This window comes from Phyllobates terribilis, unplaced genomic scaffold, assembly GCF_046119375.1.
Source record: "Phyllobates terribilis strain yellow unplaced genomic scaffold, ASM4611937v1 Scaffold_1__5_contigs__length_1240528914, whole genome shotgun sequence".
In the NCBI taxonomy this organism is placed as follows: Eukaryota; Metazoa; Chordata; class Amphibia; order Anura; family Dendrobatidae; genus Phyllobates; species Phyllobates terribilis.
Window position 1 is genome coordinate 594,400,365 of NW_027362761.1, and position 72,089 is coordinate 594,472,453.

Sequence of the window (72,089 nt, forward strand, 5' to 3'; positions counted from 1 at the left end):
AACGACCAGCCCGGCTACCGAGTACCCCACGGCCCAGGGGGTGCGTCACTTCTCCGGAGCTGTGCTGCAGGGCACAGAAGTGAAGATCAGGGTCCGGTAAGTGCAGAATTATAAGCCGGATAGCGGGAGCTCAGATCTCCCGCGTCCTCTCAGCTCCACGGCATCGCCACGCCCCCATGGAGACATGTTTAGAAGGATTGAGGGACGATATCTGCCAGCTGTACTTTGATGACAATGTGGTACACAGCAAAACCTTCCTGGAGCATGTGGAACAAGTGAGGACCGTATTACAGTGGTATCAACAACACTGAGTGAAGTTGACCACAAAAAAGTGTGAACTGTTCAAAAGGCAAGGCCGATTTCTAGGGAAAATTGTGTGTGGAGAAGGATATACCATGGACCCAGCAGAAATCGCTGCGGTACTGGCCTTAAAAGACAAGCGGTCCTTTACTGTCGGGGAGTTGAGGCAGATCTTAGGATTTCTCTCCTACTATCATACTTCCGTTCAGAACTTCTCCAGGATTACCGCCACACTATACCTCCTCTTGGGGACGACGACAGAGTCAACAACACCCATGGAGAAAACGAAGAACGCGGGTATGACCGGGCTTAAAAGAAACAACGCCGTTTTGTCCCAACAGCCCCTTCTCTGGACAGCAGACCACCAGGAGGTATTGGAAGAACTAGTAGACTACCTGGTATAACCACCCAGTTTGGGATATCCTAATTTCAACTCACCATTTGTTTTTCATTGTGACGCTTCTCAAGTTGGACTGGGAGCTGCCCTGTATCAGCATCAATATGGAAAATTGAGTCACCGGTTACGGTTCTAGAACGTTGCCAGACCCCGAGAAGAATTACCAAATGGGCTATCTATGAACGATTTAGAGATTATCTCTACTACAGCAAAGAGTTTGAGGTATACACTGACAACAACCCTTTGACCCATGTCCTCACTACAGCCAAACTGAATGCATCAGGTCAGAGATGGGTCGCTGAACTAGCTGACTTTAATTTCAGCATCAAGCACAGGCCACGAAAATGCAATGCGGGTGCTGATGGACTGTCGAGAATGCCACTAGAGCCTGAGGAGTTCATGCAAGAATGCTCAGAGGAAGTCAGTCTGGAAGCAATTGAGAGCACTACCCAAGCAGTACAAACTTACCAAGAAGAAGACACACCATTGTGGTGTCTGTTGATAGTGGAAACCAGTGTAAAAGTGAACAAGATCACCCCCTATTCATTCAACAAGTACCAAAAGGAACATTCCGTAAAGCACAACGGGAAGATCAGATAATTGGTAGCATACTACTTTATGTGGACCAAAATCGGTTTCCAAATAAACGTGAGAGAGATAATGAGTCACCAGCAGTATCTGTTTTAGTTAAAGAATGAACGAAGCTCTACCTCAGTTTAGACGGTATCCTGTATCGTAAAGGAGGACAAAACCGGCAGTTGGTACCACCCAGAGTATTCCGTAGATTGGTCTTCAAAGAACTCCATGAAAACATGGGACACCTGGGAGTGGAAAGGACAACAAACTTGATCCATGAACATTTCTTCTGGCCATACATGCAGAGAGATATTTAGGAGGTACATGTCCAGGGAGTGTCTGAAAGATAAACGTCCCAACACATCAACCCGGGCAACTATGGGCAACATCCAAACTACGTATCCGTTTGAGATGGTCTCAATAGACTTTCTACATTTTGAGACGTGCAAAGGTGGTTACGAATACATATTGGTGGTGATGGACCATTTTACTTGATTTGCTCAAACATATGCCACCACCAATAAAGCGAGTCGAACAGCAGCAGAGAAGCTCTTCAATGATTTTGCTTTGAGGCTTGGGTTCCATACGAGGTTACACCACGACCAAGGAAGAGAATTTGAGAACCAGCTCTTTGCCAAGCTAGGAAAGTACTGTAGAATTCAGAGATCCCACACAACACCCTATCACCCAGAGGGTAATGGACAAGTGGAACGATTTAACAGGACATTATTGTCGATGTTGCGCACTTTAACAGCTGACGAGAAAAAACACTGGAAGAGTTCTGTCAAAAGTGGTATATACCTATATCTATACAAAGAGCGAGGAAACAAGTTACTCACCTTTCTTTCTATTGTATGGACGATCGTCAAGACTGCCAATCGACATCATGTTCGATACTCTGGTGTCAGAGACCTACAAAACGTATCTGGAGTACGTTCGGAAATGAAAGGAACGGATGGCAGAGGCATACGACATAGCGTCCAAAGTGATTACGCAAGGACAGAGCAAGAGTAAGGAGTACTATGATCGAAAATGTTATGGAGCGGAATTGACACCGGGAAGGTGGGAGCTAGTCAAGAATGTACGTGAAAAAGGTAGTCCAGGAAAACTTCATTCTTACTGGGAAGACAAGGTGTACGTGGTTGTAGAGAGGAAAGCCGATGACAGTCCAGTATATGAAATCAGATTGGAAAGAGAGGACAAGAAAACCAGAATAGTCCATTGTAATTTTTTACTACCCTGTGATTATCTCCCACCATGGCAAGACTTCCCAGAAGCAGACCGACATCGACAGAGATCGACTAAGAGGCCACCACAGATTGAAGCTCCGGAGGAGGATAGTGACCTTGAAAGTTCCGATGAGGAAGAGCACACCGTTGTATTTCTGAGACCGGCAAGGGGAGGGATGTGCCATCCTCAGGAGAGTGAACTAAGTCCCAAGGCTCCAGAGTTTGTAAAGTCCAATTCAGATCTGATGATCGAATACCGATCACTGAAGAGACCGATCGACACTCCGGAGGAGTGGAATTACCAGACCGTGTGGAAACAGGCAATTTAGGAGAAGTACGGGGACTTACAGAGGCAACTCCAAGAGCATCTGAGGAAGCACGGGAAATGATTGTGGTGGAAGAAACTCCTGTAACCGAAGATCCCGTGGTATCTGAGGAACAACCCACCAGGAGAAGTGAGGAGGCCCGTGATGCTGATGTACGAGACACTTGGTGAACAGAGTCAAGTGCCAAGGACTGTCGACTGGAAACAGGTATCTCTGCCTGCAGACCAGGTAGGCCCACTTGAGTGGTATTCACCACCGAGAGGCAGTATGGAAGATGTAGCATGGTGGAAAGACTTGTTTTCATGCTTTGATTTTCCTTAGAAGACTTTGTAGAAACAAAGTACTGTTAATGCCTAGTGAGAGAGCTGGTTGACGATGTACGAAAAATTCCAGCTGAAGAGACGCTGATTGTGTTATTTCTTACAGGAGTACTACAAGAAAAGGTTCGTAGAATAGGCTGTTATCAATGTTTATAATTGTTATGCCAATTTGAAGATGCCCATTTGTATATAAAGTTATTCAACTTTCACCACTGTCTCCGAATTGGTCAGATTGACCAATTAAGACGAATTTCGAGGACGACATTCAAAAAGGAGGGAAGAGTGTGACATGTAGAAGTAGTGCTATTGCTTCAAAAGCATCCAGCAACTATTAGATGTAACACAATCACAGGAGACAGGAAGTGTTGTGCTTCAGAAGCATCCAGCAACTAGAAGGGTTAACACAGTCACAGGAGACAGGGAGTGTTTAGCAGAGCCCCATGGAAATTGTGAGGAGCTTGTTGATTAGTCTGGCTTGAGCCGAAAGGAAAGGTGTGTGTGATGTGTATCTCACAGAAGGCAAGTGAACAGGAATCAGATCAGGAGTGAAGCTAAACACAGGTCAGACAGACTTCCTGAACTAACAGTGCAGAGTATTATCAGGCAGAAAGATAAGGGCTGAAAGGAATTTTGTCACAAGGATCATCTCCCTCATAAAACCCTCCCCTCCTCCATCTCCATGCAGGATAAAGAATGCTGTGTACTATTGTGCCTTTGTGAAGGAAAAGTCTGTGGTGGTGGGTGCATAGAAGTATGCTGCTAAGACATTAAATCTGTGCTGAACTGTGCTACTGAAGAGACTGTCGTTACTGTGTCTGCTTTAATAGACTGTACTGTGATGAAGCCTGTTGCTTCAAAAGAGTTAGATGGTACTGGCCGTAATTGATTAAACCCCACTGTTCAACTGTTTATGAAGACTCTGGTCAGATGTGTCTGGTCAGCAACTGAATCTATCGTGTGTCTGAGAGAAGCTGCAGCCTATGGTCGCTCTGAGTAACGGTTCCCCCAGGATTCCAAAGTGTTCATGAAACCCGTCTCACCCCTATCTGAACATAGCGGCATAACACTATACACAGATATGCTGCCTAATAAACCGTGCCTCAGCATAGTATTTTAGGTTTTGATCTATGGCCGACATGGATGTCACCTTAGGTCTCCAGTAGCCCTGGCAATCATTGGCTTTCTTAGCTCTGCAGAAAGCCAATGGAGAAATAAGAGGAATCGATCTCCTTCTGTCTCACTCTATACTTGCTGAGATCTCTATAATTGCATCAAGTAAAGAGTTAATTAAGCAAACACTGGCAGCACTCAAATTCCCCTGCTACATCTCAGCTAGGAGGGGGAATTAAAAGCTGCAAAGCAGTAATCACCCAAGGATCAGGATTCCTGAGTGAGTAATCACTGCCCTTTCACATCCTAATGGAAAGTGGCAACTCTATAATGACAGGAAAGGACAGTGCAGTGACAGGAAGTGGTTAATTGTTATAACTTCCTTCATTCTGAACATGAATACGGCTTCTCCCCAGTGTGAATTCTCAGATGTTTAACAAACTGTGATTTCTACAACATTTTCCGCATTCTGGGCATGCATACGGCTCCTCCACTGTGTGAGTTCTTTGATGCTCATCACCCTTTCTGTGCCTTAAAGCCCATTGAGAAGAGTAGATAATTGTAATAGTGATTTACTATATGATCATCAGAAGTGACCCAACGTTTAAGTCAGTCAAAAATTTACATGTAACGATTATTGTGCACAAATTTTTCATTCGTCATTTACAGGTGTTGTTATGGAAACAACCTCCATCTCCATTGCATTATCAATTAGCGTGAAATTATCATTTATTACATTACAGAAATATTATAAAACGATAAATCTTAAAAAGATTGTCCCACGAACCAAAGGACATATTAATCAATAGATCTTGGAATACAAATAAGTTCCACAGTTGGATGTGCTAAAAAATATGTTCCTGTGGCGAGATAATCTCATAAATGTGCCCCTGCTATTTACTGTGCAAAAACTGCGTCTGAACGTGTAGGAACATGGTCTGATCATACCACAGCTCTTGGCGGTGGAGTAAATACAAGAGTATACAGAGAGGACAGAATGGGTTCATAGATGCTGCTTGTGAGGCAAAACATTTCCTTGTCTCACAGAAAGAATCACCTGGGATCCCAGTGTCATGATTCCACCCCTCACTGTCCTAGACACAGTGAGTGAAGGCTCAACTACCCTGTTGAATCAAGGTCATGCTGAGCTGTCAGTATTGTGAGTGACAGTCTAGCCACTTAATCAGGGCAGGGTCGTGGTAGGTGTCTCCCATTCTGAGCAAATACCTGCCTATTTAGATGGCTGTCAGTGTGTGATTATTGCCAGTCATAGCTTTATCTTGATGGTGTGTGTATGCCTTGTTTTCCAGTGCTGTTTCTGATCTTTTGCTGCCCAACCTTGGACCTTGCCTTTGACCATCCATTTACCTAGCCCCTTTATCTTGATGAGGTACCTTCCTTGAATTCTGACCTTGAACTGTGACCTGACTACACCTTTGTCTTACCCCTCTGTTTATGATGAGCTCTCTATGTATTGGACATTGAACATTTGGACAACCCAGTCTCACGGCTTGTCCATGAGTAGTGACTCAGCACCACACCATGCTGTCTTGTCTATATACTCTGTATAGTCTCTAGAGTAAAAAAATAAAAATGGCTTTAACCCTGTGGAAGTCCTTTGATGTTCAATCCTACTTGATTTAGAGCTATAATGTTTTCCGCATTCTAAACTTGAAAGTGTTTTTTCCCCTTGTAAACTGATTGATGTTTAACAAGATCTGATCTAATAGTGAAACATTTTCCACATTCTAAACATGAAACTGGCTTCCCTTTCTGTGAACTCTTTCATGTGATTTTTGGCAAAATCATTTTTTACATTTAGGGCATGAAAATGGCTTTCACCCTGTGTGAATCCTTTGGTGTTCAATAAGATTATTTTTCTGGTTGAAACATTTCTCATGGTGTGAACATGAAAATGGCTTCTCCCCTGTGTGAATTCTTTGATGTCTAACCAGGTGAGATTTCTGTTCAAAACATTTCCCACATTCTGAACATGAATACGGCTTTCCTTATCTGTGAATTCTCTCATGTTTTACCAGATATGATTTCTGGATAAAGCATTTTCCACATTCCTCTCATGAAAATGGCTTCTCCCCAGTGTGAATTTTTTGATGTCCAATAAGAGATATTTTGTGGTTAAAACATTTTCCACATTGTGAACATGAAAATGGCTTCGCCCCTGTGTGAATTTTTTGATGTCCAATAAGATTTATTTTTTGGTTAAAACATTTTCCACATTGTGAGCATGAAAATGGCTTCTCCCCAGTGTGAATTCTCTGATGTGATACAAGATATTGTTTCGTGGTAAAACATTTTCCACATTGTGAACATGAAAATGGCTTCTCCCCTGTGTGAATTTTTTGATGTCCAATAAGAGTTATTTTTTGGCTAAAACATTTTCCACATTGTGAGCATGAAAATGGCTTCTCCCCTGTGTGAATTCTCTGATGTGTAACAAGATATTGTTTCATGGTAAAACATTTTCCACATTCCTGACATGAAAATGGCTTCTCCCCTGTGTGAATTCTCTGATGTGATACAAGATATTGTTTCCTGGTAAAACATTTCCCACAGTGTGAACATGAAAATGGCTTCTCCCCTGTGTGAATTCTCTGATGTGATACAAGATGTTGTTTCCTGGTAAAACATTTTCCACATTCTAAACAGGAAAATGACTTGTCCCCTGTATGATTTCTTTGATGTTTAATAAAAATTGTTTTTTGGGTAAAAGATTTCCCACACTGTGAACATGAAAATTGCTTCTCCACTGTGTGAATTCTCTGATGTCTAAGAAGATTTTTTTTCTTGGTAAAACATTTCCCACATTCTAAACATGAGAATGGCTTTTCCCCTATGGGAACTTTCTGATGTTCATCACCCAGTCTGTCTTTTCTATTTTGCTTTACAGTCTGTGATGAATCAGGAGATAGGATCTGTGTAAAAGGATCAGATGATACATTTTGGATATGAGGGGTGGAGGGTATATCTTCAATATTGGCATTCTCCTCAAAGGCATATTTAATGATTTTACAATCATCTGCATAAAACTGTGAAGATACCGGATGTTCCTCTGGGTTCCAGGTAAAGTCATCTACAAAAAATAAAACGAATTATATTATCTTTTAGCAATATAACCTCAATAATTATATTAATGTTTTATTATTATTTTTTTTTATGAAATTATAAAAAAGATTTATAAAAAAAAAAATCACTCATTAACTGACTAAAATAACTTAACAAGGTCACGATGTTACAGTTTTCTCCTTCTGTGTTGAAGACATCTTCATGTCTCGTATGTCTCATTGCTCTTTTCTAGTAAATTGCCCGGTGGAGAATCATAAGTGAACCTGTAGGTCAGAGCTGCGGGGGGCGTCCATCTCACACAATCCCGGTCACGTCTGCTACATTTACTTTAGCACAGAGCATAGCAAAGGGGAGGAGACGTATGGTCATGGTCAAAGAAAACCGATCAAAGGATCTCACTGAGGAGCCCTGTGATGTACACACCTGGATAAAGGGTGTATAATGCAATGTATAGTCATGTGATTGATAACACGGGCATATATGTAGTAGGACTGTATACAAGGCTACAACAAAGAGAAATCATCTACAAAGAAGCCTGAAGTTTTATACTTTTTCCATCACTTTACACTAGGAGTGGATACACTAAAATGATACATTCATTATACAGCCGCTCCTGCCTTTACCAGCAGCAACCGGAGCTAGCTCCATTCACTGCTGTTTAATCATTTAGACGCAGCTGCAATGGGTAAAGGGAATCTGTCACTAGGTTGAACAGCATAATGTAGGGGCAGAAACCCTGATTCCAGGAATATGACACTTACTGAGTTGCTTGCTGTCATCTTGATAAAATCCCTGCTTTCTCTGCTGCAGATCTAGCAGTTATCTTACTGTTGAGCTCTGTATAACTCCGTCCGCACCACTGATTGGCAGCTGTCTGACCATATACAGTTTACACAGAAAGCTCGTCAAAAAAGAGAAAAAATCCAGCACCAAATAAAGGAAAAGTTTCTTATGGCTAAAAATCTAATCCGTTAAAATATAATAAAGTGCATTTTTCATTAATTTTTAATGCACTTCATTGTATTTTAATGGATCTACATAAATAGCATTTTTATTCATAAGCAATTTTTCCTTTATTTGGTGCTGGATTTTTTCTCTTTTTGATGTGTTTTGCTGTTGGGGAAACTGACCCCGCTATATCCGAGCATCAGTCCTGGTACTTCATTTATATTTGCCTGGACTTCATGGTCTGCTGCCAATCAGAGGTGGGGCGGGGTTATACAGAGCTCATGAATACGCTGGACTACCTGGCAGCAGGTTTACTAGTCCTCCAGTGATAATCCCAGTGATATTATGAAAACTACAGCAAGCAGCCCAATAAGAGACATATCACTGGAATCAGGGTCTATGACCCTATGATAAGCAGCACTGCTGATCAGATGGGAAAGGCCTAATGACAGATTCCCTTTAAACTAAAAACTAGCAAGACTAAAGAATTAATAATAAGAATAGTTAAATTAATAAAACAAATGTAAATATATACATACACACACACACACTACTAGCTATTGAACCCGTTCTACGCCCGGGTGGCGAGCATTATTAACGGTATATGGTCTCCCATGCTGGTATGTGCTGCCCCCATCCTAGTATGCATGGCACCCCTCATCCCTATCCTGGTATGCATGGCACCCCTCATCCCAAATTTGGAATACATGGCACCCCATCCCTCATCCTGGTATGTATGGTACCTCATGCCGGTATGCATGGCACGCCATTCCTCATCCTGGTATGCATGACACCCCGCATTCCTATCCTGGTATACATAGCACCCCTCATCCCAATTCTGGTGTGTATGGTCTCCTCATCCCCAATCCTGGTATGCATGGCACCCCTCATCCCCAATCCTGGTATGCATGGCACCCCTCATCCCCAATCCTGGTATGCATGGCATCCTTCACTCCCTACCCTGGTATGCATGGCCCACTCAGCCATATACTGGTATCCATGGGCCCCTCACCCCCATCCTGGTATGCATGGTCCTCTCACCCCCCAAATCCTGGTATGCATGGTCCTCTAACCCCCCAATCCTGATATGCATGGTCCCCTCACCCCCCAATCCTGGTATGCATGGCACCCGTCATTCCCTACCCTGGTATGCATGGCCCCGTCAGCCATATACTGGTATGCATGGGCCCCTCACCCTCATCCTGGTATGCATGGCACTCACCATCCCTATCCTGGTATGCATAGAACCCCATCCCTATCCTGGTATGAGTGGGCACCCCATCCCTCAACCTGGTTTGAATGATACCCCTCATCCCTATCCTGGTATGCATGGCACCCCTCATCCCTATCCTGGTATGCATGGAACCCCTCATCCCCAATCCTGATATGCATGGCACCCTCATCCCCAATCCTGGTATGTATAGCACCCCTCATCCCCAATCCTGGTACGCATGGCACCCCTCATCCCCAATCCTGGTACGCATGGCACCCCTCATCCCCAATCCTGGTATGCATGGCACCCCTCATCCCCAATCCTGGTATGCATGGCATCCCTCACTCCCGACCCTGGTATGCATGGCCCACTCAGCCATATACTGGTATCCATGGGCCCCTCACCCCCATCCTGGTATGCATGGTCCTCTCACCCCCAAATCCTGGTATGCATGGTCCCCTAACCCCCCAATCCTGATATGCATGGTCCCCTCACCCCCCAATCCTGGTATGCATGGCACCCGTCATTCCCTACCCTGGTATGCATGGCCCCGTCAGCCATATACTGGTATGCATGGGCCCCTCACCCTCATCCTGGTATGCATGGCACTCACCATCCCTATCCTGGTATGCATAGAACCCCATCCCTCATCCCTATCCTGGTATGAGTGGGCACCCCATCCCTCAACCTGGTTTGAATGATACCCCTCATCCCTATCCTGGTATGCATGGCACCCCTCATCCCTATCCTGGTATGCATGGAACCCCTCATCCCCAATCCTGATATGCATGGCACCCTCATCCCCAATCCTGGTATGTATAGCACCCCTCATCCCCAATCCTGGTACGCATGGCACCCCTCATCCCCAATCCTGGTACGCATGGCACCCCTCATCCCCAATCCTGGTATGCATGGCACCCCTCATCCCCAATCCTGGTATGCATGGCATCCCTCACTCCCGACCCTGGTATGCATGGCCCACTCAGCCATATACTGGTATCCATGGGCCCCTCACCCCCATCCTGGTATGCATGGTCCTCTCACCCCCAAATCCTGGTATGCATGGTCCCCTAACCCCCCAATCCTGATATGCATGGTCCCCTCACCCCCCAATCCTGGTATGCATGGCACCCGTCATTCCCTACCCTGGTATGCATGGCCCCCTCAGCCATATACTGGCATGCATGGGCCCCTCACCCTCATCCTGGTATGCATGGCACTCACCATCCCTATCCTGGTATGCATAGAACCCCATCCCTCATCCCTATCCTGGTATGAGTGGGCACCCCATCCCTCAACCTGGTATGCATGATACCCCTCATCCCTATCCTGGTATACATGGTACCCCCCATACCTATCCTGGTATGCATCCCCCCCACATCCCTATCCTGGTATGCATGGCACCCCTCATCCCCAATCCTGGTATGCATGGCACCCCTCATCCCCAATCCTGGTATGCATGGTACCCCTCATCCTGGTATGCAAGGCTCCCTCATACCCAATCCTGGTATGCATGGTCCCCTCACCCCCATCCTGGTTTGCATGGCACCCCTCACCCTTAATCCTGGTATGCACGGCACCCCTCATTCTCAATCCTGGTATGCACGGCACCCCTCATTCCCAATCCTGGTATGCATGGCACGCTTCACTCCCAATCCTGGAATGTATGGCACCCCTCATCGCTATCCTAGTATGCATGGCACCCCTCACCCCCAATCCTGGAATGCATGGCACCCCTCATCCCTATCCTGGTATACATGGCCCCTCATCCAAATCCTGGTATGCATGCCTCCCCCCCACATCCCTATCGTAGTATGCATGGCAACCCTCATCCCCAATCCTGTTATGCATGGTACCCCTCACCCCCAATCCTGGTATGCATGGCACCCCTCACCCCCAATCCTGGTATGCATGTTACCCCTCACCCCTAATCCTGGTATGCATGGCACCCCTCATCCCTATCCTGGTATGCATGGAACCCCTCATCCCCAATCTTGATATGCATGGCACCCCTCATCCCCAATCCTGGTATGTATAGCACCCCTCATCCCCAATCCTGGTACGCATGGCACCCCTCATCCCCAATCCTGGTACGCATGGCACCCCTTATCCCTATCCTGCTACGCATAGCACCCCTCACCTTGATCCGGTTATGCATGGCACTCCATATCTCTATTCTGGTATGCATGGCACCAAATCGCTCATCCTGGTATGCATGGTACCTCTCATACCTATCCTGGTATACATTGTACCCCTCATCCCCATCCTGGTATGCATGATCCCCCATCCCACATTCCTATCCTTGTATGCATGGCACCCTTCATTCTCAATCCTGGTATGCATGGCACCCCTCATCCCAAATCCTGGTATGCATAGCACCCCTCATCCCCAATCCTGGTATGCATGGCACCCCTCATCCCCAATCCTGGTACGCTTTGCACCCTCATACCCAATACCCATGGCACTACTCATCCCTATCCCGGTATGCATAGTACCCCATCCCTCATCCTGGTATGCATGGTACACCTCATACCTATCCTGGTATGCATGTCCCCCCCCCACATCCTGATCCTGGTATGCATGGCACCCCTCATGCCTCATCCTGGTATGCATGGCTCCCTCATCCTCAATCCTGGTATGCATGGCACCCCTCACCCCCAATCCTGGCATGCATGGCTCCCTCGTACCCAATACCCATGGCACTACTCATCCCTATCTTGGTATGCATAGTACCCCATCCCTCATACCTATCCTGGTATACATAGTATGTCACCTCTCATCCCTATCCTGGTATGCATGGCACCCCTCACCCCCAATCCTGGAATGTATGGCACCCCTCATCCCTATTCTGGTATGCATGGCCCCTCATCCGAATCCTGGTATGCATGACCCCCCCATCCCTATCCTGGCATGCATGGCACCCCTCATCCCCAATCCTGGTATGCATGGTACCCCTTACCCCCAATCCTGGCATGCATGGCACCCCTCACCCCCAATCCTGGCATGCATGGCTCCCTCGTACCCAATACCCATGGCACTACTCATCCCTATCTTGGTATGCATAGTACCCCATCCCTCATACCTATCCTGGTATACATAGTACTCCTCATCCCCATCCTGGTATGCATGTCCCTCCCACATCCCTATCCTGGTATGCATGGCACCCCTCATCCCTATCCTGGTATGCATGGAACCCCTTATCCCCAATCCTGGTATGCATGGCACCCCTCATCCCCAATCCTGGTATGCATGGTACCCCCTTACCCCCCTCCTGGTATGCATGGCACCCCTCATCCCCAATGCTGGTATGCATGGCACCCCTCATCCCCAATCCTGGTATGCATGGCACCCCTCATCTTAATCCTGGTATGCATGCCCCCCTCACTCCCATCCTGGTATGCATAGTACCCCATCCCTCATCCTTACCCTGGTATTTTTGGTACAACTCATCCTGGTATGGATGGTACCCCTCATCCCTATCCTGATATGCATGGCACCACATCCCTCATCCTGGTATGCATGGTACCACTCATCCCCATATTGGTATGCATGCCCCCCCACATCCCTATCCTGGTATGCATGGCACCCCTCATCCCTATCCTGGTATGCATGGAACGCCTCATCCCTATCCTGTTATGCATAGCACCCCTCATCCCCAATCCTGGTATGCATGGCACACCTTATCCCTATCCTGGTATGCATGGCACCCCTCATCCCCAATCCTGGTATGCATGGCACCCCTCATCCCCAATCCTGGTATGCATGGCCCACTCAGCCATATACTGGTATGCATTGGCCCCTCAACCCCCAATCCTGGTATGCATGGTCCTCTCACCCCCCCAATCCTGATATGCATGGTCCCCTCACCCCCCAATCCTGATATGCATGGCACCCCTCATTCCCTACCCTGGTATGCATGGCCCCCTCAGCCATATACTGGTATGCATGGGCCCCTCACCCCCATCCTGGTATGCATGGCACTCCTCATCCATATCCTGATATGCATAGAACGCCATACCTCATCCCTATCCTGGTATGAATGGCACCCCATCCCTCATCCCCAATCCTGGTATGCATGGCAACCCTCATCCCTCATCCTGGTATGCATGATACCCCTCATCCGAATCCTGGTATGCATGCCCCCCCCCCACATCCCTATCCAGGCATGCATGGCACCCCTCATTCCCAATCCTGGTATGCATGGTACCCCTCACCCCCAATCCTGGTATGCATGGCACCCTTCACCGCCAATCCTGGTATGCATGGCTCCCTCATACCCAATACCCATGGTACTACTCATCCCTATCCCAGTATGCATAGTATCCCAATCCCTCATCCTAGTATGCATGGTACCCCTCATACCTATCCTGGTATACATAGTACCCCTCATCCCCATCCTGGTATGCATTTCCCCCCTACATCCCTATCCTGGTATGCATGGCACCCCTTATCCCCAATCCTGGTATGCATGGCACCCCTCATCCTGGTATGCATGGCTCCCTCATACCCAATCCTGGTATGCATGGTCCCCTCACCCCGATCCTGGTTTGCATGGCACCCCTCAACCTTAATCCTGGTATGCATTGCACCTCTCATCCTCAATCCTGGTATGCATGGCACCCCTCATCCCCAATGCTGGCATGCATGGCACACCTCATCCCCAATCCTGGTATGCATGGCACCCTTCACTCCCAATCCTGGAATGTATGTCACCTCTCATTCCTATCCTGGTATGCATGGCATCCCTCACCCCCAATCCTGGAATGTATGGCACCCCTCATCCCTATTCTGGTATGCATGGCCCCTCATCCGAATCCTGGCATGCATGACCCCCCCACATCCCTATCCTGGCATACATGGCACCCCTCATCCCCAATCCTGGTATGCATGGCTCCCTCATACCCAATACCCATGGCACTACTCATCCCTATCCCGGTATGCGTAGTACCCCATCCCTCATCCTGGTATGCATGGTACCCCTCATACCTATCCTGGTATACATAGTACCCCTTATCCCCATCCTGGTATGCATGTCCCCCCCTCATCCCTATCCTGGTATGCATGGCACCCCTCATCCCTATCCTGGTATGCATGGAATTCCTCATCCCCAATCCTGCTATGCATAGCACCCCTCATCCCCAATCCTGGTACGCTTGGCACCCCTCATCCCAAATCCTGGTATGCATGGCACCCCTCATCCCCAAATCCTGGTACGCATGGTACCCCCTCATTCCAAATCTGGTATACATGGCACCCCTGATCCCTATCCTGCTACGCATGGCACCCCTCACATTGATCCTGTTATGCATGGCACTCCTCATCCCTATCCTGGCATGCATGGCAACACATCCCTCATCCCGGTATGCATGGTACTCCTCATACCTATCCTGGAATACATTGTACCCCTCATTCCAAATCTGGTATATATGGCACCCCATCCCTTATCGTGGTATGCATGGCACGCCTCATCCCTATCCTGGTATGCATGGCACCCCTCATCCCTATCCTGGTATGCATGGCTCCCCTCACCCCCAATCCTGATATGCATGGCACCGCTTATACCCAATTCTGGTATGCATGTCCCCCTCATACCCAATGCTGGTATGCATGGACCCCTCAGCCTTATCCTGGTATGCATGGGCCCCTCACCCCCATCCTGGTATGCATGGCACTCCTCATCCCTATTATGGTATGCATGTTACCCCATCCCTCATCCCTATCCTGGCATGTATGGTACCCCTCATCCTGGTATACATGGCACCCCTCATCCCCAATCCTGGTATGCATGGCACCCCTCATCCCCAATTCTGGAAAGCATGGCCGCTCATCCAAATCCTGAAATGCATGCCCCCCCCACATCCCTGTCCTGGTATGAATGGTACCCCTCATCCCCAATCCTGGTATGCATGGCACCCCTCATCCCCAATTCTGGTATGTATGGCACCCCTCTCCCCTCAAATCCTGGTATGTATGGCACCCCTCACACCCAATCCTGGTATGCATGGTTCCCTTACCCCCCCAATACTGATATGCATGGCACCTCTCATCCCCTAATCCTGGCATGTATGGTACCCCCTTGCACACCTCACCCTTAATCCTGGTATGCATGGCACCCCTCATCCCTAATCCTGGCATGCATGGCACCCCTCATCCCCAATCCTGACATGCATGGCACCCCTCATCCCCAATCCTAACATGCATGGCACCCCTCATCCCCAATCCTGGCATGCATGGCACCCCTCACCCCCAATCCTGGAATGCATGGCACCCCTCATCCGAATCCTGGTATCCATGGCCCCACCACATCCTGATCCTGGTATGCATGGCACCCCTCATCCCCAATCCTGGTATGCGTGGCACCCCTCACCCCCAATCCTGGTACGCTTGGCACCCTTCATCCACAAATCCTGATACGCATGTACCCCTCATTCCAAATCTGGTATACATGGCACCCCATCCCTTATCCTGGTATGCAGGCACCCCTCATCCCTATCCTGCTATGCATTGCTCCCCTCACCCCCAATCCTGATATGCATGGCACCGCTTATACCCAATGATGGTATGCATGGCCCCCTCACTCCCATCCTGGTATGCATGGCACTACTCATCCCTATCCTGGTATGCATAGTACCCCATACCTCATCCTTATCCTGGTATTTCTGGTGCCCCTCATCCTGGTATGGATGGTACCCCTCATCCCTATCCTGGTATGCATGGCACCACATCCCTCATCTTGGTATGCATGCCCCCCCACATCCCTAACCTTGTATACATGGTACCCCTCATCCCCATCCTGGTATGCATGGCACCCCTCATTCCTAATCCTGGTATGCATAGCACCCCTCATCCCCAATCCTGGTATGCATGGCCCCCCTCATCCCCAATCCTGGTATGCATGGCCCCCCTCTTCCCCAATCCTGGTATGCATGGCCCCCCTCTTCCCCAATCCTGGTATGCATGGCACCCTTCACTCCCAATCCTGGAATGTATGGCACCTCTCATCCCTATCCTGGTATGCATGGCACCCCTCATCCCCAATCCTGGTATGCGTGGCACCCCTCACCCCCAATCCTCGTATGCATGGCTCCCTCATACCCAATCCTGGTATGCATGGCCCCTCACTCCCATCCTGGTATGCATGGCACTACTTATCCCTATCCTGGTATGCATAGTACTCCATCCCTCATCCTGGTATGCATGCCCCCCCACATCCCTATCCTGGTATACATGGTACCCCTTATCGCCATCCTGGTATGCATGCCCCCCCCCCACATCCCTATCCTGGTATGTATGGCACCCCTCATCCCTATCCTGGTATGCATGGTACCCCTCATCCCCAATCCTGGTATGCATGGCACCCCTCATCCCCAATCCTGGTATGCATGGCACCCCTCATCCCCAATCCTGGCATGCATGGCACCCCTCATCCCCAAATCCTGGTAAGCAGGCTACCCCTCATTCCAAATCTGGTATACATGGCACCCCTCATCCCTATCCTGGTATGCATGGCACCCCTCATCCCTATCCTGGTATGCATGGCACCCCTCATCCTCAATGCTGGTTTGCATGGCACCCCTCATCCCCAATCCTGGTATGCATAGCACCCCTCATCACCAATCGTGGTATGCATGGCACCCCTCATCCCAAATCCTGGTACGCTTGGCACCCCTCATCCCAAATCCTGGTAAGCATGGCATCCCTCATTCCCAAATCCTGGTACGCATGGTACCCCTAATACCTAATCCTAGTATGCATGGCACCCCTCAGCCTTATCCTGGTATGCATAGGCCCCTCACCCCCATCCTGGTATGCATGGCACTCCTCATCCCTATTATTGTATGCATGGTACCCCATCCCTCCTCCCTATCCTGGTATGTATGGTACTCCTCATCCCTCTTCTGGTATACATGGCACCCCTCATCCCCAATCCTGGAAAGCATGGCCCCTCATTCGAATCCTGGTATGCATGGCCCCCCACATCCCTGTCCTGGTATGAATGGTACCCCTTATCCCTATCCTGGTATGCATGGCAACCCTCATCCCCAATCCTGGTATGCGTGGCACCCCTCATCCCCAATCCTGGTATGCGTGGCACCCCTCAAATCCTGGTATGTATGGCACCCCTCACCCCTCAAATCCTGGTATGTATGGGCCCCTCACCCACCAAACCCTGGTATGTATGGCACCCCTCACCCCTCAAACCTGGTACACATGGCACCCCATATCCCCAATCCTGTTACGCTTGGCACCCCTCATCCCAAATCCTGGTACGCATGGCACCCCTCATTCCGAATCTGGTATACAGTACAGACCAAAAGTTTGGACACACCTTCTCATTTAAAGATTTTTCTGTATTTTCATGACTATGACAATTGTACATTCACACTGAAGGCATCAAAACTATGAATTAACAGATGTGGAATTATATACTTCACAAAAAAGTGTGAAACAACTGAAAATATGTCTTATATTCTAGGTTCTTCAAAGTAGCCACCTTTTGCTTTGATGACTGCTTTGCACACTCTTGGCATTCTCTTGATGAGCTTCAAGGGTATAATCGGTCAGCTCGAGTGAGACAATTTAAGCCTGGGAATCGGTTACTAGTGTTAGTGCCCACAGTGGAGAGCAAGTTCCTTAACAAGTGGCAGGGACCCTATGAAGTGGTGCAAAAACTGGGAGATGTGAACTATATGATACACCGACCAGGGAAAAGAAAGCCCTTCATCACATATCATGGCAACCTACTAAAACCCTGAAAGGATAGGGACCAGCTTGAAACCCCTTGCTTGTTGACCCAGTCAGAAGCCAACATTGTGGGTGCCACAGGGGCAGAAACTGTCACGCTCCCAAAAAAAGGCAGGGACAGAAAATGGTACCCAAAAATTGGCACAGGTTCTCAGAATTACTAGGTTAGCCTCGTGTCGTCAAGCATGAGTCTCATGTGTGGGTCAATTGAAAGCCCTGTAGGATTCCTGAGGCCCACCGGGAGATAGTCTCAGAACAGTCGATACAGAACTGGCCTCTTATAGGCACTGCGTGTTGGCTGACGGCACCTAGATCCCCAGCTTTGGGCAGAGGAGAGGTGAGGGGGGTGGTATGTAGCAAAGCCAGGTAAGCTAAAATTAAATCCTAGCACTACATGTCCTGATTAGGTTCACATGGATAGCTATGACTAGAACCAGGCCTTGTGTTCACCGGAGGCTGTCAGCTGAGCAGACTGGATTTGTGTTGGAGCTACAGAGAGACAAGCCAGAAATTCTCTGACTGTGTGCACGAAGCTGCACATATTAGGGGTTGCAATGAACAATACTTGTTTTGTGTGACCGAACTGGGATTAGTTCAGCCATGTCTGAAGTAGCCCGGGTCTGTATTGTTTGGTTTGCACCTGGACAAGGTTAGGGATTTTATGCTTTTGGTTTTGATTTTGGCACTGTGCAACCAGTGGAAACAAACATTATTCAGTTTCTGATATAAAAACCTTGTGGCTTTGTGTTACAAGCTGCTACCTGAGAGCGTGAACCCCTACAATAGATATATTGTACATATATTACACACACAAGTGTTTAAAATCCCCCCATCTTTTCCCAAATAGAAAGAAATTTAAAACAATAAGAAAATAATCACATTTGATATTTTCCCATCAATAAAAGTCTGATCAAAATAAAAAATTAAATTACTCGTACAGTAATTACCATGGGAGTTTTTAGAAAAAGCGACACCTAAACTGCCATTTTGGAGTTATCCAATTTCTCAAAAAAAAGGAAAAAACAGAATAAGTGTCCCCAATGTGGCGCCAATATACACTGCAGCTCACAACATAACACAAGTCCTCACACATCTCCATCGATGGAAAGATAAAGACGTTATGAGGTTCAAAAACTAGTGACACAATCACCGTATTCACACTGAGCGGAGATTGAGAATCCTGTCGCCACTTTATTATAAAAACAGCACTCAAAAAATAATGGCAGAATTGTGTTGTTTTTTTTTACAATTGAATCCAGGTAACATCGAGACCTAATAATAATAACTAATATATATACAGATACTATTAGTTTGTTATCGGTTTTACAACTTTTCCACAAACATTCCAAATCTCATGGAAAGAAAATACCGTACTCAGTTCCGAGAGCCGCGTTGTCTGATTATTCTTATTCCGGATAATTCACAATTTTTGATTTAACCCTTTTGAGGCAGCTGTAGATGCATAACTCATTTATTTTTTGGAAAAGGAACTGTCAAAATAATGTATTAATTTTTCGTATCTGGGTCACACTATATAAGTGTATTTTTTTTTTCTTTCACAAAGTAAATACAAGTTTTGTAAAAAATAAAAAGGTTTTAATTGTTTTATATCCCTGTGCACTTTCATTTTTTGAAATGAAAAACATTAAATTATTTGGTCTCACGGGTGACAGAGAAAGTCCCCTCCATTATCTAACCACCTAGAGCCCATGGCTTCTACTAAACGCAGCATCTTAGGGGGTAAAGACTAAGATCAGAGTTATCTCCACTCCCAATTATTATGGCCGGAGCCCGGCTGTCAGACACGGTTATTTGGGGGGACATCTCCATGTTCTGTATTCTGTCACCAAACACGGACGTGAGATTAATAGGAGCTAATGGTTTCTGAGTCACAAACTGGACAAATACTTTCCTTCATCAGAACTGACATCAGATGATGAAGAAATCGGCCGCTCACATAAGTATAATTCATCTCCCGCTGTATATTATCCTCCATATTATAAATGCACGACCTGTGACATCACATATAACAGGATCACATTATTATCTATTCAGATTGTGGCTGAACAGTGAATATTCATCTAAAGCTCCTCACCTGGGCGGTTATCTGTAGGAGGCTCCTCTTTACACCGCTGATCGCCCCTCACATTTCTCTCTGGAGCATTAATATTGTTCAGATCTTTATCCGGATCCAAAAGCTGCAAAACAAATATTGTAAAAGTCCCCGATGATTGGAGAAGTCACCGGGAATAATGGTGAGAAGATCCGGCCATGTCTGTGGTCAGCTGTGATCCTGCCGTCTCCACCGCTCTCATTACACAAGTATAAAACATCTAATACTGGAGAAGACAAGACTGAACACAAGGAGGTCACAGCCGTCTACACATCATAGGGGAGATCTCCATCTACCTGATGGTCCTGTGCAGGAGGAGGAGCGGAACATCTCTCTGGGGTTGTCCTCTTACTGGAGAGACCTGCAGGAGACACAGACAGGACTGACATCATTATTACATACAGAGAATTATAGGCCGCGTGGATTTAGTCCTGTCTATTACCTGGTGATGTGCGGGGCCGGTGCTCCTCCATCATCACCTCCTGGTACCGATCCTTGTGTCCTTCTAGATACTCCCACTCCTCCATGGAGAAATAGACGGTGACGTCCTGACACCTTATAGGAACCTGACACACACAATGATACCGTCATCACCCAGAATCCTCCAGTGCTGTCCTGTATAATGTCCCAGCATTCCCAGCAGTGTCACCTCTCCAGTCAGCAGCTCAATCATCTTGTTGGTGAGTTCTAGGATCTTCTGGTCATTGATGTCCTCATGTATCCAGGGGTGAGGTGGAGGCCCCGGGATTGGGCTCAGGGTTACTCCCCGTCCTTCAGACACAGGGACCTGACAGCGATCACTAGAGGTCTTCTTCACTACTGTGTAATCCTGAGTGTGGAGACATTAATAATATCACTACAGACATTACCAGAGTCCATCACCTCTCCGGTCATATCACCTGTTATTTCCATAGATAATGATGTCATGTGATGACATCAGAACTTCTCACCTCTCCAGTGAGATGGAAGATTATCTCCAGGGTGAGGTTTAATATCCTCTCCCCCATCTGGTCTCTGTCCTTATTCATCCTTGACGAGTCGATCGGGAAAGTAATTTCATATAGAATTTATTAGCAGAGGATCCTTTTTTGAAGGAACCTATATAGAAAAAAGATGAGACGATATAAAAATGACAAATGTTATGTCATTTGGTCACATCTGCACATGATGGCTGCAGGCAATCACTGGGTGGAATGCTGATATCACTATGTACTGCACGAGACTGCGGAATACCATCTGCAACAATGGCCATGTGACATACATAATGTCATTAAGTTACACCTAAACCACAATGACATCATTAACACCTTTCCAATGTGGCGCCCCTGAGGGTTCAGTCGCCACAGAGGTACTGCACCTCACCCAGAGGTGTGGCACCTCCTTCTTTCAAGTAAGGATGGAGTACTGCCCCGGGACCCCAACACCTGCACTCAACATTACACTACTCCAGGCCGGCTGGAAGGGCATTATGCACTTCTTCTGCTGCCCTGTCCCTGGCTGGAGTGGGGGGAACCAAAGTGAGGGGGAACCAGTAGAGGGTGTGGGTGGAGGAAGTAGAACAGGGGAGCGTGGCCGAAGACGTGGTCCACCACCTGGATCACTTATGCCCTGTAGCCACGGCCAGGGACTACGTTGAGAGCTTACAGACGGGTCCCTCATGCTGCTCATGTTGCACCTTCACCAGTGAGATGGACACCTGATATTGGGACTCACTGTAACTTTAAGAGAATCTTATATATATATTTGAAGAAAGCTTTACAATGTTTTTGATAAATGTAACCATTAACATTTAAGAAAAAGTGCCTCCCAAAAAGGGATGAAAGCGTTTATTATCTTCTATGCGAATGCATTCTAAAAATTTGCAAGTCTGTAATATACCGTGTTTTACTCTGTTTTGCCGGGGGGGAATGTGGTGCCCCTGAGGGTTCAGTCGCCACAGAGGTACTGCACCTCACGCAGAGGTGTGGCACCTTCTTCTTTCAGGTAAGGATGGAGTACTGCCCCGGGACCCCAACACCTGCACTCAACATTACACTACTCCAGGCCGGCTGGAAGGGCATTATGCACTTCTTCTGCTGCCCTGTCCCTGGCTGGAGTGGGGGCAACCAAAGTGATGGGGAACCAGTAGTGGGTGTGGGTGGAGGACATAGAACAGGGGAGCACTTAGAGAATAGATATATAAAGGGAAGCCATCTTGGGTAGGTGTGGATTCAGAAAGAGAGAAGGGGAGAGGAGCAGTCTGAGGAGCAGAGTCTCTTCAGGAGCTCTGCTCCATACTGGGGCCTAGTAAGAGTTAGAGGGGAGTCAGGGAGGAAGGCTTTGGTAACAGAAAGGATCCCAGGGGGTACGGTGAGTGCAGGACGGCACCCGTACGCCCGAATCTGCCAGGCGTCAGAGGGATCAGACGGCAGGAAGGGCACCGGTCCCTGGACCAGCCGTGTTACTCCAGGTCTCGGCTGGAAAACCGGAGGCTTCTGCACTTCCATAGTGCAGTTGCCACAACCTCACTCAAGTCACTGTGAAGGGCACCAAGTAGGTCTGGGAACTCCAGGTTGCCCAGGGGGATCTCAGAGTACCCTATCGGGACTTTGTGTGGGGGAGCGCAGGGCAGGAGATAGAAGACCCAGCACGGGAAGTCAGTCAAGGAAGGAACATAAAGAAAGGGGGTCCCGTTAAGTGCTTCTGATATACAGTACAGACCAAAAGTTTGGACACACCTTCTCATTTAAAGATTTTTCGATCAGCTGTGTATCCACCAGACTTCTGCACAACACAACTGATGGTCCCAACCCCATTTATAAGGCAAGGAATCACACTTATTAAACCTGACAGGGCACACCTGTGAAGTGAAAACCATTTCCGGTGACTACCTCTTGAAGCTCATCAAGAGAATGCCAAGAGTGTGCAAAGCAGTCATCAAAGCAAAAGGTGGCTACTTTGAAGAACCTAGAATATAAGACATATTTTCAGTTGTTTCACACTTTTTTGTTAAGTATATAATTTCACATGTGTTAATTCATAGTTTTGATGCCTTCAGTGTGAATGTACAATTTTCATAGTCATGAAAAGACAGAAAAATCTTTAAATGAGAAGGTGTGTCCAAACTTTTGGTCTGTACTGTACTTGAGGGAGTGCTGGACCCTTGCCTGGCAAACGCAGTGCAACGTGGGAGGCTGACACCTGAACAGTGTACCCGAGGAACCTAAAAGAACTGTGAGTAAACTCAGACGACTGCACTTAACTGTCTCCGTCAGTTATTTCTACCACGCTACCGCGCCTGCACTACAACGCCCAGCATTAATATCTGCATCCCTTTCATCAACACTACCCTGGGTATCCGCTCCACCTGTGGGGGGCAGAAACATGCCAGCTGCCATCCCATCACCCCCGGAGGTCTGCAGCAGCGCCGGTACTCATTACCGGGAACCACAGGTGGCTTCACGAGACAAAACTGTTAACAAAACCCCTTTTAAAGAGTGACCCCAGGGTACGGGCCCAGGAGCCGACTGCCGTGACATTCCATAGAAGGTCAAGGCCCGGGTACCGAGTCTCCCCCATATCCCCTGGGCGAGTCACCAACAGGTGACGTAGTTTCACAGAACACATCTTGTTCCAATCTCTGATGCAGGCTCAGAACCTGAGTCCGCATCTGTCCCAGCAGCTAATAGCTGTGTTATTCAGACATCAGCTGCCTTTAATCGCAGCGAGTAGAGCACAGTTCTGCTTGCAGCTGTTCACTCCTTCACTCCCCAGTCTATTTTCACCTTTCTGACTGGGCCAAAATCCCAGTGATTCGGAGATTGTTTTTCGTGACATGTTGCACTTTATGTCAGTGGTAAATTTTTGTCAATATGATTTGTTTTATTTCTAGAAATAATGAAAATTTGACAAAAAAATAATTGAACTATTTATACTACTCAAAATAATTAATAAATAACATATCACATGTTTAATCTCACATCAGCATCATTTGAAACATTTTTTTTTTTTTTTTGTTAGGAAGTTAGAAGGATTAAAAGTTGATCTGCAATTTATTTTTCCAACCCTAACAAAATTTACAAAACCAATGTTTTTAGAGGCCACATACATTTGAAGTGACTTTGAGGGGCCTATGTGACAGAAAAACAAAACACAAATGACACAATTTTAAAAACTGCACCCCTCAAGGTGCTCAAAACCACATTCAAGAAGTTTATTGACCTTTCAGATGCTTCACAGGAATTAAATCAATGTGGAAGGAAAAATGAAAATTTTACTTTCTCCCATAAAAAAATTGCTTTAGCCCTGAAGTTCGCATTTTTAAAAGGGTAATAGGAGAAATGGAACATACAAGTTATTGTTCAATTTTTCCTGAGTACACCGATACCCCATATAAGGTGGGAAACTACTGTTTGGGTGCACAGCAGGGCTGGGAAGGGAAGGAGTACCATTTGACTTTTGGAGTGCATAAATTGGAATACATAGCGGATGCCATGTCGCATTAGAAGAGCCCCTGATGTGCCTAAATAGTGGAAACCCCCCAGAGTGACCCCATTTTGGAAACTACACCCCTCAAGGAACTTATCTAGAGGTGTAATAAGCACCTTGAAACCACAGGTGCTTCCCATAATTTTATAATATTGAGTCGTGAAAATGAAAAAATAAAAATTTCCTGTAAAAATGTTGTTTCAGCCCGAAATTTTTAATTTTAGCAAGGGTAACAGGAGAAAAAGGACTGTACAAATTGTTGTTCAATTTCTCCTGAGCACACTGATACCCCATATGTGGCGTAAAAGTACTGTTTGGGCACATGGCAGAGTTTAAAAGGGAAGGATCGCCAATTGAATTCTGCAGCGCAATTTTGGCTGGAATAGGTTGTGGACGCTATGTCACATTTGAAAAGCCCCTGACATGGCAGAACAGCAGAAATTCCCACAGGTGATCCCATTATGGAAACTACACCTCTTGAGGAATTCATCTAGCAGTGTAGTGAGCATTTCTAGCCCTCAGGCAATTCACAGAATTGTATAACATTGGGAGGAGTCAATGGAAAATTACCATTTGTTCCACTAAAATGTTGCTTTGGCCCCAAGTTTTCAATTTTCAAAAGGGATAATAAAAGATAATGCACCGTAGAATTTGTTACACAATTCCTCCTGAGTACGCCAATACCCCATATGTGGTCAAAAACTACTTTTAAGGCATAGTGCAAAGCTCCGAAGGAAAGGCACCATATTGGAGTTCAGATTTTGCTGGAAAGGTTTGAGAGTGCTGTGAAGGTGGGGAAGATGGCATAACACCTCTCTGAAGACCCACATGGTTTTAAATGTACTGTATTGTATGTGTTATCCTCTGGGAGGCTGCAGTTCCTGTTAGTCAAAGGTGACAGGGTTAACAGTAGGGCCAGCCCTTTGTTGGGGAGGAGAATTAGGGACCTCTGTGTCAGTTCCTGTTTAGTTGTTAGCAAGAGAGAGACGAGAAAGGACATCCTCAGAGGAAGGTTATCATCACTGGGTGTGTGTGTAGTTGAGACCAGGAAAAGAAAGCAAGCTTCAGCAAGGGATCTTCAGTGGCAGCAGTGTTCTTCCTTAAGCAGGCAAGTCGAGGTACCTACTGCAAGAGACATTTAGCAATGTGTTTAGTGTTGAGCAGACCTAAAAGCTGCCATCAGTGAGGCAGTGTCAGTTAGCCTAGGGTTCGTTTAGTAAGGCGACAGCTGGAGAAGCTCCCTTACGCTGTTCTCAGGAAGTTTAGTTGGAGTGTAGTGGTCACAGTGAAACACATCAACCCTTTGTGGCACTATACTGGGATGATTGAGGATCTCAGCTTAACCTGCAGTTCTACAGTAACGTACATTTCAAGTATTGTGTTGCCGTCCATAACCACCGTGAATATGCCTCTGCATTGTGCAGAAGAAAACAGCAAGCTTATTTCCTGCTATCCTCTGTATAGAAGTTTGATTGTCAGTAAAAAAGGACTTCCCTTTTACAAGCTGGTCTGGTTTCCTCATTGTAGGGTTAAAGGTCCGATGCCGCACAGATTGTGACAGAGCTGAACCTGAAGGTGTCTGCAGAAGCAACACAACCACACAGTCAGGACCCCGTTTTTATGTTGAGTACCTCACCCACAGATACCGCCCTGCGCCACGTTACAGTGCCATGTCACATTGGCAAAGCACCCGAGGTGCCAGGACAGCAGAACCCTCTATAAGTGACCCCATGTAACAAACTACAATTCTCAATTAATTCATCTAGGGGTGCAGTGATCATATTGACACCACATGTGCCTCACTGAGTTTTATACCATTGTGTGGTGAATAATGAATAATTATATTTTTATCTCTAAAATGTTGTTTTAGCCTCAAGTTTTTATTTTTCTAAGGGCTAAAAGGAAACAATGGACCTCTCAGTCTGTTGTAAAAATTTCTCCCTAGTGCGCCAATACGCTACATGCATTCGGGAACTACTTTCCAGCACAGTGGTAAGCCGAGGAGGGAAGGAGCGCCATATAATAGTGCAGATTTTACCATTATGGTTCGTGAGTGCCATAACCCACTGGAAGATTCCCTGAGGTGACAGAACAACAGAACCCCTCCCATAAGTGACCCCATTTTACAAACTACACCTCTCAATGAATTCATCTAGGGGTGCAATGATCATATTGACACCACAGGTGGGTCACAGAGTTTTATGCCATTGTGCAGTGAAGAACAAATATCAACATTTTTACCACAAAATAGTTGTTCTAGCCCCAAAAAATGGCACCAAAATTTGTCACACAATTTCTGCCGAACATGGCTATAACCCATATGTGGCTCTACAGTACACAGGGGGGTAACAGCCGCAGGCGAGCTGCTGTTATAAAGTATTCTAATTTACTGAGATAAAGACTTTTGTGTTGTCATTGGCTGTAAGCCATAATCATCAACATTAACAGAAATAAACACTTCAAATAGATCCCTTTGTGTGTAATGACTCTATATAATAGATCCCTCTGTGTGTAATGACTCTATACAAGAGATCCCTCTGTGTGTAATGACTCTATATAAGAGATCCCTCTGTGTGTAATGACTCTATATAATAGATCCATCTGTGTGTAATGACTCTATATAATAGATCCCTCTGTGTGTAATGACTCTATATAATAGATCCCTCTGTGTGTAATGACTCTATATAATATAGGAGTTTTAGTTCTTGTATTGAAGAACTGAAATAAATTAACTTTTTGATGATATTCTAATTTAGTGAGATTATATATATATATATAGTAAGATGGCCTCCGGACATGTCCTTGAGGACATATCCTCACCCTAGAGCGTTTGTATAAAATGGAGTCCAAGTGTCTCATTCAGTGTCTGTGGCTGGAGGTGTTGAGACTTCCAGGGTGTCTGAGCTACAGGACATTGACTGTGCGCGGATGAACCCGCAACACTGTATGGACTGTTTATTTTCCTGTTTTGTTACTTTGTGCAGGACAAGCTTCATGCTTCATTTACTTTGAAAGTTCAGCTTATGAGGTCTGAATATTTTTCCTGGACATTTAAAGAAACTGACCCCTGTTACTACCTCAAAAACAGCTGAGCGAGAGCCAAACCCCTACAATATTATTATATATATTATATATATTATATATATATACACACACACACACAGTGTATGTATATACAGTACAGACCAAAAGTTTGGACACACCTTCTCATTTTTAGATTTTTCTGTAATTTCATGACTATGAGAATTGTACATTCACACTGAAGGCATCAAAACTATGAATTAACACATGTGGAATTATATACTTAACAAAAAAGTGTGAAACAACTGAAAATATGTCTTATATTCTAGGTTCTTCAAAGTAGCCACCTTTTGCTTTGATGACTGCTTTGCACACTCTTGGCTTTCTCTTGATGAGCTTCAAGAGGTAGTCGCCGGAAATGGTCTTCCAACAATCTTGAAGGAGTTCCCAGAGATGCTTAGCACTTGTTGGCCCTTTTGCCTTCACTCTGCGGTTCAGCTCACCCCAAACCATCTCGATTGGGTTCAGGTCTGGTGACTGTGGAGGCCAGGTCATCTAGCGTAGCACCCCATCACTCTCCTTCTTGGTCAAATATCCCTTACACAGCCTGGAGGTGTGCTTGGGGTCATTGTCCTGTTGAAAAATAAATGATGGTCCAACTAAACGCAAACCGGATGGAATAGCATACCGCTGCAAGATGCTGTGGTAGCCATGCTGGTTCAGTATGCCTTTAATTTTGAATAAATCCCCAACAGTGTCACCAGCAAAGCACCCCCACACCATCACACCTCCTCCTCCATGCTTCATGGTGGGAACCAGGCATGTAGAGTCCATCCGTTTACCTTTTCTGCGTCGCACAAAGACTTTTCTCACAGAAAAGCCAGGGAAGTGAACAGGATTCAGGTCAGGAGTGAAGCTAAACACAGGTCAGATAGACTCCATGAACTAACAGTGCAGAGTATTATCGGGCAGAAAGATAAGGACTGGAAGGAATGGTGTCACAGGGATCATCTCCCTCATCAAACCCTCTCCCCCTCCATCTCCATGCAGGATAAAGAATGCTGTGCACTATTGTGTCCTTGTGAAGGAAAAACTTGTGGTTGTGTATGTATAGAAGTGTGCTGCAAAGAGATCTAATCTGTGCAGAATTAGGCTACTGAAGAGACTGACGTTACTGTACCTGCTTTAATAGATTGTACTGTGGTGAAGCCTGTTGCTTCAGAGTTAAATGGTACTGGCCATAATTGATTAAACTCCACTGTTCAACTGTTTATGAAGACTCTTGTCAGATGTGTCTGGTCAGTAATTGAATCTATCGTGTGCCTGAGAGAAGCTGCAGCCTATGGTCTCCCTGAGTAACGGTTACCCCAGGATTCATGAAACCCGTCCTGCCTCATCTGAACCTAGTGGCGTGCGTGTAACACATATACTTGTAGGTTTCGCCCGCACAGGTTACACTACGCTTCAGTTCTCACTGGAGACTCCTCTGTCTGCAAAACACACCACAGGAAAAAAAAAACTAATTTATGGAGATTTTACTTCTCCAGCCACACCCTTGAGGTGGAGATATGGTGAGCAGGCGTCCCACCCATCTCACACCTACTCCCAAAAACCCAATCCAAGATGTCTGATTAACCTCCTTAGCACCTAACATGCTTGAGACAAACTTTTGGGTTTCACATCACGGAAGACAGCAACCTCCGTGACACATATCTCCCCTCACATACATCGCCAGTGACCTTGTCACTATACACACACATATGCATACATATACTGTCTAAATACCAACAAGAGGAATATAAATAGCCCGGAGGGATGCTTATTAGTGTTGAGCGAGCACTAAAAAGACAATATCAATGCCCCGTGGAAGAGACGTGGAGGTCACAGTAGCTTAACAAGACGGTTTTAATGCCCCTTGGAAGAGCTATAGAGTTCAGAGTGATTTAACAAAACGGTTTTAATGCCCCTTGGAAGAGACGAGGAGGTCACAGTAGCTTAACAAGACGGTATTAATACCCCTTGGAAGAGCTGTGGAGTTCAGTGTGGTTTAACAAGACGGTATTAATGCCCCTTGGAAGAGACATGGAGGTCACAGTAGCTTAACAAGACGGTTTTAATGCCCCTTGGAAGAGTGGTGGAGGTCGCAGTGGAATAAAAAGACAATAGCAATGCCCCTTGGAAGAGACGTGGAGGTACCAGTAGCTTAACAAGATGATTTTAATGCCCCTTACAAGAGCCATGCAGTACAGCATATTAAAAACATTATTCCCATTATTGGGGAGTGGGTCTCCCATAGTCTTTGCCTATGCCTTCCAAGCAAAAGCTGCCAAAAATTAGGACAGAAGAACTTGCAGTGCTGGCAACACGGACCACGGTCACCCTGGTGATATAGTGGTGGTGGAGGCTGAGGAGAAGAGCAAAAAAGAGCCGAAATGAGGAAGCGTATACCCATGTGTGGGTGTGAAGCGGTGCATGGGAATAAACCTCCCAAAATAACACAGTGGATTTGACTTTATGTTACTCTGCTGTCATTTGGTGGTGATGAGAAGTCTGGCCGAATCCAGCCCTTGTTCATTTTGATAAGGGTCAGCTTGTCAGCATTGTCAGTTGACAGGTGAGTGCGCTTATCAGTTATAATTCCCCCAGCGGCACTAATAACACGCAGGGCTGGCCATGACCTCCAAGGCGTACAGAGCAAGTTCATTCCAAGTGTCCAGCTTGGATACCCAATAATTAAAAGGTACAGAGGAATCACGGAGGACGCTGGTACGGTCGGCAAGGTACTCCCTCACCATCTTTTGAAACTTTCCACTCCTTGTGAGAGTACCGCGCGCCTCAGGGCCTGTAAGCTGGGCGGGTCTCAGAAAACTGTCTCAGAAAGTTGACAGTGTTCCCCTGCCTCTGCTGGATTGGAGTTGCGTCTCTCTCGCCTGTACGCCTTGGTTGGGCAACGAACTGTGATCTCTGCCCGCTAGCGTGTTCAGATGGGAATTTTTTTTTAACAGTTCTGCAGCAAGGGCCTTCTGGTACTGCCCCATTTTTGTAGACCTCTCCACCTCAGGAATAAGAGAGTGAAAGTTCTTCTCCTTGTAGCGGGGTCTAAAAGTGTCACCAACCAGTAATGACTGTCACCCAACATTTTGACAATGCGAGGGTCACGGTTAAGGCAGCGTAACATAAAAGTCAGCCATGCGTGTGCGTGCCAGACTGGTAAGGTAACGGGCAAGACTTCCGTGTCCTCACCAAGATGACGACTGAGCATGGTCTCCTGCTCCTCCCCCCTGTCCTCAGGTTACCCACGCTGAACCGACGGTATGACAGTTGTACAGGTACTACCGTCTACAGCACATGATACCAGCTCCTGTTCTTCCTTCTCCTCTCCCTCATTGTCCCCCAATGCACGTTGGGATGAGATGAGGCTGGGCTGTGTGTAATAGCCTGCTACGGCTTCTTGATCCATCTCATCATACTCTGGCTGCAATGCCTCCTCTTTAATTCTCTGCAGAGAGCGTTGCAAAAGACAGACAAGTGGGATGCTGACGCTAATGATGGCGTCATCACCACTCACCATCTTGGTGGACTCCTCAAAGTTTGTCAGGATGGTACATATGTCAGACATCCAGGTCCACTCATGAGGTCTTATGTGTGGAGTCTGACCTGAATATCGACAGCCTTGTTGTAGCTGGTACTCCACAATTGCCCTCTTCTGCTCACAAATCCTTTGCAACATGTGGAGGGTAGAGTACCAACGTGTGGGGACATCACACACCAGTCGGTGTGCCGGAAGCTGCAAACACTGCTGCAACACAGCAAGGGCGGCGGAAGCTGTAGCCGACTTCCAAAAATGAGCTGACAGGCGGCGTACTTTGACAAGCAGATCTGGCAACTCGGGGTACGATTTAAGAAACCGCTGAACCACGAGGTTAAGCACATGAGCCAGGCATGGTACGTGGGTGATCTCGCCTCGCCTCAGAGCCGCCACCAGGTTACGGCCATGGTCACACACAACCATGCCTGGATGTAGGTTCAGTGGTCTCAGCCACAGATCTGCCTGCTCTTTCACAGCTGTCCACAACTCACAAGCAGTGTGAGGTTTATCACCTAAGCTTGTGAGTTTCAGCACAGCCTGTTGCCGCTTGGCTGAGGCAGTACTGCAGTGCTTCCAGCTTGTAACTGATGTGGTGATATCTGAGATGGAGGCTGGACATGAGGCGGAGGAGGATGAGCAGGAGCTGTACACTGTGGGGGCAACTCTGACTGACATAGGGCCCGCAATCCTCGTGTGGGGAGGATGTGTTCCGTCCCAAGGTCCGGACTGGGTCCCGGCTTCCACTATATTTACCCAGTGTGCCGTCAGGGAGATGTACCGTCCCTGGCCACAAGCACTTGTCCACGTTTTCGTTGTCAGATGGACTCTCCCACAACTGCGTTGTTGAGGACACGGCAGATGTTTTGGGACACGTGCTTGTGTAGTGCGGGGATGGCACACCGGGCAAAATAGTGTCAGCTGGGGACAGAGTACCGAGGGACGGCCACAGCCATAAGTTTGCGGAAGGATTCTGTCTACACCAGCCTAAAAGGCAGCAATTTCCAACGCAAGCAGTCGTGAAATGTGCGAATTTAGGGCTGTGGCCTGTGGGGCGTTGGCTGCGAATTTGCACTTTCGTTCAAAGGTCTGGGATATGGACAATTGAACGCTGTGGTGGGACGTGGACGTTGATGCTGTTTCTTGAGAAACTGCCATAACAAGTGAAGACTGAGAGGAGGGGGCATTTTTGCATACAGTATGGACAGGGGATTGCCTTGCATGCACAACAGGGGGTTCTCTTACACGCACAACAGCGGAAGAAGCAGTGGTGACACCCGCTGACACTGGTCGTGGACCCTGGGGTTCGCCCCACAAAGTCGGGTGCTTTGCTGACATGTGCCTGATCATGCTGGTGGTGGTCAGGCTGGTAGTTTTGTCACCCCTTCTGATGCTGGCCTGGCAGGTGGTACAAATGGCCTTTTTGGGTTTATCAGCAGAGTCTTTAAAAAAATTCCACACTCTGGAAGACCTACCGCTTGTACTGGCAACGTCCCTCGTGTTGGTATTACGGGGAACGGTTGCCCGCCTTCTGTCTGCGGCCACCACACTGCTTCTTCCTGCCTGTTGGGGTACTCTGCCTACCTCCCCCTGTGTGATGCTGGCCTCGCTCTGCGTGTCCTCCTGCCACGTTGGGTCAGTTACTAGATCATCCACCACCTCCTCCTCCTCTTCCACTTTCGCACCACGATCCTCCTCCTCATTTTGTGGCAATTGTGTCTCGTCATTGTCCACCTCTTGTGACAAATTGCCAGTGTCGCCTTCCTGTGGCCGTGGCTGTTCAAATATTTGGCCATCGCTACATGGGATCTCCTCTTCCACCACTTCAAGCGGAGCAGGCGAGGGGCCCAAATATGGAAATGGACCAGTGAACAGCTCTTTAAAGTGTCCAAGTGTGGGAGCAGTTGCTGTCTGACGACACTCGGCATGGATGGGAGGAAGGAGCATCAGAGTGAGGAGGAGTATGCGGTCGAGACTCACGGCTACTAAGACTTGACCGTGTGGAAGACAGACTGGAGGTGGTGGTGCCCAGGTGACTGGAAGTATTATCTGCTATCCAATTAATAACCTGTTCACACTGATCAGTTCGCAATACTGGAGTTGTTGTGTGCTTCCCTAGTAATTCGGTCAAGAACTGGGAGCGAGAAGATGTGGCTGTTGGTTGTGGCACATTTTCACCTTGGCCAAGGCCCCGTCCTCTGCACGCACCATCACCAGAACGTCCAGTTCCACGTCCCTTGCCACGCGCCTTGCCCATTGCGACGCTGCAACGATCCCGACAACGATATGACCTGTCAGGGATCGTTGCTGCGTCGCTATTTGGTCGCTGGTGAGCTGTCAAACAGGCAGGCTCACCAACGATCAGGGGAGCAGCGACATCGTGGAAAGAATCTTTCCACGATGTCCTGCTCCGATTACCAGCCTGCTGAAGCAGGAGCAGGCTGGTAACCATGATAAACATCGGGTTACTAGGGGCACATGCGCACCTAGTAACCCGTTGTTTATCATGGTTACCAGCCCGCTACGGTGAGCAGGAGGTTACCGCTCACTTTAGCAGGCTTGTAACCATGATAAACATCGGGTTACCAGGTGCGCGTGTGCCCCTAGTAACCCGATGTTTATCATGGTTACCAGCCTGATCGCTGCTCCCGCTGGTCACACACAGCGATGTGTGCTGACCAGCGGGAGAGCAAAGACCAAAAAATGGTCCAGGACACTTTGCAGCGATCAGCGACCTCACAGCAGGAGCCTGATCGCTGCAAAGTGTCACACATAGCGACATCGCTGGTGAGGTCGCTGTTGCGTCACCAAAGCCGTGGCACAGCAGCGATCTCGCTAGCGATCTCGCTATGGGAGACGGGGGCTTTACACTCGCACTATCAATGGCAAAAGGGTAATAAAAAGGAGATTTGAACCGTGGAAGCGGAAAACCACAGTTCTATTTCTCTGGCCTACACCAGAATCTTTTAAACAGATATATTTGTGTCTGAACAGTCAGCGAGACACTCAAACCGGTTTTATTTATGGAAAAAAGGCAAAAAAGTGGATAATACAGAGATTTGAACCGTGTAACTGGAAAACCACAGTTCTAATTTCCTGGCGTATACCAGACTTTTTAAAATAGATATATTTGTGTCTGAGCATTCACAGACACACTCAATTTTTAGATTAAAAAAAAAAGGATTTTTCCTGGCCCCTGAGACCTGGGACCTGGGGCTAAGTCTAGCAATTTGAGCAGCAGCAGCACACAGGACTGTAATGCAGTGTTTATTGGTATAACCACTGCGTCTCCTATACAGCCTGCCTGCCTGATATCTGGGATGGATATTAGTCAGAAGGACTGTGTTTGATTTGGCAGGCTTTACAGACCCTACACTACCTATTTTGCAGTATAAATCTCTCCCTAACTCAGCAGCACTGTCCCTACATTGACTGATCAGGAGCGACTGTGTCCAAGATGGTGGCGCCCGGTTTTAAATACTCGAGGTGACGCTGTGCGGTCAGCCAATCACTGTAACACCCACAACCAACATGGCTGCGGCATTACAGTGACTGGCTGGCAATCCCTGCATGTTCATTGTCTCTGTAAAGAGCGCCAAACATGCAGGGCGGAGACCCGAGCTCCTGCCCGAGTAACCCGAAAATGATCGGCGCTCGCCGAACATCCCGAGTAGTGAGATGCTCGGGCGAGTACCGAGCAGTGTCGAGCATGCTCGATCAACACTAATGCTTATACAACATTTACCAAATGGGGAAACCCCATATAATACCACTCACTAAACACTATAAAATTTAACTTTTATTAAATATTCAATTAAAATGCACACTGGGTATTAGAAAACATCCCTGATCTACCTAAACTACCTTCAGCGTAGTCATCAGGGGATGGGACAATTCAAGCCAATGTCCCATCCCCTGACGACGGTTCTGAAGCGGTGAAACATGTTGGGGGGACATGTGCTAGTATAAACTACCTTCCTATTCTGCCACAAATGGTGGCTTCCTATGAGGCCATCAGAACAAACATATGAGTGATTATATTAGAAAGTTTAGGTAGATCAGTGATGTTTGTTTAATACCCAGTGTGCATTTTAATTGAATATTTAATAAAAGTTACATTTTATAGTGTTTAGTGAGGGGTATTATATGGGGTTTCCCCATTTGGTAAATACATATAGTGTATGGATGGAGAAGTTCCAGCCCAAATCTTACACCGGGGCCCATCAGACTCTAGTTACGCCACTGACAGTACTGCTTAGCCACACGGCGAGGCTCGGAGGGACGGAGTGCTATTTGACTGTTGGAGAACAAATTACCATAAAATAGGAGCTCTGTATATGGAGTCCGAAAACTAAGTGCCTGAAGAGCAGAATATCCTCTCAAGTGACCCCATTTTGAAAATTACACCCCTCTGAGAATTTATCTACAAGTGAAGTGATGATTTGACTCCATGGTTGCTTTCCAGAAACATGCAGCAATGGATGTGGCTGAGTGAAAATTGCAAACTGCCGTGGTAGTGACCAGTACGTGGTAGTGACCAGTACGTGGTAGTGACCAGTACGTGGTAGTGACCAGCTCATTTTTTTGGAGGCAAGCACCCGTAAATTAAGCAGGCTTATATCTTTACAGAAATGCCCAACATGTGAACTCTAAATGTGGTTTAGGCACACTGGGGCTTAGAAGGAGGGTGGGGGGCATTTGGATTTAGAAGCGCAGAAGTCGCTGGGTTTCTTTTAGGGGGCAAGGAGCCAGAACATTTTCCAGAGCCTTTGCTACCAGTAAAATGGTAACATATTTTCATTGACTGATGACGGTCCTTAGTGGGGACTTGCTTTTCTTGTGGATTGAGTTGAAGCTATATTTGAGAACACTTTGGATTACATTTAACTTGCACTCTACGCTGAGCCCTTACATCGAGGTTTACATCTAAAGGCTCACTCACATTAGCATATAAAAATAGCTCTGATGTTGCTCTTGAAAATTGGGCGAGTCGAAGCCGTATGTTTCAACTTATGTCATGCGAGCGTGCGATTTTTTCCTCACCTCGCTTTCTTATAACATCTGTATGACATGCGTTTTTCACATCATCTTTTACATATTGTAAATTTCTATGTAATTTAAAGGTAGTTTACAAACTAATAAAGCAATCTTATATAAAAGAGATAGATAGCTAGAATAGAATAGAATAGATAGAATAGAATAGATAGAATAGAATAGAATAGATAGAATAGAATAGATAGAATAGAATAGATAGAATAGAATAGATAGAATAGAATAGATAGAATAGAATAGATAGAATAGAATAGATAGAATAGAATAGATAGAATAGAATAGATAGAATAGAATAGATAGAATAGAATAGATAGAATAGAATAGATAGAATAGAATAGATAGAATAGAATAGATAGAATAGAATAGATAGAATAGAATAGATAGAATAGAATAGATAGAATAGAATAGATAGAATAGAATGATAAAAGATAGATAAAAGATAGATAAAAGATAGATAAAAGATAGATAAAAGATAGATAGATAAAAGATAGATAGATAAAAGATAGATAGATAAAAGATAGATAGATAAAAGATAGATAGATAAAAGATAGATAGATAAAAGATAGAATCGATGTCCTGTAGATATTTAATGTCACAAGCCCCCTACATATAAATGTGCATCCATTAGTGCCTTTCAAATGGCACTAAATTATGTTTTTTTACCCTTATTTAACCTATTAAATATACAAATTATAAAAAAAAATGATGTAGGATTCCCGATATTTTTCAGAACCAGCCAAGGTCAAGCAGACAGCTGTGGGCTGATATTATCAGGCTGGGAAGGGCCTAGTTTGGTCTTCCACATATGTGGAAGAAGGTGTTCTGGTCAGATGAGACCAAAGGAGAACTTTTTGGGCTAAATGCAAAACGTTATGTGTGGTGGAAAACTAACACTGCACATCACCATGAAAACCCCATCCCCACCATCACATATAGTGATGGCAGTATCTAGTTGTAGTGCTACTGTGTGCTTCTTTAGAGGCTTCTCTGGGGGGCTTGCACTTTTAATCCTCCCTCATAGTTTCTGCAGCATCTGGGAGGGAGGAGTGAAAGTGAACACCCCCATAGAATACTGTAAAGAAATGCCCAGTTGCACTAGAACCAGAGGTTACACATACTCCTATCTTCTTCATCCCACAACCCCATACAGTAAGGCTATGTGCACACGATGCAGAAATGCTTAGGATTTTTTCCTGAGCGTTTCTGCATCTCCCTGGCAGAAAAAAACGCATGCGGATTGTACATGCGGAAATGAAGCGGTCCCACTGACATTTCCGCATGCAGATTGACAGGCGCTTCCCAAGCGATTAGCATCACTTGGAAAGTGCTTGTGACAACTAGGTCACACTATATAAATCCATGCACACAGCATGGATTTATATAGTGTGACCCGAGAGAGTGGTAAAAATAAAAAAATAAATGTACTGTATACTTACCCTCCGATGGCCCCCGGTGTCCCACTCACTCCGTTCTCCCGCCTGCCGGCAACAGTGAATTGAAAGACCTGCCGACGTCAGCGTCACGTGACCCGTCACATGACTCTGACGTCAGCGCAGGTTCTTCAACTCACTGCATAGTGTCGGGAACCAAGCAGGAGCGGTGCGCGGGCCGACAGAAGGTAAATATACATTTATTTTTTATTTTATTCTTGTGTTTACAGCTTTTTTATGGTACCTGGGTGTGGAGGAGAGTCTCATCTTCTCCACACTCGGGTATCATCCGCACATTAAAACGCGCCAATAACGCAAGTACAAATGCAGTCTTGCGGTATTGGCGCGTTCTAATGCAAGTCAACGGCAGCGAAAATGCCGCGTTTCCGCAAAATTAATGGACATGCTGCGGATTTTTGAGCGCAGTATAAACGCTGCGGAAAAATCCACAGCATGGGCACAGCACATGCGGATTTCCATTGGGGAACATTGCTTCCCTTCTACCATGCGTTTTTAATGCATTTACGCAGCGTTTCCGCAGCTGCAAAAACGCCGCGGAAACGCATTAAAAACGCATCGTGTGCACACAGCCTTATTCAACACTTTTAACTGCCTCCTCGGCCCACCATTGCCCCTTCCAACCTCCCTCATCTTTGCAAAAGATTTTGCCACACATTTCAAAAACAAAACTGAACAAATCAGACAAGTCTTTACTAATGAACCACCACATTCCCTCCATATAACAGACCAATTCTCTTCCCCCATAACCTTCCTCCTCACCATCACTGAAGGAGAGCTTACTCATCTCTCCAAATCACACCGCACCACTTGTGCACTTGATTCTTCACTTGGTGACAAAGACCTTGTCCTCTCCTGGATCTCCTCATATATCACTAACCACACATTAGCGTCTCCCATTCCCATGCTACCTTCTCATCCCACCCTCTCTCTGTGGGGGCCCACCAAAAGCAGGTGGTCACTGGTTGAGATAGCTGGTCTTGGAAATCCCATAGTCGCAGCTGCTCTATTCCCGGCGGGCCAGCGGAAGGGTGAGACTATGTAATTTTGCACCATCTTGGGTATTTGCTGGGATTGTTCTATGTGTTTATTGTCTGTTTGGTGGTTCAATAAAATATTGCAACACTGTTTTACCCTCCCCCTGTGTTGTCGGAGTAGTATTATGCTCACAGAAGACCTCGGGTCTTCACACAGCACATCCAAGCCCTTACCACCTCCTGCTGCCCCCAACTCAAAAATATGTCCAAAATCCGTCCTTTCCTCAACCCTGAATCTACTCAAATGCTAGTGCCCTCATCTCCCGCCTCGACTATTGCAATATACTCCTTTGTGACCTTCCTGCTAACACTCTCACACCTCTCCAGTCTGTCCTTAACTCTACTACCCAACTACCTCTCTCCTCTACTCCTCCGCAATGAAATCCTTGAAGAGACCTTGCAGGATGTACCATTAATAATTAGAGACTGCCATCTACTGGCCAGGCAAAATCAAGTGGAACCAAATGGCACCAGAAAAATTGCAGGGGGAGCGAGTTCTGGTGTAGGACCTGGTCAGGTGCCATGCATGACAGAATTCTGGAATATAAAAGCCCTGAGTGTCAAATCGTAGGGGGCTTTGGCGCTAAGAGAGTGCAATGTGCAGATGTGCACAGGAGAAGACGCTGCAGCCAGAGTGACAGGCCGCAGCACGAAGCATGTGCCAGTGTGGCGCCCCTGAGGGTTCAGTCGCCACAGAGGTACTGCATCTCACCCAGAGGTGTGGTATCTCACTCTCAGGTAAGGATTGAGTGCTGCCCGGGACCCAAACACCTGCATCCAACACTACACTACTCCAGACCAGTAGGAGGGGCAAGATGCGCTGCTCCTCTGCTGAGCCCTGTCCCTGGCTGGAGTGGGGGGAACCATGTAGTGGGTGTGGGTGGAGGACGTAGTTTAGGGGAGCACTTGTTAAGGAGTATATAAAAGGAAGCCATCTTGGGTGTGAAGGGAGAAGAGGGAGAACAGTCTGAGGAGCAGAGGCTCTTCAGGAGCTCTGCTTCAGAGTGGGACTGTAACGGGTCTGGGAGGCGGAACCTCTGAGCTACTATACAAGGGGGCGGTCCTTGTAAGGGAGCGGGTGGCGACCAGGGAAGACGGGCAGGCAGTCACGGCAGGTGACCGGGGCAGTCTCTGGATGAACGGGCAGGAGGTCACGGCAAGTGACCGGGGCAGTCTCTGGATGAACGGGCAGGAGGTCACGGCAAGTGACCGGGGCAGTCTCTGGATGAACGGGCAGGAGGTCACGGCAAGTGACCGGGGCAGTCTCTGGATGAACGGGCAGGAGGTCACGGCAAGTGACCGGGGCAGTCTCTGGATGAACGGGCAGGAGGTCACGGCAAGTGACCGGGGCAGTCTCTGGATGAACGGGCAGGAGGTCACGGCAAGTGACCGGGGCAGTCTCTGGATGAACGGGCAGGAGGTCACGGCAAGTGACCGGGGCAGTCTCTGGATGAACGGGCAGGAGGTCACGGCAAGTGACCGGGGCAGTCTCTGGATGAACGGGCAGGAGGTCACGGCAAGTGACCGGGGCAGTCTCTGGATGAACGGGCAGGAGGTCACGGCAAGTGACCGGGGCAGTCTCTGGATGAACGGGCAGGAGGTCACGGCAAGTGACCGGGGCAGTCTCTGGATGAACGGGCAGGAGGTCACGGCAAGTGACCGGGGCAGTCTCTGGATGAACGGGCAGGAGGTCACGGCAAGTGACCGGGGCAGTCTCTGGATGAACGGGCAGGAGGTCACGGCAAGTGACCGGGGCAGTCTCTGGATGAACGGGCAGGAGGTCACGGCAAGTGACCGGGGCAGTCTCTGGATGAACGGGCAGGAGGTCACGGCAAGTGACCGGGGCAGTCTCTGGATGAACGGGCAGGAGGTCACGGCAAGTGACCGGGGCAGTCTCTGGATGAACGGGCAGGAGGTCACGGCAAGTGACCGGGGCAGTCTCTGGATGAACGGGCAGGAGGTCACGGCAAGTGACCGGGGCAGTCTCTGGATGAACGGGCAGGAGGTCACGGCAAGTGACCGGGGCAGTCTCTGGATGAACGGGCAGGAGGTCACGGCAAGTGACCGGGGCAGTCTCTGGATGAACGGGCAGGAGGTCACGGCAAGTGACCGGGGCAGTCTCTGGATGAACGGGCAGGAGGTCACGGCAAGTGACCGGGGCAGTCTCTGGATGAACGGGCAGGAGGTCACGGCAAGTGACCGGGGCAGTCTCTGGATGAACGGGCAGGAGGTCACGGCAAGTGACCGGGGCAGTCTCTGGATGAACGGGCAGGAGGTCACGGCAAGTGACCGGGGCAGTCTCTGGATGAACGGGCAGGAGGTCACGGCAAGTGACCGGGGCAGTCTCTGGATGAACGGGCAGGAGGTCACGGCAAGTGACCGGGGCAGTCTCTGGATGAACGGGCAGGAGGTCACGGCAAGTGACCGGGGCAGTCTCTGGATGAACGGGCAGGAGGTCACGGCAAGTGACCGGGGCAGTCTCTGGATGAACGGGCAGGAGGTCACGGCAAGTGACCGGGGCAGTCTCTGGATGAACGGGCAGGAGGTCACGGCAAGTGACCGGGGCAGTCTCTGGATGAACGGGCAGGAGGTCACGGCAAGTGACCGGGGCAGTCTCTGGATGAACGGGCAGGAGGTCACGGCAAGTGACCGGGGCAGTCTCTGGATGAACGGGCAGGAGGTCACGGCAAGTGACCGGGGCAGTCTCTGGATGAACGGGCAGGAGGTCACGGCAAGTGACCGGGGCAGTCTCTGGATGAACGGGCAGGAGGTCACGGCAAGTGACCGGGGCAGTCTCTGGATGAACGGGCAGGAGGTCACGGCAAGTGACCGGGGCAGTCTCTGGATGAACGGGCAGGAGGTCACGGCAAGTGACCGGGGCAGTCTCTGGATGAACGGGCAGGAGGTCACGGCAAGTGACCGGGGCAGTCTCTGGATGAACGGGCAGGAGGTCACGGCAAGTGACCGGGGCAGTCTCTGGATGAACGGGCAGGAGGTCACGGCAAGTGACCGGGGCAGTCTCTGGATGAACGGGCAGGAGGTCACGGCAAGTGACCGGGGCAGTCTCTGGATGAACGGGCAGGAGGTCACGGCAAGTGACCGGGGCAGTCTCTGGATGAACGGGCAGGAGGTCACGGCAAGTGACCGGGGCAGTCTCTGGATGAACGGGCAGGAGGTCACGGCAAGTGACCGGGGCAGTCTCTGGATGAACGGGCACGAGGTCACGGCAAGTGACCGGGGCAGTCTCTGGATGAACGGGCACGAGGTCACGGCAAGTGACCGGGGCAGTCTCTGGATGAACGGGCACGAGGTCACGGCAAGTGACCGGGGCAGTCTCTGGATGAACGGGCACGAGGTCACGGCAAGTGACCGGGGCAGTCTCTGGATGAACGGGCACGAGGTCACGGCAAGTGACCGGGGCAGTCTCTGGATGAACGGGCACGAGGTCACGGCAAGTGACCGGGGCAGTCTCTGGATGAACGGGCACGAGGTCACGGCAAGTGACCGGGGCAGTCTCTGGATGAACGGGCACGAGGTCACGGCAAGTGACCGGGGCAGTCTCTGGATGAACGGGCACGAGGTCACGGCAAGTGACCGGGGCAGTCTCTGGATGAACGGGCACGAGGTCACGGCAAGTGACCGGGGCAGTCTCTGGATGAACGGGCACGAGGTCACGGCAAGTGACCGGGGCAGTCTCTGGATGAACGGGCACGAGGTCACGGCAAGTGACCGGGGCAGTCTCTGGATGAACGGGCACGAGGTCACGGCAAGTGACCGGGGCAGTCTCTGGATGAACGGGCACGAGGTCACGGCAAGTGACCGGGGCAGTCTCTGGATGAACGGGCACGAGGTCACGGCAAGTGACCGGGGCAGTCTCTGGATGAACGGGCACGAGGTCACGGCAAGTGACCGGGGCAGTCTCTGGATGAACGGGCACGAGGTCACGGCAAGTGACCGGGGCAGTCTCTGGATGAACGGGCACGAGGTCACGGCAAGTGACCGGGGCAGTCTCTGGATGAACGGGCACGAGGTCACGGCAAGTGACCGGGGCAGTCTCTGGATGAACGGGCACGAGGTCACGGCAAGTGACCGGGGCAGTCTCTGGATGAACGGGCACGAGGTCACGGCAAGTGACCGGGGCAGTCTCTGGATGAACGGGCACGAGGTCACGGCAAGTGACCGGGGCAGTCTCTGGATGAACGGGCACGAGGTCACGGCAAGTGACCGGGGCAGTCTCTGGATGAACGGGCACGAGGTCACGGCAAGTGACCGGGGCAGTCTCTGGATGAACGGGCACGAGGTCACGGCAAGTGACCGGGGCAGTCTCTGGATGAACGGGCACGAGGTCACGGCAAGTGACCGGGGCAGTCTCTGGATGAACGGGCACGAGGTCACGGCAAGTGACCGGGGCAGTCTCTGGATGAACGGGCAGGAGGTCACGGCAAGTGACCGGGGCAGTCTCTGGATGAACGGGCAGGAGGTCACGGCAAGTGACCGGGGCAGTCTCTGGATGAACGGGCAGGAGGTCACGGCAAGTGACCGGGGCAGTCTCTGGATGAACGGGCAGGAGGTCACGGCAAGTGACCGGGGCAGTCTCTGGATGAACGGGCAGGAGGTCACGGCAAGTGACCGGGGCAGTCTCTGGATGAACGGGCAGGAGGTCACGGCAAGTGACCGGGGCAGTCTCTGGATGAACGGGCAGGAGGTCACGGCAAGTGACCGGGGCAGTCTCTGGATGAACGGGCAGGAGGTCACGGCAAGTGACCGGGGCAGTCTCTGGATGAACGGGCAGGAGGTCACGGCAAGTGACCGGGGCAGTCTCTGGATGAACGGGCAGGAGGTCACGGCAAGTGACCGGGGCAGTCTCTGGATGAACGGGCAGGAGGTCACGGCAAGTGACCGGGGCAGTCTCTGGATGAACGGGCAGAAGGTCACGGCAAGTGACCGGGGCAGTCTCTGGATGAACGGGCAGGAGGTCACGGCAAATGACCGGGGCAGTCTCTGGATGAACGGGCAGGAGGTCACGGCAAGTGACCGGGGCAGTCTCTGGATGAACGGGCAGGAGGTCACGGCAAGTGACCGGGGCAGTCTCTGGGTAAAGGGTAGGTACGACCTGTGATGGCAGAGCCTCCAGGTAGGCTAGCAGGCAGATGGTAGATGTGTGCTCCCAGGTGAGCAAGCGAGAGTCTCTGGAATGGCAGGTGGTCACAGCACGTGACGGCGGAGCCTCCAGGTAGGCTAGCAGGCAGGTAGCAGATGTGCGCTCCCAGGTGAGCGGGCAAGCTGGTCCATAGACAGACTGACAGGAGTTGGAGGGCAGACCGTCGGACCTCAGGCTAGCAGGCAGGTAGCAGAGGAGCGCTCCTAGGTGAGCGGGCAAGCTGGTCCTTAGACAGACTGACAGGAGTCGGTAGGCAGACCGTCGGACCTCAGGCTAGCAGGCAGGTAAGCAGAATATCAGGCAGGAATCAGACAGCAAACTGGCAGGAATCTGGCAGGTAACTGGCAACGGGACCTGAGGGCTGAAGCAGAGTAGTGAACAGTGCAACAACATTGCTCGGGCACCTCCATTTTGGAGGAGGTGCATTATATATGGTGAAGTCCTCCGGCCATTGGCCGGGGACTCCTTAGGACGGCGCGCGCGGCCCCTTTAAGAGGGAGGGAGCGCGCGCGCGCGCCCTAAGCACAGTGGCCGGGAAGGAGCGCGCGCTGCCAGCAGAGCGGGAGGAGGACGCCGGGCTCGGAGCAGAGGGGTGAGGGGAACAGCGTCCCTGCCTAGCAGAGGGCAGGGACGCCGGCGCTACAGTACCCCCCCCTTTAGGCCCCCCCTTTTTTAGGCCAGAGACAAATTTAGCTAGGATGAGAGGGGCATGGATGTTCTCCCGGGGTTCCCACGTTCTCTCTTCAGGACCAAACCCCTTCCAATCTACTAGAAAAAAGGTCTTCCCTCTTACCCTTTTGGTGGCCAGAATGTTCTCTACCTCAAATTCGTTTTCAGCGGAAACCGGAGCAGGAGGCGTACCTGTAGACTTGGAAAAAGAGTTAAGTACCACAGGTTTGAGGAGAGATACATGGAAGGAGTTAGGGATCCGCAAGTTGGCCGGGAGTTTCAATTTATAGGCCACCGGGTTGATCTGAATGATGACCTCCAGAGGACCGATGAACCGAGGCCCTAACTTATAGGAAGGAATCTTGAGTCGGACATACTTGGACGAGAGCCAGACCTTATCCCCTGGACGGAATTGAGGAGGATCCAGACGTTTTTTGTCAGCATGTCTTTTCATACGCTCGGATGACAGAAGGAGTGCGGATCGGGTACTCTCCCATATGGAGGAAAATTTCTTAACAAGAGATTCCGCAGCCGGATTGTCCACCGAGGTGGAGACGGGAAATGGGATCCGAGGATGCTGACCGAAGACAACAAAAAACGGGGATTTGGAGGAAGATTCGCTCTCGTGATTGTTGTAAGAAAATTCGGCCCATGGCAGGAGATCCACCCAGTCTGAATGGTGGGCATTAACGAAGTGCCGGAGGTAACTGGTCAGGTTCTGATTGATCCGCTCCACTTGACCATTAGACTGTGGGTGGTAAGCGGAGGAGAAGTCCAGGGTGACGTCTAGCAGTTTACAAGTGGCTCTCCAGAAGCGTGAGGTGAACTGTACCCCACGATCCGACACGATGTGGAGGGGCAGGCCATGAAGACGGAAGATGTGGCGGATAAAGTCTTTAGCCAGCTCGTGTGCATTCGGGAGGCCTGGCAGGGGAACGAAATGAGCCATCTTGGAAAAGCGGTCAGCGACCACCCAAATGACCGTACAACCGGCAGAGACGGGGAGATCAGTTATAAAGTCCATTGCTATATGCTGCCAGGGGGCAGCAGGTACTGGGAGCGGAAGGAGGCGACCGGCTGGCAGATGTCTCGGAACCTTGTTGCGGGCGCAGGACACACAGGCAGAAACAAAGTCTATTACGTCCTTGTGCAGGGTAGGCCACCAGTAGTGCCGGGTAATAAGCTGGAGGGTCTTTTTCTGACCGGCGTGGCCAGCTAGTTTAGACGAGTGACCCCAATGTAGGATCTTCTCCCGATCAGGTACTGATACGAACGTCTTACCGGGAGGGAGACTATTTAGACTCACGGGGGCCACCTGCATTACTCTGGCGGGATCGATGATGTGTTTCGGTTCCTCCTCGAGATCAGACACCAGAAAGGATCGGGACAAGGCGTCCGCCTTGATGTTTTTGTCAGCCGGGCGAAAATGAAGAATAAAATCAAAACGAGCAAAAAACAAGGACCACCGAGCTTGGCGCGGGTTAAGTCTCTGGGCATGCTGGAGGTAAGCCAAGTTCTTGTGGTCAGTGTAAATTATTACCGGGTGAAGAGCCCCTTCGAACAGGTAATGCCACTCCTCCAATGCCAGCTTGATGGCCAATAACTCTCGATCTCCTATGGAATAGTTGCGCTCAGAAGAGGAGAAGAGTTTGGAGAAGAAGCCACAAGTTACCATTCTCCCGGAAGATGATTTTTGGGTAAGTACCGCTCCGGCTCCAGAGGAGGAGGCGTCAACCTCCAGGAAGAATTGCTTGTTGCCATCTGGGCGATGCAGCACCGGGGCGGAAGAGAAGGCCTGTTTTAAGGAAAGAAAGGCCTCCTCTGCTTCGGGCGGCCACTCTCTGGGATTAGTGCCCTTACGGGTGAGCGCGGAAATTGGGGCAGTCCGGGAAGAGAAGTGCGGTATGAAGAGGCGGTAGTAGTTGGCGAAGCCCAGGAACCGCTGAATGGCCTTCAACCCCTCCGGTCGGGGCCATTTCTCGATGGCAGACAGTTTCTCTGGATCCATTCGAAGGCCGGTCTGAGAAATAATGTAGCCCAAAAACGGAAGCGAGGTCTGCTCAAAGAGGCACTTCTCATATTTAGCGAAGAGGTGATTCTGCCTGAGCCTGAGCAGGACCTGACGAACGTCTCTCCGGTGAGTCTGGAGATCCGGAGAGAAGACCAAGATGTCGTCCAGGTACACCACAACGCAGGAGTAGAGAAGGTCCCGGAAGATGTCATTGACCAACTCTTGAAAGACGGCAGGAGCGTTACAGAGACCAAAGGGCATTACCAGATATTCATAGTGGCCGTCCCGGGTGTTGAATGCAGTCTTCCATTCATCCCCTTGACGGATACGGACCAGGTTGTACGCCCCACGGAGGTCCAGTTTGGTGAAGATTCTAGCCCCCCTCAGACGATCAAATAATTCTGGAATGAGCAGAAGGGGGTATTTATTCTTCACCGTGATCTGGTTAAGGCCTCTATAGTCTATACAGGGACGGAGAGAGCCGTCCTTCTTTTTTACGAAAAAGAAGCCTGCTCCCGCCGGGGAGGTAGATTTCCGGATGAATCCCCTGGCCAAATTCTCCTCAATATATTCGGACATCGACCGGGTCTCAGCAGCGGACAATGGGTAAATACGCCCACGGGGAGGCGTAGTACCGGGTAACAGGTCGATAGAACAGTCGTATGGTCTATGAGGGGGTAATGTCTCTGCCTCCTTTTTATTAAAGACATCAGCAAATGACCAATAGGGAATCGGAAGTCCAGGTAGATTAGTTGGGGTAGGAGAAGGACGGGCGGGATGAACAGGAACCAAACAAGTCTTATGACAGTCCTGTCCCCAGCGAAGGACTTCTCCGGTCTGCCAATCAAGCACGGGTGCATGTCTCTGGAGCCAAGGTAGACCTAGTAAGAGGGCGTGAGAGAGTCTAGGCAGAACATGAAAAGAGATGCTCTCAGAATGCAGCATTCCCACCTGCAGAGTTACGGATTCGGTGATGAGTTGGATGGGATGTGGTAAGAGGCCCCCATCCACAGCAGCGACAGATAATGGTATAGCCAGAGGTTTGGTGGGAATGCGGTATTTTTCTACCAGGGCCTGTGAAATAAGATTCCCGGCCGCTCCAGAGTCAAGTTGGGCTAGTTCGAAATAACGATTCTCCCCGCAGATAATTGAGACTGACAGCAGCAGAGATGGAGAGGATTTATTCTTGTCTAGGTCGACCTCTCTGAGCGAACCTAGACACAGGCGTTTCCCGACCTCTCCGGGCAGGTACAGATCCGGTGCTCCTTACTGCCACAGTAGAAGCAGCTCCCCTCGGCACGGCGTAAGTCCTGACGGGTTTTGACCATCTTGGTCTGGTCGACCTGCATAGGCTCGGGAGAGTGTACCTGGGGAGAAACGGAGGGAGTGACGGATTTCTGTAAAGTAGGAGCTAGACGTGGAAACCTCCTCTCACGGGTGACTTCTTTGGCACGCTCCTGGAACCGTAGGTCAATCCGGGTGGCAAGAGTTATTAGGTCATCGAGAGTGGTAGGAATGTCTCGACCGGCAAGTTCATCTTTAATACGGCCGGACAGACCCTCCCAGAAGACAGATACCAGAGCGTCGTTATCCCAGGCCAGCTCCGAGGCAAGGGTACGGAATCGTATGGCATATTGGCCCACGGTGAGACTTCCCTGACGGAGGCGGAGCAGAGATGATGCGGATGAGGTCTTCCGTCCAGGTTCGTCCAAGACTTTCCGGAAAGCCGTGAGAAAGGCAGGCAAGTCGGACACCAGGGGGTCTCCTCTCTCCCATAGAGGATTTAGCCAGGCCAGGGCCTCCCCGGTGAGATGGGACATGATGAAGGCAATTTTGGCCCGGTCGGAGTTAAACTGGTGGGACAGGAGTTCAAAGTGCAGGGTGCACTGATTAATAAAGCCCCGAGCCTGAGCGGAGTCGCCTCCGAAGCGAGGAGGTGCAGAAAGCCGGGGTCCGGGGTAGGATACCATAGTATTGGTGGGCAGCGGAGCTGCCGGATTGCGAGTCATGGCTCTGGCGGTGGTTGCTGGTGGAGCAGTCAGAGTGTCCAGGCGAGTATTGACATTCCGCAGGTGACCCAGGATGGACTCCTGTTGGGACCTCTGACGGGACAGTTCATGACACAGGTCCGAGAGTGAGGGAGCTTGGGTGCCACCGGGTTCCATGGCCCGAGCAAACTGTAACGGGTCTGGGAGGCGGAACCTCTGAGCTACTATACAAGGGGGCGGTCCTTGTAAGGGAGCGGGTGGCGACCAGGGAAGACGGGCAGGCAGTCACAGCAGGTGACCGGGACAGTCTCTGAGTGAACGGGCTGGAGGTCACGGCAAGTGACCGGGGCAGTCTCTGGATGAACGGGCAGGAGGTCACGGCAAGTGACCGGGGCAGTCTCTGGATGAACGGGCAGGAGGTCACGGCAAGTGACCGGGGCAGTCTCTGGATGAACGGGCAGGAGGTCACGGCAAGTGACCGGGGCAGTCTCTGGATGAACGGGCAGGAGGTCACGGCAAGTGACCGGGGCAGTCTCTGGATGAACGGGCAGGAGGTCACGGCAAGTGACCGGGGCAGTCTCTGGATGAACGGGCAGGAGGTCACGGCAAGTGACCGGGGCAGTCTCTGGATGAACGGGCAGGAGGTCACGGCAAGTGACCGGGGCAGTCTCTGGATGAACGGGCAGGAGGTCACGGCAAGTGACCGGGGCAGTCTCTGGATGAACGGGCAGGAGGTCACGGCAAGTGACCGGGGCAGTCTCTGGATGAACGGGCAGGAGGTCACGGCAAGTGACCGGGGCAGTCTCTGGATGAACGGGCAGGAGGTCAAGGCAAGTGACCGGGGCAGTCTCTGGGTAAAGGGTAGGTACGACCTGTGATGGCAGAGCCTCCAGGTAGGCTAGCAGGCAGATGGTAGATGTGTGCTCCCAGGTGAGCAAGCGAGAGTCTCTGGAATGGCAGGTGGTCACAGCACGTGACGGCGGAGCCTCCAGGTAGGCTAGCAGGCAAGTAACAGGTGTGCGCTCCCAGGTGAGCGGGCAGGAGTCTCTGGAATGGCAGGTGGTCACAGCACGTGACGGCGGAGCCTCCAGGTAGGCTAGCAGGCAGGTAGCAGATGTGCGCTCCCAGGTGAGCGGGCAAGCTGGTCCATAGACAGACTGACAGGAGTTGGAGGGCAGACCGTCGGACCTCAGGCTAGCAGGCAGGTAGCAGAGGAGCGCTCCCAGGTGAGCGGGCAAGCTGGTCCTTAGACAGACTGACAGGAGTCGGTAGGCAGACCGTCGGACCTCAGGCTAGCAGGCAGGTAAGCAGAATATCAGGCAGGAATCAGACAGCAAACTGGCAGGAATCTGGCAGGTAACTGGCAACGGGACCTGAGGGCTGAAGCAGAGTAGTGAACAGTGCAACAACATTGCTCGGGCACCTCCATTTTGGAGGAGGTGCCTTATATATGGTGAAGTCCTCCGGCCATTGGCCGGGGACTCCTTAGGACGGCGCGCGCGGCCCCTTTAAGAGGGAGGGAGCGCGCGCGCCCTAAGCACAGTGGCCGGGAAGGAGCGCGCGCTGCCAGCAGAGCGGGAGGAGGACGCCGGGCTCGGAGCAGAGGGGTGAGGGGAACAGCGTCCCTGCCTAGCAGAGGGCAGGGACGCCGGCGCTACAGGGGCCTAGTGAGAGAGGCCCAGGAGAGAGAAAGAGAGGGGAGCGGAGGAGAAAGGCTCCAGGAACAAGAAGGGATCCCAGGGGTACAGGCAGTGCTGGAGGCCACCCGTACGCCCGAATCTGCCAGGCGGTGGAGGGATCAGGCCGCAGAAAAGAAACCGGTCCCTAAACTAGCCGAGTTACTTCAAGTCTCGACTAGAAACCGGAGGCTTCTGACTTTCAAGGTGCAGTTGCCACATCCGCACTCAAGTCGCCGAAAAGGTAACCATATAGGATCAGGGAACTCCAGGTTGCCCAGAAGGATCCGAGGATACCGGCTTGGGACGTTGTTTGGCGAGGCGCAGGGCAAGAGGGTGAGAGCCAACGCAGGAAGACGACCGAGGAAGGAACATAAAAAGGGGTCCCGTTAAGTACTCTTGAAATGCTTGAGGGATTGCTGAACCCCTGCCTGGTGAACGCAGCGCGACGTGGGAGGCTGTAACCTGTACAGTGCAACCTGAGGAACTTAGGAACTGTGAGTAAACTCTGAAGACTGCACCCCACTGTCTATGTCAGTTATTACTGCTGCGCCATCACTCCTGCACTACAATGCCCAGCACCACCTATAACATCTACACTGCCCTGGAGCTAAGGTCTACCTGTGGAGAGCCACACCAACACTGCTGCACTAACATCAGCTCCAGAGCACTTGCTCCGCAGCAGCAGCTCCACATAGCCGCATACCACAGGTGGCGTCACGAACATTAACTTTAAAAACTATAAATCCCCTATGAGATCCCCTTTTATTGACCGCCCTGGGTCACAGAGCGGGTCACCGCCACTGTGACATCCCCCCCCCCAGCATCTACCGGCCCGGCACCGAGTATCCCCACGGCCCAGGGTGCGCGTCATCAGCAGGGTGCTGGCTGCTTGCACACAAGGTCCAGACAATGCCCAGTGAGACTCAGAGTTCAGACTGCGCCGTTCACAACCTGGATCTACATCCTATGAGCAGACGTCACCTATCAGGACTCAGGAGCCAAAGCCCAGTCCTTCACGCCCCAAGCCCAAGAGACTTCCGCCGGCGGTCAAGCCGAGAACACCCGCGAGAAGACTGCGCCAGGAGAGGCATGCCTGCGATTGCAGAGAGACAACATGAATGAACAGGACCGTCACTTCCAGCTATAACCTACAGTACCAGGGTCGGCTGGGATTAGGACAGCAGGTTGGGAGGGGCCGGTTTGTATATGGGAGGCTCAATAATGTTTTAATAGACTACGTAAGAGAGAGACTTGGGGTATTGTGGGAAAACCCGGTGACCCCCGCTAGGCCAGAGCTGCAGAAGGAACTTACGTGATGCCTCCCACAAATGGGTGTTAAAGGAACATTAACGTTATATAGTGAAAAACTTGTAGTGAAATTCCAAGCTTAGGCTGTGTGCCCACGATGCGTTTTTAATGCGTTTCCGCAGCGTTTTTGTAGCTGCGGAAACGCATTAAAAATGCATGGTAGAAGGGCAGCAATGTTCCCCAATGATAATCCGCTGTGCTGTGCACATGCTGCGGAAATTTCCGCTGCGGATTATCATTGCGGAAAAAAACGCAGCACTACCAATTATTTTGCGGAAGCGCTGCATCTTCGCCGCCATTGACTTGCATTAGACCGCATGGATTATACATCACTGTATATGTTGATGCGCATTCCATGCGTTCTAATGTGCGGATGAGACTCTCCTCCACACCCAGGTACCATTAAAAAATCTGAAAAAAAAGAATAAAATAAAAAATAAATGTATACTTATCTTCCGGCGGCCCGCGGTGCGCTCCTCCTTGCTTCCCGGCACTTTGCAATGAATTGAAGGACCTGTGCTGACGTCAGAGTCATGTGATGGGTCACGTGCCGCTGACGTCGGCAGGTCTTTCAATTCACTGTTGCCGGCAAGGGAGAACAGAGTGAGCGGGACACCGGGGGCCATCGGAGGGTAAGTATATATTTATTTTTTTATTTTTAACCATTCTCTCGGGTCACACTATATAAATCCATGCAGTTTGCCGGTTGCATGGATTTATATAGTGTGACCTAGTTGTCACAAGCACTTTCCAAGTGATGCTAATCGCTTGGAAAGCGCTTGTCAATCCGCATGCGGAAATGTCAGTGAATAACGCTCCATTTCCGAATGTCCCTGGCAGGAAAACGCATGTACAATCCGCATGCGTTTTTTTCTGCCAGGGAGATGCAGAAACGCTCAGGAAAAAATCCTGAGCATTTCGGCATCGTGGGCACATAGCCTTACTGTTATTCATTTCATTGTTTATTTGCCTAGTTACTAACACAAATTGTTCAAGAATTACTTTAAATTACTGTAAAATTTACTGAATTTAAATAGATTTGTATCGATCATTGACTGTCGTTGCCTAGTGATATCTGTGCGTTGCATCCAGACACCTGCATTATATCTCCCCTCTGTAAACCCCTTCACTGACCCCCAGTTCCCAAAGTATCCAGTTCAAACTACTAACATTGACCTACAAAGCCATCCATAACCTTTCTCCTCAGTATATCTCCGAACTAATCTCCCGATATCTTCCAACATGTAATCTCCTGTCATCTAAAGACCTCCTTCTCTCCTCCACACTCGTTCATTCCTCACCCAATTGCCTCCAATACTTCTCCAAAGGAGACTTCTCCATCATCTGGAATTCTGTGCCTCAATACGTCCGATTATCCATCACATTCGGAACTTTCACACGGAACTTGAAAACCCATCTCTTCAAGAAAGCTACACCCAGCAATGACAACGCTGCCTCCTCACCACCACCAGAGCTGCTGCAGCCCCCAAACCTACTGTCTCTTTCCCCATTATCCTATAGACTGTAACCCTGAAAGGGCAGGGTCCTCTCTTTTCTTTTTCAGTCTGTCATTTTTAGTTTGTTCACCGTATTTTATATTTAGTATGTACCGAAACTCATTCTCATGTACAGCACCATGGGATCAATGGATAGATTTTTTTTTTTAATATAAAAGTCCAAATCATGTCACTTTACCACCATTCAAAAGGAATATTAGAAATATACACGTATGTGGTATCACCACATGTATAAAAGTCTGATCTGTCATAATATAAGAGTAATTAAGCCAATCAGTAAACGCCGTAACAAGAAATAGAAGAATGGAAACATCAGAACTGCAGCAACTCTACAATAAGAAACAATCAAAACGTTTTATCTGCTCCCAAACGGTATCAATAAAAGCATCGAGTCAGGGGGCAAAAAACAACCCCTCACAGCCCGATCCACCGATGAATGTGAACGCCACGGGTCTCTGACACAATGCTGACGCATTGCTGTATATAGCACGAGAGGTCGGATGATCACAGGTTCAGGTCCCCTAAGGGGACTAACAAATACCGTGAAAAGTGAAAAAAAAATTAAAATATATGGAAAAAAAAAAATATAGAAAAAGTTCAAATCACCCCCTTTTTCCCATTAAAAATTAAGAAATAAAAAAAATGTAAAAATACAGATATTTGGTATCACTGTGTTCATAAAAGTCCCGTCTATCAAAATATAAAATTAATTCATCCGATGAGTAAATGGCGTAATGGGGAAAAAAAAAAAAAAGGTCAAAATGTCATAATTGTCTTTTTTTTGGCAGCCAACACAACAAAAATGTAATAAGAGGCGATGAGAACATGGCGACTGCCCCAAAGAGACCTCAACAAAAGCATCGACTCAGGGGGCAAAAAACAAACCAAAATCATTACAGTTCCCGGAAAATGGCGACCACTTTTTTTTTTTTTTTTTTACAAATTTGTGAATTTTTTTTTTTTATTACTTAAATAAAATCTCTACATGTTTGGTAACTGCGCACTCGTACTGACCTGGAGAATCATATTACCGGGTCAGTTTTACCATATAGAGAACATGGTAACTAAAAAAAAAAAAATTGTGGAATTGCGCTTTTTCACCGCACCTGGATTTTTTTTCCTGCTTTCCAGCGCATCACATGATAATACGGATGGAGAAGTTCAAAAGTACAACTCGTCCCGCAAAAAACAATCCGCCGTATGGTTATAGGGACGGAAAATAACAAAGTTCTGGCTCTGGGAAGAAGGGGAGGAAAAAACAAAACTACCCAAGTTTATTTGCTCGGGCGGTGATTGTCCTGTCCTGGAGAATCAGATTTCAGGTCACTTTTACTGCACAATGAAAGCTGTAAGAAAAAAACACAGAAAACAATGGAGGAATTGTTTGGGGGGACGGGGGTCACATTTTCACTGTATTTAGTATTTTTCTCCCATTTTCCAGCACATTCATGGTAAAATGGACGATGCAAATGAAATGTCCAACACGTCCCGCAAAAAAAGCAAAACCTTATACAGCGATGTGGACGGAAAAATACAAAAGATACGGAAGACGAGGAGGAAAGACTGAGAGGAGCGAAAACAAAGATTGTCATGTCAGCAAGGGGTTAAAAGCTACAACTTATTCCGCAAAGAAAACCACCATCTTTCAGCCCAAAACCGGCCCCAAAGGGGTTAATGAGCCAGAGCTGAGGAGACACACATGCACATACCTCCACCTGCAGAGCCAGCACCGCTGTGTGCTGACAGGACCTGTGTGACGTCACCATCATGTGATCAGTCACATGGGGGGAGGAGTCACATGATGTCACTCATGGTCAGAACTTTCTCTGACGATTTAAGTTCCAAACTTTTTTCTGGATTCAGTTAGTCATCTATACAGTTTATCGCGGTTGTTGGTGCATTATGGTGATTATATAACACTACAAAAAAGCGTTTAACAGTTTCCTGGGTAACATTTCTCCCCCATACACTATTCTGTGATCTCGGGTACATTTTTTTTTTTACAAATTCAAAATTTTCTTGAACTTTTTAACATACAGGGAAAAACAAAATACTGATTAACAATTAGAGACGCGGTCACCAGAACTTTTAGAAGACCCAATGTGGAGAAATAATATATAACATGAAATTGTGAGAGTCCTCTACTCCCCGACCAAACAGATTTTAAGGGGAAAAGATCCTGGGAACAGGATAGGACTGAGGAGAGGATCTAAAGCAGGGGTCTCAAACACGCGGCCCCTCCGGCTGTTTCTTGCGGCCCGCAGGCACAGATAGGCCGGCGGCTGCCACTGGTATTGCTGGGCGGAGAGCCGGTCTCTGCACGGCAATACACTGTGCTACAGCGCTGATGTCGGCGGCTGCTGGAGAGAGCCGCGATCGTTACAGGGTCTGTGCCTGCGGGCCACAGGTGCAGAAAGGACGCCGAGGGAACGGAGGACAGGTGAGAATCTTTTTTTTTTTCCTTTGTCATGTGAAATACAGCACAGGGGGACCATGACCGCAGTATGGGGGGATGGGGACTGCAGTATGGGGGGACGGGACCGCAGTATGGGGGGACAGGGACCGCAGTATGTGGGGACGGGGACCGCAGTATGGGGGGACGGGGACCGCAGTATGTGGGGGGGACCCTGACCGCAGTATGTGGGGGACCCTGACCGCAGTATGGGGAGGTACCCTGACCATAGTATGGGGGGGGCCCTGACCACAGTATGGGGGGATGGGGACCCTGACCGCAGTATCGAGGGAACCTGGATGAAGGACCATGTCTGTAATATGGGGGACCTGGATGGGAGACCATGTCTGCAATATGAGGGACCATGTCTGCAATATGGGGCACTATGTCTGCAATATGGAGGACCATGTTTGTAATATGGGGGACTTGGATGGGGGACCTGGATGGGAGACCATGTCTGCAATATGGGGAACCTGGATGGGAGACCATGTCTGCAGTATGGGGGACCTAGATGGGAGACCGTGTCTGCAGTATGGGGGACCTGGAGGGGAGACCATGTCTGCAATATGAGGGACCATGTCTGCAATATGGGGCACTATGTCTGCAATATGGAGGACCATGTTTGTAATATGGGGGACTTGGATGGGGGACCTGGATGGGAGACCATGTCTGCAATATGGGGAACCTGGATGGGAGACCATGTCTGCAGTATGGGGGACCTAGATGGGAGACCGTGTCTGCAGTATGGGGGACCTGGAGGGGAGACCATGTCTACAGTATGGGGGACCTGGAGGGGAGACCATGTCTGCAGTATGGGGGACCTGGATGGGTGACCATGTTTGCAGTATGGGGAACCTGGATGGGAGACCATGTCTGCAGTATGGGGGACCTGGATGGTAGACCATATCTTCAGTATGGGGGACCTGGATGGGAGACCATGTCTGCAAGATGAGGACCAGTTCGAAAGGTGTATAGAAAATAAAATGGTAACACTAGAAATGTCACTTTGCATTGCAAATAATGCGGCCCCCCAAATTAAATGTTTTTCCGTGTGCGGCCCATATGCCCAGCTGAGTTTGAGACCCCTGGTCTAAAGGAAATACCGCATAAGTCAGGCAGACATAAACAAACCTGAGAAAAGAAAATGAAAAGAGGAATAGGTTAGAAGAAGGAAAAAGAACAATAGTAAGAGGGGGTCATAAACAGAGATCAAACTGCGTGAAGATTAACAGTCAGGAGAGGTGCAGCGCTTTAGTAGAAGGATATATTATTAAGAGCGGTGGCTTCCAATGGATCTATATAGAATAGAGGCTAAAAAGGAGTCCCAATGGAACCACTTGGTGGCTATTTTATTCCTCTCTTCCTGGGAATGTGTGATTAGTAATTCCATGTGTTGGGTTCTTGCAATTTCTGTAAACCATTCTTCAAAAGATGGAACTTCAGTGGTTTTCCAGTGATGGGGGATGATTGTTTTTGCTGCTTGGAATAAGTGTCTCAGGAGTGATTTTTTAAAACTAGTTCCCGACATGGAGAACATACATAGAAAAAATAGCTTCTGGTTTGTTAGGAATATTTATAACAGTAACTTCCCGAATTATCCTGGGAACATTTTTCCAAAACGCTACCAAAGCTCCGCAGGACCACCATATATGAACTAAAGTGCCCTCACATGCCCCGCAACGCCAACATTTGTTTGAGGTGTCTAGGAACCACTTGTATAGAAGCGATGGACCCCGGTACCACCTGGAGACAATCTTGTAATTTGTCTCTTGGGCTTTGCTTGCAATGAGCGATTTATGGGAAAGATGAAAGCATCAATACCATTGATTGTTTGAGAATTTTAGATGTAGCTCCGATTACCAGGCTCCACAAAAGTGACGGAGAGATTCTAGGTCAATGGTTGAAAGTAGTTTATATAAGATTGACATTGTGTGTTGCACATTTGTTGAGGAGATGCATAACGTGGATAGGGGTCGGGCCGAGTCTGACTTGATTGGCATAGATCAATAGAAGTGTTGTAATTGAATATATTCAAAATTAGAACGCAGTGTGGGGGGATCTTCACGAAGAATGGATTTGAGGGGTAGAAGAAGGCCTTGAAGAGCAATCTGGTAAAGGTGAAAGGTGCCCCAGCGAGGTAGTCATGGGCGAGCTGTAGCCCCGGCTCACTCTGGCACCCTATAGACAATACGTGTCCTCCCTCTGGTGTGTGGCTGTGTATGTGGGACTCTCCACTTACTTCAGACCATCAGATCGTGGCTGCCTCCAGGCATTTCTCTTATGGGACCAGGGCAGCAATAAATTCAGAGGACACGGGGTTCTTAACCATAACTTGGACTTTACTAGGGTAAGAGGAATATGTACAATTTTTACAGGCAGATATAATTGATAAGGCCCGACAGGTTATCATCTCCCTCACAGGCGCTAGCAACTTCTTCAGCCTTGTGTGAGGCAGTGACCGGGATCGTATACGAGGGATGTTATATCTCCCCCAGAATGTGTACAGAGACCTATTAAAACCATTGGAGTGCATTGCAGTCACAGGCACACCTGCGGCTGCAATTCAGGAATGAAGGTGAGTATTTACCTGGTCAGACTACCTGGCTAAGGCAGATTTCTTCATTTCTTGGAGGCAGTCACAGGAGGCAGTGGGGCCGCCTCGTCCCTCCAACCCGGGTTTTCCAGTGGCTCTTGCCACAGGTCCTTTAAAACCCTGCACTAAGGATTAGTGTTGTTCTATGTTGGAACCTGCTAGGAGCTTAGCAGGAAAGCTCAGCAGGATTGATTGTGGCTGAACCCACGCCTGGGAAGGCTCTGCACCTGTCAGACTTTGAGCGGCCGGGCGTGGCTATTGCCCCCGGCAACCGTTGTTTATGGACTCATGTTAACCCGGCTGCGAACCGGAGGACTTTCTGTTTACCCGTGAGTTGCTGAATAAAAGCTGTTTATGTTGGACTTGCTTGGGTCACTGCCTCAGTTACTGCACGGTGTGAACACCGCCGCCTTACAGTTTGGTGGAGAATGCGGGCATTGTGACTGAGGCATACCCCCACCGGCAGCTGCATGACCACAATCTGGCCGGCCACCTTTCAGCCCCACCCCGTGGACAAAATGGAGGAGCCGTTAAGGCAATTGGTCCTCATGCAGCGGCAGCAGCAGGAGCAGTTCAAGCAGCAGCAGTTCAAGCAGCTGTAGCGCCCTGCTGCGCATTGGTGCCACAGAACCCAGAAGGGTGCATGGATGGACTTCTCCACAAGAGGCCCTCACACATTCACACACCTCCACCCTACCACCTCAGACCAGCAGAGGGAGCCCGATAGGGATATATATAGGGAGGGTGGAGGCAGGCAGCTCAGTTTTTTAGTTTAGAGTCTAGTGTGCTCAATGAGAGAGCAGTACGCAGGCTGCTGTGTGAGGCAAGTTGAGGCCTACAGCACGCACTGAAGCCTAGTGAGGGCCCCGAGTGTGGCCGAAGGCAAAGAGGAAAGGAGAGAGGAGAAGGAAGAAGTAGCGAGGGGGCAGAGGAGCATACCAGGCTCACCCCGAGATATATACCGGACACCGGGTCCGCGCCTACGGGGACCCTTTTATACCCAGTAGGGACCACCGGAACCCCTGGAGGACTACAGGTCCCAGGTTTACAAAACGCTGACTACAGTACCAGGGCTAGGAGTCACGGAGGCCCCAGCAACTAGGGAGAGTGATCTCCAAGAAAAGGCCCTACCACCAGGTCAGCAGGTGCAAGAGAGAGAGACAGTAACCAAGCTAGGCCTAGCTCCAGGCAGGTCAGAAGCTTAGCGAGTAAAGCCACGGATCAGGAGGCCCTATACCCGCTCACTGGGGAGAGTCCAAAAGTGCGCCCTTCGTCCGGAGTTCTCTGGACCGTGCCTGCACCATCACCAGTAAAGGTACTGAAGCTTACCCCCGTGTATGTGTCCGTCTTTCCTCCGGGACTGTCCTGCCGTCTCTCCCCTGCACCACCATCCATTACACCCTGGAGCTAGCTCTACCTGTGGAGAGCCACACCATCCCTGCTGCCGTAACATCAGCTCCAGAGGACTGCTCCGCAGCGGCGGCACCCCTTAGCCGCATTCCACAGGTGGTGTCACGAACACTTTAAATCCCTTATAAATATCCCCCCTTTTACTGACCGCCCTGGGTCACGGACCGGGCCAGCCACCGTGATATCCCCCAGCGACCAGAGGCCCGGCTGCCGAGTACCCCACGGCCCAGGCGGTGCGTCAGCTTTGGCGTCACGAACAGGATTCCGTGCCCATTGCCACCGGGTACTGTGCGCCTTAAAAGACTGCAATACTCACTGTGGTGAAGGTTTCCCACCATTCCCGAGATTTCCCGCCATTGTCCACCATCTTCCTGTCGCCGCGCGGGAAGAAGAGGGGCGTAACCACGGGAACCAGAGAGGCGTAACCGCTGGAAGCGCGTGAAGCCCAGGACACGCCCCGCCCATGACGTCGAAACAGGAAGCATCAGGTCCTGGAAGGAGCCCAGAGGATGCTCTGACGTCAGACGCGAGCGACGCAAGGTCCTGGAAGAAGACCATCGCCTGCGGAGCTGCGGCCTACCTGATAAGAAAGCGAAAAAGGTAGGCTCTGGTTCACTAGGGGGGCGCAACAATGGCCAACAACCAGCAAGCCGCCAGAGCACCGGTTAACGCTCCAGATGCCCAACCTGCACCCAGCGCTGCACAGGTCGGAGCGGCCTCTCCACTAGCAGGGGTCGTGACTCCGTTGATACCCATGGCCCTGCCGTATATCCCTGGAGCGAAATGGCTTCCCCAGTATAATGGCAAACCAGACACCCTGTCCGGATTCAAGAGAAAAATATGCGGTGTACTAGACATGTATTCTATGACTGGTAAGCAGAGAGCTGCTGTTGTGCTGGGACAATTGACTGGTGCCGCAGAGCGGGAAGTTGAAACCTGGCCAGCCGCAGACAAGGAATCAGTATCCATCATTTTTAAGAGACTGCAAACTGTGTTTGAAAACTGCACTGAGACAGATCTCCGGATGAGGTTCTACCATTGTGTCCAGAAACCTGAGGACAGTATCCGGGACTATGCCTGGCGCTTACAGGAAGCCCTGCCTGAAACAGGTTAGTCCAGCCAGCATACAAGATGAAAATAAAATGCTGACGGAACAGTTCATCCGAGGGTTGAGGTCCCAGGATGAGAGCAGAACTGTACGGTGGTGGGCCTTAGATCATCCAGATGCCACCTTTGACACCCTTAAGGACATGGCTATAAAGGGTCTGCAGCCCCTGGAAACATCAGATACTGCTATCCAGCGTTACCAGGGTGGGGTCACCCCAGTGCCCGCAGCACCCTCTGCGCCTTCATTAACGGCTGAAACAAAAACGCAAACAGTGCCTCCCAGCGAGCTGGACAGTCTACACTCTGAAGTTCGCCAGTTAAGTAAAACCCTGGCCACTGTCCTGAGCACCCTGCGGCTTCAGGAGGAGCCCGAGCTGGAAGGAAGGATACTACTCGCCAACAGCACTGAGGATGTCCCCTGGATGAGAAGAAGAAGGAGGACAACGCCACCCCGTAGGAGGACAACGCAACCCCGTGGGAGGAACAACGACCAACGTCACCCTCCAGGAGAATTCATCTGCTACCGCTGCCACAAGGCAGGCCACACATTGCGGAACTGTCCTTTAAATGAGCAAACCCTGTGGCCGAGGGCCGACACCCAAGAGTAAATCAAGCAGGCCCATCCAGCTGGTATCACCGGTTCGTAGGAGGAAGGCCTTTCCTGTCCATCGTGCTGGACGGGATAGCAACACCTGCGTTGCTGGACACCGGCTCACAGGTAACCATCATACCTGATGTCCTTTACAAAAGGTACTGGTCCATAGATGAACTCCACCCGCCAGCCCCGAACCTCTCTGTGTATGCCTCTAACGGCCTTCCTCTTAACCTAGTAGGGTTTAAGGACGTGACAGTGAAGGTGGGGAGAGCAGAACTAAAGGACCAAGGACTGATTGTAGTGGAAACTAACCCTAGTGATACAGACTTGTACATGATACTCGGTACAAATATTGCCGGTAACTGTTTGGGAGAAGTGTTGTTTTTGCTCCAACAGATTGCTGACACCGCCAAACCAGGTCAGAGGAAGGTGCTCCAGAGAGAGATACGAGCCCTCCTGTACCAGCAACAGGTAAAGCTAACAGGTGGTGAAATTGGTAATGTACGGGTGACAGACCCGATACCCACTGTGATTCCCCCGATGAGTGAAATGCTGATTTGGTGTAGGGCAGCAATAGGTCTCAAAGGACAGAACTACCAGGCGGTAGTGGAGCCCATTAGCTCAGAGCACAGACCTACACTCTTACCTGCCAGAGGGGTGGTTGATGTACGCAATCGGAGGGTACCCGTACGTCTCCTAAATTGTGGGGAGGATGAAGTTAAATTACCAAGATACGCCACTGTTGCCAGGTTGTATACTGTGAATGATGATGCCATACACACAGTTGAATCCTTGACCCCACCATATACAGTGGAGGACAATGACTCCGAAGCTCAGCTGGAGGATTGGTGTCAACAGCTCCTTGTTGGGACTGACGCCACTCCTGTCCATCAAAAACAAGGTGTATACAGGGTGGTCCAGGAATACGAACAGGTATTCAGCAAACATCCACTTGATTTTGGGAGGATTAAAGGGGTACAACACCATATACCCACAGGTGACCATCCACCCATCAAAGAACGTTACAGGCCAATCCCACCAGCGCACTACCAAAAAGCGAAGGAAATGTTGCATGACATGAAGAAAGCAGGGGTAATAAGAGATAGCTGTAGCCCCTTGGCAGCTCCCCTGGTCCTGGTCAGGAAAAAGGATGGAAGCATGAGTATGTGTGTAGATTACAGACAGGTAAACCGCATAGCACACAAAGATGCATACCCTTTGCCCCGTATAGAGGAATCCCTGGCTGCATTAAAGTCTGCAAATTACTTCTCTACCCTTGAACTCACTAGTGGGTACTGGCAAGTAGCAGTTGCTGAGGAGGACCGGGAGAAGACGGCCTTCACTACCCCGATGGGGCTCTGCGAGTTCAACAGTATGCCGTTCGGACTCTGCAACGCCCCTGGAACGTTCCAGAGATTGATGGAGTGCTGTTTGGGACACCATAACTTCGAGACCGTGCTGCTATACCTGGATGACGTGATAGTGTATTCCAAGACGTATGAGGACCATTTGAAGCACCTGGCGGAGGTATTTGTAGCATTGTCCCGGTATGGGATAAAATTGAAGCCTTCCAATTGCCACCTGCTCAAACAGAAGGTTCAGTACCTGGGGCACATCGTCAGTCCAGATGGAGTAGCACCAGACCAGGAGAAGGTCACTGCCATCCAGAAATGGCCGGAACCGAAGAATATCAAGGAGGTACGTCAGTTCCTGGGACTGGTCGGGTATTACCGGAGATTTGTAATGGACTACACCAAGGCAGCGCCTTTGCAAGATCTTCTGGTAGGACAGTCCAACAGAGGCAAAACCCCCCCTTCCAGTGGGGTAAAGAGCAAGCTGAGTCCTTTGCAGTGATGAAAGAGATCCTGACTGGTGAAGAAATCCTGGCCTACCCTGACTACAGCCATCCATTCCTGCTGTACACTGATGCCAGCAACGAGGGACTGGGAGCTGTGTTAAGCCAGAAGCAGTATGTCAAAGAGAAGGTGATTGCCAATGCCAGCAGGAAGTTCCGTCCTACCGAGAGGAATCCAGAAAACAATAGCTCCTTCAAGTTGGAGCTCCTGGCCTTGGTCTGGGCCATCACTGAACGATTCAAGCACTACCTGGCCTCCACTAAGTTCACGGCCTATACTGACAACAACCCCTTGACACATCTAGAGACAGCCAAGTTGGGAGCCATGGAACAGCGTTTGGATGGCCCGACTGTCAAACTACCAGTTCACCATCAATTACCGGGCAGGCCACAAGAACGCCAACGCAGATGTCCTATCCAGAATGCCTCACCAGTCGGATACTGAAGAAGAAGTGGATGACCTGGAGGAGATTGAGCTACCTGCCTTCCATACAAATGGGATGGTCCATGAGCAGCGCACCTCCAGGAGGTATCGTGGTAAGACATTAAACCCTTTACCTCATCACAGTTGGAAGGAGACCCAGGACAGCGACCCTGTTGTCAGCTGTATCAAAGAACTGATAACCCAGGAAGGTTCCTCCCTGGAGAAGGACGCTTCTCCACAAGCCAAGCAACTGTGGAATGAGAGAAGCCGGCTGTTCATCTATAGAGAGAAGCTGTGCCGAAGGTACTTCAACCCTAGGACCCATGAGATGGTATGGCAGATCGTAGTGCCCAGGACAGACATCCAGATGGTATTGGAGACCTACCACGATCAAGCAGGGCACTTAGGCTGGAAGAAGCTGGAAACCCTCCTGAAGAGTCGGTTTTATTGGGTTGAAATGCGGAGCTCCATAGAGAGGTGGTGCCGGGATTGTGGACCCTGTAGCCTCAGAAGAAAAGACTACAGCAGCCAGAAAGCACCCTTGCTGTCCATCAAGACAACCCAGCCCCTGGAGATCGTCGCCCTGGACCATGTCAAGCTGTCACCAAGCAGGTCAGGCTACTCGTATGCCCTGACCATGATGGATCACTACTCCCGGTTCCTGGTGGTAGCCCCCGTCAAGGATCTGATGGCAGAAACTGCAGCAAGGACATTTCAAGCATACTTCTGCAGGCCTCATGGATACCTGGATAAGGTGCTGACGGATCAAGGCCCTGCCTTTGAAGCCGAGCTGTTCAAAGAGTTTTGCCATCTGTACGGGTGTAAGAAGATCCGGACTACACCGTACCACCCCCAAACCAATGGGTTATGTGAAAAGATGAATAACATAGTCATCGACCTGTTGAAGACCTTACCTCTAGAAGAAAGAAACCAGTGGCCAGACAAACTACTTGACCTGGTAGATCTGTACAATCACATACCTGTGAGTTCCACCAATTGTACTGCAGCGTACCTCATGAGAGCAAGACCCGGAAAGTTGCCCATGGACCTGGAGCTTGAAGTGGTAGAACCGGAAGCAGATATGTCCACTGAAGACTGGGATACGACTCGACAGGAGCAGTACAAGAGAGTGCAGGCCTATGTCGAAGACAGTCTAAGTAGGGTGAGAGATAAGTAGGAAGCACAGTACAACAAGAGTGCACCAGCCGAACCCTTGACACCTGGAGAAGTTGTGCTGAAACGAAAGAGAAGAAGCCACAAGCTTGACGACCAGTGGGAAAGGGAACCTTACACTGTGTTGAATTCCAGATTCGACAATAGAAAAACCTGTCTAATTAGCAAAGACGGAGGAAGAACAACTGCCACGGTATCAAGAGACCATCTGAAGTTGTGCCCAAGTCCGCTGAAGCCCCAGGAGGAAGTGCTTCTTACCGTACCGGAGGAGCCTAAAAAAGAAGTACTCCATACTGTCTTAGGAGATTTCCCGGCAGATTGGCCTCAACTGGATGGAGCGGTAATAAAACCTGTGCTACACTTCTACCAACAGCCAAAAGACCCTCCACTGCAAGTAAGACCTGTAAGTGCCCCAGAAGAGCCTGCTCAGGAAGAATCCCCGGAAGAAGGATCACCGGTAGAAGCAGAGCCAGTAGGCCCAGTAACCAGTGTACTTGCCAGTCCCGTAGAGAGGTTAAGGCAGTCTTGCAGTCCACAAACACATAGAGCGGAAAATAGCGCAAACATCCATACTACACGCATCCCAGTACTACGTAGGTCATTGTGTAGCACAAAAGGTCAGACCCCTGTCAGGTATAGAGAGTGAATAGAGAAACACTGACAGTATAAATAGTTACCCCGTAGGGTATATTCTGGTAATAATTTCATGTATTTATTTATTGATTTATCTTGCCTTGCTAATGGACAATTTATGTGACACGGACACTTCTAATTGCATTTAGTTACCCGTAAGGATATATATATAAAGGACTCGGTGGCTGAGGACTGTGAGCAGCCCAAATACTGTCATGTACATAGTTGCACTCCCTGGAGTGCCCCTTATTAGACCACGGAACAAAAACCCGTTTGGCGTGGCCGAAGACGTGGTCCAGCACCTGGATCACCTATGCCCTGTAACCACGCCCAGGGCCTACGTTGAGGGTTTTCAGGCGGGTCTCTCATGTTCCTTCATCGGTGAAATGGACACCAGGTTACGGGACTTGCTGTAACTTCATTGTTATTATTATATTTGTTGTTATTATAATTATTAATGTTATTGTTTTAACCTGTTTTGAGAAAAATGCTTCAGTCCAGGAGTACTGAGTTTTACAAGGGGGGGATGTGGCGCCCTGCTGCGCATTGGTGCCACAGAACCCAGAAGGGTGCATGGATGGACTTCTCCACAAGAGGCCCTCACACATTCACACATCTCCACCCTACCACCTCAGACCAGCAGAGGGAGCCCGTTAGGGATATATATAGGGAGGGTGGAGGCAGGCAGCTCTGTTTTTTAGTTTAGAGTCTAGTGTGCTCAGTGAGAGAGCAGCACACAGGCTGCTGTGTGAGGCAAGTTGAGGCCTACAGCACGCACTGAAGCCTAGTGAGGGCCCCGAGTGTGGCCGAAGGCAAAGAGGAAAGGGGAGAGGAGAAGGAAGAAGTAGCGAGGGGGCAGAGGAGCATACCAGGCTCACCCCGAGATATATACCGGACACCGGGTCCGCGCCTACGGGGACCCTTTATACCCAGTAGGGACCACCGGAACCCCTGGAGGACTACAGGTCCCAGGTTTACCAAACGCTGACTACAGTACCAGGGCTAGGAGTCACGGAGGCCCCAGCAACCAGGGAGAGTGATCTCAAAGAAAAGGCCCTACCACCAGGTCAGCAGGTGCAAGAGAGAGAGACGGTAACCAAGCTAGGCCTACCATCCCTGCTGCTGTAACACCAGCTCCAGAGGACTGCTCCGCAGCGGCGGAACCCCTTAGCCGCATTCCACAGGTGGCGTCACAAACACTTTAAATCCCTTATAAATATCCTCCCCTTTTACTGACCACCCTGGGTCATGGACTGGGCCAGCCACCGTGATATCCCCCAGCGACCAGAGGCCTGGCTGCTGAGTACCCCATGGCCCAGGGGGCGCGTCACAGCAGCAGCACACTAATGAGCTGAGCTCACAGCCCTGCAGGAGACACCGACGGCACCAGCCCCAGAACGTCGAGAGGACGCCCAGGACTACCAGAGGCTCAAAGGTGAGATCCTTGCCCGGCTGGGGGTCAATACATATGTGAGGGCTCAGCGTGTGTTTTCGTGGGCCTATGTGGAGACCCGACCCGCCCGGTCTCAGGCTTATGACCTCCTGCAGCTGGTAAAGAGGTGGCTCCAGCCTGAGACTTTGTCTCCAGCCCAGATGGTGGAGAGGGTGGTGGTTGACCGGCTGGTGAGGACTTTGCCAGCCGCTATCCAATGTTGGGTGGGGCAAGGGGACCCCGGGACACTCGACCAGGTGGTCAGCCTGATCGAGCGCTACTCGGCCACTCAGGACTTTATCCAGGACTCTGCCCCCTCACGGCTGTCGCGCCGATCCCTGCCAACCCAGGAGTCGGGAAAGGGGTCGCGTCCCTCTGCTGGGGACAGTCAGCATCATACCTGTGCTGAAGGGGAACCCCGGAGTGAGAGTGGCAGGAGACGGGTTCCCTCCCAAACTGTCATAAGACCTAACAGTACCTCCACCCTTAGGTGCTGGCAGTGTCAGGGGCCGGGACATGTGGTTGCTAATTGTCCCCTGACTACGGAACCCATGGACTGCGGATATAGCTGCCGGGTCTCAATGTATGTCCAGACCATCTGCACGGCGAGCGCCGACCCCCGGGACAGTGAACTCCAACTATGCCAGGTACTGGTTAATGGGTACCCAACGGAGGCCCTCCTGGACTCAGGGAGCCTCGTGACTTTGGTACATGGGTCGCTGGTGGCAGGAGACAACACCAGTGGACGGCCAGTCGGGGTTGTGTGTATCCATGGGGACCTCCGAGAGTACCCAACTGCGGAGGTAGTTTTGTCCACGCCATTCGGAGATATAAAACATGTGGTGTGGGTGGTAAAAACTCTTCGCTATGGGACTGTGTTGGGAAGAGACTTTCCCCTGTTCTGGACTCTGTGGAAAAACAAAATCCACTCTCCCCTGGTAAAAAGTGTTACAGGCGCTGTACCCGACGAACCCGAGTCAGGGGAACCTGCCGTAGGGGTGTCCAACCTAGGTACAGAGTGTAACCCCGATAGGTTTCCCTTAGAGGTGCTGGCAGGAGAGGTCGAGGAGACCCCATCGATCCCTGAGCTGGAAGTGTCCCAGGACACGTTTGGGACGGCTCAGCTACAGGATCCCACCCTCCCACTCAGGAGCGGGAAAGGGTGTTACAGGTAAATGGCGTAGCCCAACAGCCCGATACAGATACTGAATTTCCACGCATGGTATTCAACGGTGAGTTGCTCTATAGGATAGATAAGATCAGGGACGAGGTCGTGGAACAGTTGGTGGTACCTCAGTCGTACCGTCGGGTGGTTCTAGATTTGGCAGACACACACCTGCTGGGTGGACACTTAGGGGTAAAAAAAACGCAAGAACGTATCTTGCAGCGGTTCTTTTGGCCTGGGGTTTACGTGGAGGTCAAAAGGTACTGCGAATCCTGCCCCGAATGTCAGTTGACCACACCCATCGCAAGTTTACGTAGCCCATTGGTACCCCTGCCAGTGATAGAGGTACCTTTTGAACGGATTGCAATGGACTTGGTGGGGCCCATTGTAAAATCCGCCCGTGGCCACCAACATATACTGGTGGTAGTCGACTATGCCACCCGGTACCCGGAGGCTATACCGCTACGCCACACCTCGGCAAAACTGTTTGCACGGGAGCTATTTGCCATGTTCTGTCGCCTTGGACTACCTAAGGAGATCCTGACGGATCAAGGGACCCCTTTTATGTCCAAAGTGACAAGGGAACTGTGCAAATTGCTAAAAGTTAAACAATTGCGCACCTCGGTGTACCACCCTCAAACCGACGGGCTAGTAGAACGGTTCAATAAAACCCTCAAGTCCATGTTAAAAAAGGTGGTTTCTAAGGACGGAAGGGATTGGGATATGTTGCTACCCTATTTGATGTTCGCCGTCCGTGAGGTACCCCAGGCTTTCACAGGGTTCTCTCCCTTTGAGTTATTGTACGGCAGACACCCTAGGGGTCTGTTGGACGTAGCCAAAGAGACATGGGAACAAGAGCCGACTCCACATAGGAGTATAATTGAACACGTGGCTAGTATGCAGGACCGGATCACGGCGGTCATGCCCATCGTGAAAGAACATCTGTTAGATGCCCAAGCAGCCCAGAGGCGCACCTATAATAAAAGAGCCAGAGTCAGGTTTTTTAACAAGGGCTATCGGGTGTTAGTACTGGTACCCACAGCCGAGAGTAAGCTCATGGCCAAGTGGCAAGGGACATATGAGGTTCGAGAAAAAGTGGGGGAGGTAAATTACCGGGTGTATCAGCCCGGAAGGAGGAAACCTGAGCAGCTTTACCATGTAAACCTACTAAAGCCTTGGAGAGATCGAGAGTGTTTAGTTACAGACGTCACCCCGGGCATATCGCCAGAGAGTTCTCTACCTTCAGCCAGGGAAGTGACTCGCCCAGGCTTGATATGGGGGGAACGCGGTACCCGGGCCTTTTCCTTCTTTGTAGGATGTCACAGCAGTCGGTTCCCGGGCCCGTACTCTGGGGTCACTCTTTAAAAAGGGTGTTTTTGTTAACAGTTTGTCTCGTGACGCCACCTGTGGCTTCTGGTAATGGGTACCAGCGCTGCTGCAGACCTCCGGGGGTGATGGAATGGCAGCTGGGATGTTTCTGCTCCCCACAGGCATTGCAGGCCCTTGGGGCAGGGTTGATGGAAGGGGTGCAGGTGAGAGGTGGCCCGGTCGGGTCAGGGGGAATGTCGGACACGCACACAGGGGATTCGCTTCAGTACCTTTACTGATGTAATGGCAGGTGTGGTCCAGGGTACTTAATAGGAAGGGTGCACTTCAGAACTCTCCTCAGTGAGCGGGTTGTAGGCCTCCTGGTCCGTTTCTTCCTCTCTCTAAGCTTCTGGCCAGCGTGGAACTTGGCCTAGCCTCTATGTTGTTTCGCTCTCTCACCTGACTGCTTGGTAGTAGGACTTTTCTCTGGCAACTACTATCCCTGGACGCTGGGGCCTTCGTGGTTCCTAGTCCTGTAATTGATGGTAGCTTCAGGATGACCAGGGGTCTGGAAGCCTCCTGGTTTGCCGGCTGCCTCTACTGGGTGTAGAGGACCCTGTAGGCACGGACCCTGTGTCCGGCTTGTGTCTTGGGGTGAGCCTGAGATGCTCCTCTACCCCCTTAACTCCTCTCTCCTCTCTCCTTGCCTCGGCCACACTCGGGGCCCTCAGTACAGCAGCAGACGTACTGCGTCTTCACTGCTCTCAGTGTCAGCACACTATCTGACTGACTAACTAACTGACTAACTAACTGACTCCACCCCCCAGTTTATATATCCCTAACAGGGCTCCCTCTGGTGGTCTGAGGTGGAAGGGTGGAGGTGTCTGTTTGTAGTGAGGGCCTACTGTGGAGAAGTCCATCCATGCACCCTTTTGGGTCCTGTGGTACCTGTGGTAGCAGGGTGCCACATTCCCCCCTAGTACAATTCAGTACTCCTGGACTGAAGCATTTTAAACAGGTAACAACAATTATAATTATAATAACAATGTTACAGTAAGTCCTGTCACCAGGTGTCCATTTCACTGATGAAGGTGTAACATAAGCAGCATGAGGGACCAGTCCGAAAACCCTCAACGTAGACCCTGGGCGTGGCTGCAGAGCATAGGTGATCCAGGTGTTGGAGTACATCTTCGGCCATGCCAAACGGGTTTTTGTTCTGAGGTCTTTTTAATATGAAACAAATAAGGGGGGCACTCTGTTAAGTGCAACTATTTACAGCGGAAAGTTTTTCGGTTATTCACCGCCCATAAACTACAGTCTTTATTCCCTTACGGGTAGCTAAATGCACACATAATTTTCAGTTCACACAATAAATAACAGTAGGCAATACCCAACTGGGTAATTATTTACACGGTAGGCGTTTTGTATTTATTCCCTATACCTGGCAGGGATTTGGCCTTGGGTGCTGCGTGTGGACCTTCGTAGCACTGGGGTGATACTGGTGTCTGTGCATGTACTCTCTGTTAACCTATCAGAGGTACGTGCGGGTAGATCATAAAACTGCCTCAATCTCTCTATGGGACTGGCAAGTACGCTGTTTACTGGGGACTCTTCCTGTTCCTGAGCAGGTTCTGCTAGGGCGCTTACAGGTTCTTCTTGTGGTGGAGGCTCTTCTGCTGGTTGACAGAAGTGTATCACTGGTTTGATAACTGCTCCATCGAGTTGAGGCTAGTCCGCGGGGAAGTCTCCTAGGACGGTATGAACTACGTCTTCCTTGGGTTTCTCCGGTATTACAAGAGGTGCTTCTTCCTCCTGTGTCTTCAGTAGACCTGGGCACAACTTCAAGTGGTCTCTTGAGACTGTTGCGGTTGTTTTACCTCCATCCTTGCTGATCAGGCAGGTTTTGGTGTTGTCAAATTTAGAATTCAACACTGTGTAGTGCTCTCTTTCCCACTGGTCATCGAGCTTGTGACCTCTTCTTTTCCGCTTTAGCACTATCTCTCCGGGTGCCAAGGGTTCTGCTGGTGCGTTCTTGTTATACTGATCATCTTGTCTTTCCCTCACCTTGTTTAGACTGTCTTCGACACAGGCCTGTACTTTCCTGTACTGCTCTGGCCGACTTGTGTCCCAATCTTCAGTGGACGTATCTGAAGCAGGTTCTACCACTCCGAGCTCTAGGTCCATGGGCAATTTTCCAGGTCTTGCTCTCATGAGGTACGCTGGGGTACAATTAATAGAACTCACAGGTATGTGGTTATACAGGTCCACTAGGTCAGGTAGCTTGTCTGGCTACTGGTTCCTCTCTTCCAAAGGCAGGGTTTTTAGCAGTTCTATAATAATGTTATTCATTTTCTCGCACATACCGTTGGTTTGCGGAAGATATGGCTACCACCAGGAACTGGGAATAGTGATCCACCATGGTCAGGGCACAGGAATAGCCTGATCTGCTGGGCGACAGTTTGACGTGATCCAGAGCGACAATCTCGAGGGGTTGGGTAGTTTTGATGGACTGCAAGGGTGCTTTCTGGCTGCTGTAGTCTTTCCTTCTGAGGCTACAGGGCCCACAATGCCGGCACCACCTTTCTATGGAACTCCGCATTCCAACCCAATAGAATTGGTCCTTCAGCAGGGTTTTCA

At 49.7% G+C, this 72,089-nt stretch overlaps 1 pseudogene; it reads right to left on the reverse strand.

Annotated features, from left to right (window-relative positions):
* Positions 1-4,648: 4,648 nt before the first annotated feature.
* LOC141272918 (uncharacterized) lies at positions 4,649-55,087 on the reverse strand (annotated as a pseudogene).
* Between the last annotated feature and the right edge of the window lie 17,002 nt (positions 55,088-72,089).